The 72089-nt window shown below is 32.9% G+C and overlaps 1 protein-coding gene and 1 pseudogene across 1 annotated transcript; one reads left to right on the forward strand and one right to left on the reverse strand.

Moving 5' to 3' along the window:
- Positions 1 to 6906: 6906 nt before the first annotated feature.
- Positions 6907 to 8634, reverse strand: LOC149553215 (cytochrome P450 750A1-like). Its single transcript, XM_089789862.1, has 2 exons — positions 7613 to 8634; positions 6907 to 7489 (listed from the first exon to the last, which is right to left on the reverse strand). The coding sequence occupies exons 1-2, from the start codon at positions 8528 to 8530 to the stop codon at positions 6971 to 6973; spliced, it is 1437 nt and encodes a 478-aa protein (XP_089645988.1). The 5' UTR covers positions 8531 to 8634; the 3' UTR covers positions 6907 to 6970.
- A 20530-nt stretch (positions 8635 to 29164) lies between these two features.
- On the forward strand, positions 29165 to 49899 carry LOC149553216 (uncharacterized; annotated as a pseudogene).
- Positions 49900 to 72089: the final 22190 nt, after the last annotated feature.

The following is a 72089-nucleotide window of genomic DNA, read 5'->3' on the forward strand; positions in this document are numbered from 1 at the left end:
CATCTATCTCTAAGATGGTATTGTAAATCATATTGATGAGATTAGGACTATAGGGCTCAATATGATGGAGGGCTAGAGGCTCTACTTTGATTGAAGCCTTGGTTCCATATCTCATTCTAAAAAACATGTATGACCAATCAAAGGATACACAACTGCATATTTGGGCAATGAAATCTCTTAAAAGATAAATGGAAAAGTTTGGCTTGACCTCAACAACTGATATATCTTTAGATATAGTACAACTAAGGTATGCATGTAGGGCCATTTCAACATTCCTAAGGATCCCTATAGTCTTGAAAATACTACCATCCAATTGTAATATATCCTTAACAATGGGCTCATATTTCATTTCTAAAGCATCAACAACACACCTAGGCATCAATGAACTACTAGCCCCTGAATTAATTATGCAATTGTGGACTAGATTATTCCCTATAATCAAAGAAACATAAAATGGAGGAGGTCTAACCTTTTTACTTGTTTCTAACTCCCTTGATGGTTGTATAAGACTTGTGGCACTTTCTTCTCTTGATTGTTGATCCCTTAGTTCAATGCTTTCCAATTCTTGTTGCAATAATCTCCTTTGCATAGGTATAATAGCAAGAGCATCCCACATAGAAATATTCACATTTTTCTTCTTCATCTACTCTACCACACTAAATGAGGCATTAGGTGCTTGGTAGAAGCTTTGGGAGCTGTATGTATGAGAGATTGAGATGGAATAAATTGGGGGCTATCCACATCTCCTCTGTTACTATTCTGTCTTTGTTGTTGAGGAGTATTGGGTTGATCACTTACTGCTTTCACCTGAGGTACTAAATTTAATGTTGAAGCTTGATTGTGAGGAGGAGGGGTAGCATCTTCAATAGCTCTTCTTTTGCTCCTAGTTTTGTGAGTGATCGAATCCTGGTTTACATTACCATATTCCTCCACCTGATGATTCATGAAGGAGAAATCACCCTGTCTTTACATATGCAAGGCATCTTTGGGTTGGCTCTTATTATATGACTATCATACAGCAAGCTCTTGAGTGGTTAGAGCTAAATAGGATTCAATCTTTTGACACATACAATAGGCATAGGAGTAGTTGCAGGAGGGACAAAGATCTTGATCTTGAGCCATATTGTTTTGAGGGACTAGTGCCCTACTTGGATTTGCACTTGAAGTAGAGGCATGATTGTTTTACCTACTCTAATCAAAAGAAATATTCCCTTAATTATGATTTGGAGGCCTACCATTATTTAGAATTTGATATTGTATTTGAGAAACCTTATTACCTTGATCTTTTTGCCTCCCCAAATTCACGGCTTTGTTGCTTACTTTCTGCATCACAGAGAAACTATCTTCTAATTTCTTTTCTTGACCTTGCAATCTTTTATCTATGTTCAACATCATAGACTGTATCATCTCCTTAATTTCATCTATTCCATTTGAAGTTATGGAAGTTTGGGGGACTATAGCAACGGGTTGTGATGTGGAAGTTATGGGAATAGGGGCCATTGTTGGTTGGTCATTTGGGATATTAGGGAAGAAAGACATAGGAGGCCTTGGAGCTAACTTTCCTCCTTGTATCAATATTTTTATACCCTTATTGATATTTCATAAGCATTAGATAAGGTATGTCCTCCCATGTTTTGGATTGTAGTAGCAATATCACTATTAAAAGCTCTAAGGTAATATAAGAAGGCATTACTGTTGTCACAAAAGTTTGCACCCTTGTCCAAAGTTTTTTACCTAAGGACAACGTTGTGAAACATGGAAACAACCTCCAAGCTATGGGACTTGAACTATGAGGTTGAGTCTCTGGAGAAGGCCAACTTCCTTTACTATCAGGGTGCACCAAACTACTCTTGGAGAGGAAAAGGGAGAAGGAATGCATAGAAGCTAATCTACCCATTCTAACCTAAAGGGGGTGATGCACCAAAAATAGAGTGTTCAAACCAATCTCTGCCCATACATGCACTATTGAACCATCATGACACCAAAAGATATACACATCCAGACTTGCTTTAATCTAACAATCACATGCAGATTAGAAAAAACCGAAATGAATGACACAAGGAAAGAGAGGATTCACTTATATACCATTGATAGGCCAAAGGAGATACAATCATGCAAGATTGCAGATATCTACAATACACCAATGAGAGGAAAATAGTTCTTTCACTTCACATCAATGGTTGAAGGAGATAAGAATGTCATACAATTTAGAGGCAAAGAGAATTTACAGTGAAATTGTAGAGCAATATTAGAGAAAACAGAGAAGAGTCGACCAGAGAAGACAAAATCTACAAAAAATGCCTTATAGCTTAGGCATAACTGAGATGTTCTCTAATTGAAGTTACTCTAGAATCACTGCCATTAAGTCTCTTTAGAGACTTTGAGAAAACCTGATATTTTGTTGAAACAAGGCCCTGGCAGAAATGATGCCATTAAACCATTCTAACCAAGTAGATGGATAAACTAGGGTGGTGGAGTGTTCGCCTACTGTTTACTGGGTTCAGTAGTTTGGAATTGATCATGAGGATCAAATCATGCAAGAAAACTTGATTTCCTTCATTTTTGGCTCATCAGTTAGCAAAGTCAGCAAGTCAACTAAGTCTTACAGCCAAAAATGGGTAACGTGGGCCAATGGTATTTTTTTTTGCTACCTTGCAAGGCTTTTCTGAGTTTGACCACCAAATCAACTAACTGCACCACCTTACCAACCTAACCGCGATGTCACATAATTGTCAGCCTTAATTGCCAATGCTAACTGTAGTGTTATCTCCCCAGGCTCGCAAGGACATGTGTCCTTTAGGCACTTCCCACATTTTTTAATTTCCTTGCATCTTCATATTGTGAGAAAGCGTCGATCGTTGATCTCTGTAAGATCAACGATCATGAAAGATCCTCCTTATACTGCATCTGTCCCTTAAAAATTTTGGGCCCACAAACTATTCAGAATACACTTTAGCATGACCTGGCACCACCTTGGCATCATCCTACAGCTTCATAATAACCTGACCCCACAAGGACACGCAGCAACAAGGTGCTTGTCCACATTTCTTAATCTCCTTGCATATTCATAATGTGGGGAAGCGCTAGCCCTCAATCTCATTGCATCGGATGGTATACATAACCCGTACCCTTTGAACCTTCGTGAATATCCTCCATGATGTCGTTAGGACATGTGTCACCAGGGTGCTTTCTTGCATTGTCAAGAAGTCTGACAAAAGAAAAAATATGGGAAAGCGAGCACCAATCAAAATGCCAACTGGACTAATGTTTCTTCCTTTCTGTGGCCCACACAAGGACATTTGCCTCACCTACCACGCATCATAAAGGGGCTTCCCCACATTATGTGAAGATAGTGCATTTTGAGAATGCAGGAAAGTGCCCACCATAGATCATGAAAGATTTGATGGTGTGAAAAGTTGCGGACCAGTGGAAACAAATTAGGAAATAAAAGAAATATCATAAATTTTTAATTTTTTAAATTTTTGTATTTCCAAGGCATTTAAATAATATTAAAGATGGGAAGTAGTTGTTGGGTGGGCTCAAGTGTTTGAATTTCAATTTTTTTGGTGGGAGGCAAAAATAGGTAACAATTACCAAGGGTAGGCTTCACTAAGGTAGGTATTTTGTCCCATGTCTTCTAAAATCTATAGTTGAAATTGGCCATACATTCTAATGTAGGAGCATCCTGGGATGACGTGTTATCCTACTCATTTGTGTTCATTCTGCTAGTTGTTGTCGATTTATAGTCATTGTTGAGTTACAACAATTGTATACTTTAGTTTTCCTTTGTTAACATGTTAGTGATGCTTGTGTGATATTACAAAACAATATATTGGACTTAGTGCATATATATTATTTAATCTAGTTGTGGTTATCTAGAAGAGAGTTCCAACCATATTTCTAAATAAATTAGAGACATGTTAAAAAGTTGCCCTTTTTCAGTCCATTTCTCACTATTTTGAGGGTTTTAGAACTAATTTGTGTGTCTTTCTTCTTATTTATTCAATAAATATACAACATATTTTATTCTCACCAAGTACAAGGGTGTCATTTACTATGCTAACATTTTTGTAACATTTCAAGAAGTTTTTTTTTTTGTAGAGATTAATAGCCAATTGGTTGTTGCACATAGACTTTATCATATTCCAAAGCATTAAGAAATGTACATTTCAAATGCAATCGACATATAACCCTACCATATTAAGTAATTTATTTAAGGATACTCTTGATAACATCAGCTTTTACAATTAGAATAAAGGTTCATGAGTAACATTATTATGGATTTGTGCAAATATCATGGTAGCTATTTGTGACTTTTGTACTTTTGAATGGTAATTAGCTTGATATTTTACTTGATAACTCCTATTGGAGCCAATTTGATATTTAATTGTAGAAGCTATATGAACTCCCATGGATTATTTTTAAATATTGCATCTGTCTCTATATCCATTATATCTATCCATGATTTAGCTTTTATTAATTCTTCACAAAAAAAATCAACTTGTAGTTGATTAAGAAACACGAAAGAATATGTTGTCCATATTAGTAATCTATTGGTGAATTTCACTTCAATTCTTGGGTAAGTGCATTGAAATAGAGACAACAAGGAGTCCAAAGTGACTAATTCATTTTAAAAAGGATTAAGTCTAAATGAGTAATTTGATATTTTAATAATTAATTAGAGGATATACTAAGATTAAAAATATGTTGTTCTTTGAATCCAACATTTGAAATAATTATAATCAAAATTTCCCTTATTGAATCACTTTTAAACCTTATATAGACAAAGTGTAACTCTTAAATAAAAAACATAATTATTTAAATACTCAAACTCAAACTATCTCAAGGTTTGACATAAGTTTGGGTGTATTATAATCATGTAAATGAACTAAATCTAATCTAGATACTCCTACACTACCAATAATAAGATAAATTTATGACCTCGTTTGGACCAAACTAGTATAATAATTAATGATAATAATTATATATTGAAGTGCACGTCAAATTATTAATTATATTTAAGAATTATATGTGTATATTAAAGATGTATTGGTATATTAAGTTCCATCTAAACTTGAAAGAAATATCATAGGAATAGGATAGATTCAACTTCTTTTTTTAATGACTAGTTAGTGTTTTTCTTTTCTCTTATGTTTGTTGGTGGTTAATATTTGGCATCTCTTCCCATTCCACCTTTCTGCACTTTAGAATCTTGATTATGATAGGGTATTGTAAACAGGTAGAATTGATAATTTTTGGCATTATGTTTTATTGAGCCATTTTATTTTCATCTTTAAAGCCCATTAGTTATCCCATGGGATCTATTGCTTTGAGTTGTGCCCTTCATCTTATCCAAAATCTTTTAAATTTATATGTGTTTGTTCAGTAAGGTTTGTCTAAGGTCCTACTATGGAAACTATAATTAAACTACATAGACCTTGTACTCAAACTACTTTTGGTTGGCCTATTACATGTAACCACACCAAGGATCTTCCTTTACCTCCTATTTTTTGGATATCATGGTTGTTTACATAATTATTTGGAAAAAAAAAGCATTTTTCACATTGATAGATATTGTGTCCCAGCCGATATTACATCCATGTTTCTTGCTATGGTGAATATGGGTGAATTAGAGGAGTTTAGCATAGCCTTATTATGCAGAAAGCTTTGCAAGAGTATATCTCTAGGGAACTTGGAAAAGGTCCAGAGAAATATAGTGATGATCAATTGATTCCAAGGCCATGTAATTGCGATATTAACCTAAATGGTGGTAGAAATGTGCATATTTTCCCTATTGTGTTGACATCAAATCATAAAAGATTAAAGAAATGGAAGCCTACTATTAGAAGAAATGAACAATTTTTTACTTCACTTCATGTGCACTTCTTCACATCTATTAATTGGATAGAACATTTTATGAATGCTAACTAGGTTTGGAAAAAAATGAGGAAAATATTAGTTTAGAATTGCTAGAGCCAAATGATCCATTTGATGAAATTTTAGAATCTAATCTAACCCCCTCCCCCTAACTATATCAACATGCATCCCTATCTTTTTGTCATAATAAAGGAGGATATTGCAGCAACTGTAATTGAACTTTTTGATTCATTATGGATATTTTTCTCTTCCATAGTATCTTTGATTTTATATAATTCTCTCTTTTTCATTATAATACTTTGTAAGGCAGTTTTAATTCATATGGTTTAGATCAACATTTGTGTATTTTCAATTTCCCAATCTAGCTACTTCCATTAGAATATTGGTATATTACAATTTATTATAAGGGATAGTTGCTCGAATTCATTCTCCAAGGAATTAAGTTGGAATGTGTAGATTTGGAAGATTCAGATTATATGAATCATATGAATCCATGGTTAAAGAGTATTATATCTAAATAGTTGAATATAAATAATTTATCTTGTTATTGAAAATAGTCATATCAAAGGCATTTCTTTGTTGATAAAAGAGACGATATAATATATATCCAACTCACCAACTTCAAAGGAAATAGATTGTCAGTAACAAGACATATTGAATATATCAGTTCTCAAAATGAAGAACCATTTATAACTAAGGACTAAGACTTTTTACCTATAAAATAATATTTTCCCATCAATTTGAACACACAACATAACTACACCATCATAATTCTTCCTTTAATAATTCAAGCATAAAAAAAACTCCACTCATAAATTTGTATTATCACGAAACTACACAACTTATAGTCAATACACAAGAAGGCATAAAGCTAAAATAAAATATTATATTATATTTACAAATTAAAAAAATAAATGAACTGTACTATAATTAGGATTAATATTTAGATCAAAATATTAAATGACACTTCTAAATAAGCACATGCTAACAACAATATCAACCAAAACAGACTATTTAACACACACCATGTTTAACTAAAATTTGAAAACTTCAGCTGATAGAAAAGATAAGATACTGTCAGGAAACGTTTTCTTTAAACAGGATATCCAGCAGTGAGCCTCCATTTAGGGCAGGCAAGTAACGGATATTTTCTGGGAACAGTTAACCCAAACTCTTCCTCCACATCCACCTCACCCTCAACAGTCCAATCAAAGCAATGAATCAGCTGAGCAAGAGCCAACTCACTCACTGCAAGACCCATGGAAATCCCGGTGCATCCTCTTCTTCCTGTTCCGAACGGTAGCAATTCGAAGTCCTGACCTCTCACATCCTTATTACTTTCCAGAATGAAATATCCTCCCACGCTGCACCCTTCCATCGACTCGTGCGGAATGAGCAGAGGAAGTGGTGGATGAAGTCGTAGAGTTTCTTTCACCACGCATCTCAAGTAGTCCAGCATCATAACATCACTCTCTTTTATGCTGCGATTTCTCCCCACTAAACACTCCATCTCATGCTGCGCTCGTGCGAGCGTTGCAGGATTCCTCAGCAGTTCAGTCATTGCCCACTCTACCAATGTAGCCGATGTTTCTACTCCCGCATTCAACATATCCTGCACACATATAATTTGTTTCATGAACTTTGCACGCACATGTTTTGTTCACAAGCAAAATAGTTTAAAACAATTGGTATTCAGAATTGTCAAACCGAAGACGGCCTTAATTCTCAGACTTACCAAGATCATCGCTTTTATGTGGCTTCGTGATATTGTCTGGTTCTCCGTTTCGGCCATGCTGAGGAGCACATCTACCATGTCTTTGACACGATCCTCGTTAGGTTTTCCTTTTTCCGATCTACGATGAATGTGTTCGTCGATTACATTTTCAGCAAAACCGTCGAATACTTTATGAACGGCCTTCATGCGGCGGCGGAATCCTTGTAAGTCAAGCCAGCGAAGAGAAGGAATGAAATCGCCAATGCAAAAGGCACTGGCCACAGAAAACATCTCGTCAATCATTTCTTTGAAGCTATATCCCCCACTCAAGTCGTTATCGGAGTAGGTTCTACCGGCAAACATTCTGCAAGTAATATTTTGTGTGAGAGAGGAGAGCCTCTTCTTCACATCCACACACTCTGCTCCGTGCTCGCTTTCCTGCCAGATGGAGGAGACCATCGCAGAAACTTCTTCCTCTCTCACAAATCTGAAAGAATCAATTCTCTTCATTGTTAACAGCTCTACAGTCAACAGCTTTCTACACTGCCTCCAGTATGCTCCATACGGACAAAACGCCACGTCTTTATGATCATAGCATACGTATTTCCCCAGCGTGGTGTGCGGTCTACTTGCAAAGACCAAATCATGGGTTTTAAGGAATTCTTTGGCCATGGAAGGCGATGAAACAACAACGGTGGGAACAGAGCCCAAACGGAGAAATATAATGGGTCCATATTTCTTTGCAAGCATGGTAAGAGATTGGTGAGGGAGGTTTCCCAAGAGATGGAGACACCTAAAGAGAGGCCATGGACGTGGTCCAGGAGGGAATTTAACTTTATTGTCGTCCCTCCTAAGCCTATACACGAAGTGGTAGAGGAGAAAGAAGATAGCAAATCCTATGGTGACGGGCTCGTTCAGTAAGCAAGTAAGCGGCTCCATTGTCGGGAGATATTTTCTCTAACCACAAGCGCAAACAACATCAAGTTAAACCCACAAATAAAAGCCCTAGTTATAGAAATATTCGTATCCATGCGGCACAGTGGAATTGAGGTCCGCTTCCAAGACTTCAAGTACTGAGTTTCTCGACCCATCTGCGTCAGGAAGACTTTGTAACGCCGTGTTCGGCCCATCTGGATGGATGGGAGGCCCAGGATACGGTATTTTATAATTTTGGGACAAGTACGTTAGTGATTACGGATCATTACCCAACAAAGAAAGAATATTAAATTGTGTCATATCTTCAACGTATCTTATCTTGTCGAATACTCTAATTTATATTCTTATCTCGTCCTATTTTCAAGTTTATATAAAATAAGGATTAACCTAATTAAAATCTTACGGGTATCCGACTCTAGACGTTTTCAACATTTAATTAAAATCTTATTCACTGAAACTCCATCATCAATTATTAGTTCCTGCTTTTGGCAGGATACTATTGTTTTCATGCAATTTAATTTTTCTATTAAACTGATCAATCAATTCATAGGATTCAATTTTTCTATTAAATTGATCAATCAATTCATAGGAGTTAAAAGATTACAAGAAATTTCAAATGTTTATATATTTTTTAATTTGTCATTATTTTATAAATCACATTTTTCATTCCTTTTATTGATAGGGAGAAAATGCAATTTTCTCTAACGAAAATACAAATATTCTTTAAGAACTCTATCATGTATTAATTACAACTTTATCTTTTCCACATTAGTGACATGTTGATTAGATTTTCAAAAAAGTAATATTTTTATCTTCCACCTCACATCACACCACTTTGAACAAAAATAATGTCTAGTCAATATTAATTATCACAATTTATTTTTCTTATCAAGTTCAAATATAGAGTTAAATATTTTATATTTCTTATTCTATATATATTTATTAGTTTTACATTGATGTTTATTTTTGTCAATTGTAAAATACTATTTCTTTACACTATGTTTTACTAGCTACTATTTTACAATATTGCTCTAATTTTTTTAATAGCATTTTACAAATTTTTATTTATATATTTCTTTAAATATTATAATTATTAATATTTTTTAGAATCTCTACAACTCTCTCTATCATTCTATCTTTACTTGTCCTTATAATAACATATCATTCTCTCTTTTAGCTCTTTCTTTCTATCTATAATTCTCTATTTTTCTTCTTCTCCCATTATTGGTAGGAACTTTGATGCATTGCATCTCATGTTACATCTAAGGCATTCTAACATGATCTGAACCTTTCAAACAGATCCTTCATAAAGTTGTAAGAACATGCAAAATGATTGGAAGTTTGTTCTCTAGCGGATTTTAGCTTCTTGCTTTCCCATAGAAGATTTACATTCTACTTTGTTAGAGTTTAGTAATGTTTACATTATTTAATTTCTTTGTTCTTAATTTTGTTTTAATAAGCTACCATTTAAAACATTGTTTAAAATTCAAAAGATTGGGTGGACTTTTACACCTCATTCGAGGAAGAAAATCAGTATCAAAGAACCATCGCAATTCATTGAAGGGATGGGCTTACTCACTCATAGCCTAGTTAAATTATACTAGCACTTGTACTCCACTGGTTCATGAGTCGTGCCTATTTCTAATTGGAAAATCTTGATTTTTATTATTCATTTTTTCACTTTTAATGTGTAACTTCTTGGAATTGAACTAATCTTTTCATTCTTATTGCTACAGGTGTTAGTCCTTCAACCAAGTTGTCATTGGAGGAGTCTGGACATTGCTAGCTTTTAGAGATTAATCATCACTTGTTAGAGATTAACATTATTTCAGCTAATACATAATGATATTTAATATATGTAGAAATTATGATCAAAAGTTAGTTATTGTTTACTTGATTATGGGTTCCCATTAAAGTCTCTTGTGCTAACACCCTTCTGCCCATACTATACAAAACTAGATTACAATTTTTTCTTTTTGGCAAGAGTAGTTACAATATTTTCCTTTCTTGCAAGAGTAGCATTAGATGCCCTTGTAATTATTCTCTACATATGTTTTTAGATTAATAATTTTGCATATACATTTAGATCCCAATACCCAAATGGTTCATTCCATGTAGAATACAAATTTACAGGTTAAATTAATATTTTTTGAAATCATAGTTCAAACTGGATAGCAAGATAGACCTTCTTCTTTGAGTTCAACATTATTTTAGTCTACCTTACCTTGTAATTATTTCTCTTTCTCTCTTTCCTCTTCTCTTCTTCATCCTCCTCCTCCTCTTCCTCTTCTCATTTTCCCTTTCCCCTCTTCCTTCTCTTATTGTGTGTCTTCCTCATCACTAATATTGTTAAACTAATTCACTATTAGCTTGAGTGAGTTTTGTAAATGAGGAGCCTAAGTCATCGAATGTCATATCTCCATTTTAAGATAGAATTTAAAAAATAATTAGATAACAAAATGTTATTAAATAAATAATAATAATAAAGTTATATTTATAAAACTAGGAAATAATAATTATTTAATCTATTATTAATGAAATAATATTTAGTATGATAATTTAAATAATTAAAAAATAATAAATTTTCAAAAAGTAAATAAAGAAATAAAATTAAATACAAGAGACAATATTGTAGAAAGTATGTTAACTTTCTAAATATAATTTCATAATAAATAATAATAAACACAAATAAGTAAGTAAATAAATAATATAACATAGAATAATATAAATTAACTAAATCTAATGAAAATTCAAGAGAGATTTAACAAATAGACACGATTCCTTAAAGTTAAGATATAAAAGGGAGGAGAGTTTATTTTGGAGTAGGGAAAAAAGGAGGAGGAGAAGAGAGGAGTTCAGAAAGAAAAAATGGAAGAGGAAAGTAATATGAAGAAATTAAGGAAGTGACTTTTTGAAAAGGTGTGAATGATATTCAAAGGATGTGAACTTTTGAAAGGGTCATAATTATGAAAAGTTGTGACTCTTCAAAAATATTGTGATTATAAAGTATTGGGATTTTTCCAAAGGGTTTTAGTTATGAAGTGTTGTGACTTTTCGAAAGGATTATAACTATGAAGTGTTGTGACTTTTTGAAAGATTCTTGATATGAAATGTTGTGATTCTTGGAAAAGAAGAAGGTAAGAAAGGTATGTTTATGGATTATATTTGTTTAATGATGTTTATGTGTTTATTTATATTAATGAATCATACTTGTGGATAATATTATGTTAACCTATGAGGTTAATACGATGGTTACCAATGATACTCGTAGCATGGAACATATAAGATATTTAAGATCTCTATTGTCTTCCATGATCGAGAAGTTATCAATTGGAAAATATATGAGAAATAAACATATTTGGGTGCTAATCTATGAATACCATATGATACTCATATTATGGAGCATAATAGATATTTAAGATCTCCATTTTCTACCATAACCGAGTGTTGATATCGTAGCATGGAGCATGTGATATATTTAAGATCTTCATAGTTTGCCATGGTTGACAATTGAGATACACGAATGTTTTGGAGTTGTCAGCATATGCATATGTGAGTAGCCTTGGATAGAATATGTTCATCTAAGAATAATCTTAATGGGTGTGCTTCTGAGAAGATGGTGAAGTAGCTATGAGCTAGGAAGCTCAAGTTGGAGACATCCTTAAGATTGGTGTTAACATAGAGGGTAGAATATTATAGTTAGTTTTATTATTATTACGATTCTAACATTTATTTTTGTAGGTATTACTTGTCCCTAACTAACCCTATTAGCAGGAACATTACATTGAATCAACTAAAAATTAAGAATCAATTTGCAACTAAATTTATCTTTAGTCATCATTTAAATTGGATAGCAAGATATACCTTCTTCTTTTCACTCAACATCATTTTGTTCTCCCATACCTTGTACTCCTTCTCTTCCTCCTTTTCTTCTTCTCTTCTTCGTCCTCTACTTCACCATTTAGCTTGGGTTTAGTATGAAATGAATCCAAGTTATTGAATCCTTTAAACTAAGAATAACTTTCTAATTAAATTTCCATTATGGATATGAGATCATAACTAATTTTTTATTTATAAAGAAAATAATAATAAATAATATATTCTAAAAGTTAGGGTTCATAAGAAAGGACTCTAAGTTGTTGATTCAACTAAATCAAGAATCATTTTCTACCTAAATTTTTAGAATAAATGAAAGATCATAACCAAATTTTTGTTTCATTGATTCACTTAAACCAAGAGTTAGGCTAGGAGTGGCATGGGTAAAACCTTTTAGTTATGAATTTAATATTGATGACACCAAAGATATTATTAAGGCTCTCCTGTATGAGCCAGTGGATCCCAAAGATCAATACATTAGAACATGTGAGGAGGTAAAGGCGAAGATTGAACTTGAAATCGAGCTGCCCTAGGCAATGAATAGAGGAAGAAAGAGGATAGAGAAAATCATGAAGAACACCTTGTCATCAAGATCTCCTCTCATTCTTAGTGAAGGTAAGGAAAATGACATAGTGGAAGATGAAGATGAACAGGAGAATACAAAGGAAGCAGAACCTTAAGAAGAGGAGCCTCCCAAGAAGAAAGGGAAGGTTATAATAACAAATCCTAAAAATTCTTCCCCTACTATGTTACCAAGGAGATCCACCAAATCTAAGAGGAAAGTAAAGTTGGGTGATGATGATGAACCAGATCAGATCATACTTCAGAAGACTACCCCTATTTTTGAAGAGAGACTTAAAAGACTAGCATAAGGAGGAGGCATGTCATCCTTCAAATCACTTAAGTATGACATTGGGAATGCAATAGAGATGAAATAGATTGAAGATGCCCTTGTGGAAAAAAAAAAAAATGCAAGTATTCCTCTAATGAACTAGTCAAACAAGTTCCTAAAAATATCCTAGAAGTAGTTACACCAATTTGGGAGAATGCACTCAATGTTTCTAAGGACATTAGGGAAAAAACCTTGAGACAACCTATGCCTAATATGTCAGACAAGGAAGTGAGATAATCATTTAGGAAAAATGAGCAAAAGCTTACCCCAAAATTCAATGCATTGTTCATCCTGATAAAGCACATAGATTCTATTGTGAAATACAATACTATTTCATGGAAAACATCTAAGGCTAGAAAAGCCTAGTGACCATGTTGTGAAAATTGATGATATAGATGGTGAAGAAGATGACATGAAAGAGGATGCATAAATAAGAGATGATAAAATAGAGAATGTAGATATTGATGATGTTGATGAGGAAGAATAATAAGAAGCCATAGGAGGAAGTCTTCCAAAAATTAAGATTATTGAGAATAATGATGTAGAAAAGATAACAATAGAGGTTATGACCTCCTTTCCTCATTCTCTAAGCAAAGGCTTAGTGCAATCTAGCTCAGAGAAGGTTTCTATCAGGTTGGTTGAGGTTAAAATTGGATCGCTAAGAACCTAACCAATCTCTGGAGAAACATTACCAAGTGCTTCAATGAGTGAAGTGTCTAACACTTCATCTACTAAGCAATAGGCTCAAGTCATTCTCGCATCAGGATCTACCAAGCAACAACAAGGTTTTCCTATTGTTAGTGTTATTTCTACTATTCCTACATTTTTTTGTTTCTAATATTTCCACTATTGTTTCCACCATGGCTAAAGTAGTGATAGTTGAGACTCTGTCTCAATAAATTTTGAATAAAGGAAATTAAATTGTTTCCTTTATTATTCATAAGAAAATGGGTCAAGAGGATGAAACCTCTAAGGGAGAGATTGATCTAGACGAGCACATTGTAATACTAGATTCGGGTCTTTCCCATCTGACTCCTGATTCGAAGGATACCCTTGGTGAGCTCTAAAATAAAAGAATAAGGAAGAAAAAGATCACAAAGGAAAAGAAAAAGAAAAACTAGGTACTTGGAGATATCAAAAGCATATTAGTTGATGCTCTGAGCATTGAGGTTGATGAGAAACAACCTATTTTAGATCAACTAGTTGAAATTGTCCAAAAATATAATGAAGAAGTGAATGCACAAGAAAATATTATGTAGAGGGCAGAAAGAAAATTTGAAAACAAAGTTTTGGAGTAAGTAGAACGGAGATAGCTATTGATCAAGTAGAATTATCTACTATTCTTGCTACATTTGAAATATATGTAAATGCTATTGTTTCACCTTTCTATCAAGTTGAGTGACAAATCTATCTTTACTAAGTAGATCAAGGATAAACTATCTAAGATAGATGAAGACATGAAGGTAACTGCACATCAATTTTAACTTGATTCTAGTTGTAGTTATGCACATTTTACAAAGATTAGACATGTACTTCATAGATATTCATGCAAAATTATGAAGGGAGGAAGCTAGAATTAGGGAAAAACTTGAAGAAATTCAAGGCATGGTTCTTTGAAACATGGATGCACTGTAAAAGCACATTGCACATGCAAAGATATTGATCCATGACAATAACTTCTCCATAGTTGACCATATGATGGAACTTTCAGCAGAAGTGCAGATAGCCTTACATGTATCCAAGGTATTGCAAGAGAATTGGGACAAGACCATGACAATAATTTTGAAGGTGCATGGTGATTTCTTATCACATTTTGGTACCAACTTATAATTTATATTTTTCACTTTTGGCATTAATGTCAAAAAGGGGGAGAAGATTATTTATATAAAAGGAAAATAGTATCATGCTCCACATATAAATATGGGGGAGAGATATATGTATGGGGGAGTAGTAATATAAAAACATATGTAGAGATTAGGAGAAAATATGTTTACAAAATGAAAAATAAAAATAAACAAAGTAAAAATAGAGTAAGAGGTTACTGAGCTACAACAATAGTCAGCACTCAAAACCGAGTTGAAGATCCAAATTGTTGACTAAGGGAGTTTTGACTTGTAATTTTGAGAATTCATATTTTTAGTATAATAAGTGTTTTTGTCACTAATACTAAAGGAGGAGATTACTGACATGAAGGTCAACTTGTCTATTGGTGACTTGACACTTAATCAGTTGGTTTCATTGCTACCAATCTCTAAAGTTACTATCGAGCTTACCATTCTTCTAGTAGTGTTAACCAAGTGTTTCGATTGCTATTGAGATAAATAGTCCGATTGCAGGTCATGCTCATCTTCATAGTATCTATTGTGCATCTAAGATAGTTTACAATATTGGCTGAGCATAGTAGAGTCTACTGATCTTTCTAGTGCAAGTGATGAAGATATTAGTGTTAAACAAGCTCAGTAGTGTTAACCAAGTGAATATATTGTTGACTAAGCATCATAGTGTTAATCGAGTGTTTTATTATTTATTGATTTTCTTAGTGTTCACCAAGTCATACAGTGTTGACCAAGTTCTTGCTACTCAAATTGATTAGTATAGATTGAGCTTTAATGTCAACTGACTACCAGAGTCTATCGAGTGTTGATAATGTTTGTCAAGTGTTAGAACATCACAAATTTGTTTTCAAAACTCGAGTTATAACAATGAGCTAACTTTTTGAATGATGATGAATTTAGCATTGTAGCTGACACTAGTAAGTAATTAAGTGGATTGGTATATATGTAATGTATTGTATCCTATCCAAATGTAATAAAGTAAAAAGAATGTGAATAAGTAAGGAGCATATATGTGTGAATTGAAGAAGGCTACAAGTAGTATAATGTATAAAAGAGGCTTACCTATCATAGTTAAATGATCATTGCAATTCAAGTAATCTCATTTAGAAAATCAAATTTTCAGATCAAAGATCAATCACTTGTTCATCCTAATATGTGCATTAGTCAAATCCTCTAACATTGTGGACTTAACATTCTTATTCCAAATCTCCTAACAAAGTGCATACTTCACTGTATGTTTGTAAATCCTTTAATAAGGTGGACCTAATAGTCTTTATTGTTTCTAAGAGTGAAGATCACTAGAAATGGTCAATTATAAGCCTTAACATGCCAATTTTATACTACATTACTAAAGCTTTTGGGCATCATCCCCACCCCAATTTTACCTTCAATTTGGAAGGTTTCTGGGTCATCATATCTTATCTCAAAGTGATATGAATGTTTTATTGCTTTTATTATTTCATGTACATAATTAGATCAAAATAATATATGAAGGATTAACTGGTGAAGTAAGTTAAAAGTTTTATTGGTTCCTGATTCACCACTCTCCTCTCAATAACCTAGCCTATCTTACTTTTCTAACACTTCTTTATTTGGTCATTGGCTCTAATAGGCTCGCTCCATTTTGAAGCATACAACCAACCTTTGCCAACCAAATATTACCTCTAGAATCATCATCCAAATCAAGATTTTAAAAATCTCATAGACCTTGTCTTCCAATATTATCTTCTTCGCACCACTAATTTGCTAATTGTCATCTGAATAGGCTTTTAACCATAGAACTATTACTACCTTCCGAACTAATTAATTTAATCCTTTTGATTATTAATCTTCACATTGTAGTCCCATCTACAATGACATCTATTTGCCCAATATGACCATTACTTTATGAAGATACTATCCTTTTTATATATTTCCTTTAAATGATAGTCTTGGAACATTACTAATGAGAAATTGTAGCTTTGTTTTGAATTATTGTGCATCCAACCATTATTATATTGAAACAATCTCTTTATGATGTTTTTCTCATTACAATAGCAAAGTTCTCATAAGAGTGAATAAATGTATGAAATTAAGAGTTAATTTCCTTCTCATTGGATCCTCTTATTGTCATTACAATTCCAATAGTTGTCATTTTTATTTCTATATGGTGTTTTTATTACATGCTTTTAACTTGTAACCAATCGGTATGCATCATTCATTGAGCCCCACCAACCCTTGCATACTTATTTTTGTCATGTTAATCCTCCTACCATATTATTTGCACCATTTGTAAAGACTACCCCTACAAAATGAATGCCACATCAACACTTTCCATAAAATGAGGAAACTTCAACAAGAGTCAAGGTCCTTTGAATATTGGCCAGTCAACATTAATTCTCAATTATCATTCAATTTTAAAGAAATACATTTACCAAATACTATATATCTAATACTAGAATACCGATATGGTTTAGATAGGATGACCAAGCTAGAATAATCTCTAGAACCTACTCATGAAACGTAAGGGAGAGAATGTTGTACAAGTGCTCTACTACCCTACCACAAAGTTGTTAAACTTCCCTAGAATCTTCCCTAACATGAAAAATACCTAGCCCAACATTGACAAAGACTAAACAAGAAAAACTAAGAGTAGTAATGGAATTGTGTAGCAAAATAGCCTCATAAATATTCAAGTGTTAGAGAACATAGCTCAGCAAGATAGTAAAACAACCTTGTTCTAGGTTACCATTTTGGTGTCAGTCTCATTCAAATAATTTTAAAAACATAATATGATTTATCCAACATTGAGATACCTAGCCACATGCATGTATCATCATCATTGATGGATAACACTTCAAAGCCATACATCATTAGTTATATCCTCCTATGGTATTCCATAATTAATACCTCTCAAGACAATGCAAAATATGCTTAAGGAAATCAATAAATTTAAGGAAGTCAATGAATATAATAATTCCAAAATTGGTATAGCATCTCAGTTTTGCTACAATTTTAAATGTACACTCTACATATAGGAAAATATTAGACATGTTTACATTCAACATCAACATTAAATTAAGCACTACTTGTCCTTTTACAATAGATTTACTATGAGTAAATACTTAATATAATTTATAAAATAGGGTTTTACAAAAAAGTGCCTGAAAATAATCCATATTCTAAAATTTTACAATGTAAAATGCTGGCACTTAATGCATCCTATAGGTTTACATTTTATGTCATTGATATTTCTAAATAATTTTTATTAGTATGGTAAATAAAAATACCAGAAGAAATTAATAAATTACCAATAGAATTTCACTACTATAACACATAAAGAGAGGTACAATTAATATCATGCTAAATAGAGTTTCAAAAACAAATGGTTAGCATAGGTCGATAACCCCAACTTTGTGTCTATGTGTTCCATTTTTTCTTCCACAAACACCACCATAATCAATAGAATTTGGTATGTTCTCTAGTCCAAAGTTTGTGAAAGATTCTTTCCATAATGGCAAGAAAAAATAATGAAGTCCTTCAAGCAAGAAAGAGGTGGATAGAAGCCCAAAAAAATGATGCAGGAGCATCCAGAGGTATAAGGGCAATCTTGTGTCACCCAAAAAAATGTACTTAGACTTAGTTTCTATTTCATGTCTTTACATTTTTGGATACCCATTTGGCTTAAATAAAGGTTCCAACTCTCATAGTTCAACTATCAGTGCGTTTGAAAATCTTGAAAAAATAGGAGCATGTATTTGGGCCATCATTTTAGTAAACTATAAGGTGTGAATTGACCAAATGAATGTAATCATGATTTAGAGCATTCCAAAAAAAGAATCAGGTCAATAGGCCCCACGATTTGAAAGTTATTGTAGTTTTTTGGGTTTTGGAGACCTCCTAAGAATGCTTCAAAGTCAGGTTTGGGGCATTAAATGACCTCAAAAATGGTCAAAAAATGGGGGATGAGCAAAGCTAGTCTGTAGGGCTATAGAGCGCTTCGAGAGCTTTCTAAAAATGTAAACGGTTCGTCAATCGGAGCTACGGTTCAAAAGGTATGCCTCTCAAAAGTTCGGTTACCATTTTTGGATTCTTCTAGATTTGCACCGATTCTAACGCAGCTTCCAGAACCTTCTATTTCATCGGTGGATGCCTACTAGCACTTTCTAGAATGTACTCCTAGTCCTTAACCCTCTGGGCTCTATTTAAGGAGATTTCTGGCATTGTAAAAGGCAGTTCGGAGTGGAGTTTGAGAGGAGGTGCTAAAAGGAGAAATATTCTCCAAATTTATGCTATTGTAAGCCTTTAGGGCATGTTCTGAAGTTTATTTTCTCTTTACTATTTGTACTAGCTTATTTTCTCAGTTAATATAATTTCCCTTTTATGTTGTGTCCATTCTGTTCTTGGGTTGTGTCCCCATCAAAAAAAATCTAGAGCAAGCACCCCCCAAAAAAGGTTTTTATTCTTCTTCTCAAAAATACCTCTCCCACTCCAATAAAAACATTTTTTAACTGCTTGCCCCTTTTTAATCCCACTAATAATCTTTTACTAACCCAAAGAAGATGGAGAGAATAGATGATCCTCCATTTTTAATGCTTACAATTTGGAATTAATTTCATGTAATAATTTCTATAAGGAGTAATTTTATTTTGATGAATCCATGTGGCAACATGGATAATGATTAATTCAAAAATGGAAAATAGCTTGTGACATCCTTCCTTGCTAAGAAAGTGCATCGTCTCGATGCAAAGATATATAAGAAATAGAAAGCATACAATATTCAAGAACTCAAATCAGTAGGATCAAAGTTCAACATTCATTTTTCACAATAATGCATGCAATCACATTAAATTATATTAAATTTTTTACTTTCATCTACTCTAATAAGATCAACTTTTCATTTCCTTAAATGAAATCTATATTTTGATTGAATGCTTTCTAATAGGTTCTATAGATAATCTCATGGGAATAGTCTTTTCAAGAAAATATTAATAGATCTTTTATATAAGCACATGTATAAGAAATCATTTCGAGATCATTTTCTATATGTGAGTGTGTGAATTCTACTACCATTCTATGATTTTACAAGGTTAGGCTACCTCTCTCTGACAATATTCCCCCTTTCTAATGATCTATCATTCCCTCTTTAGTATTACATGAACAACGCCAAATGACAGTCCATCATTTATCATAAATCAATCAATTTTTCAATGAAATACAAAATCAAAATACATTCTTATCTAATTGATTCTTAAAATTAAGTAATGGGTATGTGTAGGATCATGGTCAACCAAACTATGCTCTTAAGTGGCAATAAAAAATTAGAAAATCAAGGTTATGTCAACTTGACATGCAATTTTCTACTTGTTATTAACTTTATATCAAAAATTTGAGAGAAAGAAATCTCTAAAAAATTGAATCTAGTTTCAAAACTACTAGGACTTATCTCAAAAAAAAAAAAATTTGATTGGTCAAAATTTTGAATTTTAATGCAATATTACAAAAATTTCAAAACAAAAATAAGAGGTAAACGTATGTCTGACCACCTTAATCAAAATCAAATGATAATATTTTTAAATAATATTCTAGATATAAGTAGTAGACTCATGTCTAGATGTGACATATATTTTTAGGTATTTTTATTCTAAATAAATAATAAATAATTAATTTTTGACTTTAGTATTTTTGGAATAAAAAAACTCTCATGTTTGACCACCTTAACTAATTCAAAACTCTGCAAAATTCAAATTTTCATTTTTTTTCCTTATAGTAGAAGAAACATAGAATATGATGCATCTTTTGGATTTAAAGAATGTTGTACCATTTGAGAGTTATAGTTTTTTTCAAGTAGTGTGTCAGTCAACACTTTATATGTAACTGGATTAGAAAATAAGTAATAATTACTTACTAAACTCATAATCTAACAAACCTTACATTTATGGAAAGATAAGAACATTCTTAAGAAACCCTTTTCATGTCATCAAATTTTGATGAAAAAAAGTCGTCAGCTACATGTTTGAAGTAAAAATCACATAAAAATAGGCTAAAAGCACATTTTAAGGATGTTTTTAAAGTTGACCATATAGGTTTGGTATCAAAAGATATAGTGGACCTTATAAAGATATTAATTGTTTTCATTTAGTATTAGGGTGGGTGGGAAAAAAGTTGCAATAGATTTTGAAATGGTTTGAGATATTTTAGAACTACAAATTATTCAGATTGCCACTTTTTGGAACATCATGATCCTGCACATACCCTAACATATTACCTTAAAATCACATGATATCACACACATGCCTATGCTCACTTATCATACCTTGGCATCTCTAGGATTTGACCCCACTAGTAGGTACTTCATATCCACATCCTACCATGCTTATACATATACTCTCACAATACCTTTAGCTCATTCACAATATTAGTATCTCGAAGAGATCATTTCAAATATTAGGAGTCAAAAATTTTTGATTAACTTTATGACTTCTTAACTAATTTTTTAATCACATCTTGATCATGAGTAACATAAATAATCAACCATAAAATCTATGTGTACCATATGTACCATACATACCATCTAAAATGTGGTGCTTGTTAATTGAGTAATCATCCACATCAATAGGTCAATGTCCACAAAACATAGACAAGTAATGCGATCCCATTACATCTAGTTCATCATCATTTGATTCATCATGAAATATAATTAAATGTACATATAACATCATCTATGTAATAATTAACATTTATTCATCATTATACATCTAAATGCTTGCAAAATTTGATATCCAAATGTATTTACATCATAATGCATCATTTAGTTAAAAATTAACAACATATATCCATAAAATATCATAAGTAAATAAATGATATAAAGGCCACATGGTCAAATGTATCAAGAAACATTGACCCAAATTTCTTCATTATTAGATAATAAAGCCAAATGCCAATCAAACATATTGACCAAATGTGACATAATGACCAAGTCTATATCTAACAACATATCAACTAGGAGTCAAAAATAGATAATTCAAGACAACCAAATGATTCATCAACCAAGTTGACTAAATAAAATGAGTCAATGATTTTTTATAAAGTAGAAGTCACATACGTTGTGAATCATCACACACACACACACACACACACACACACACACACATATACATATATACATATATATATATATATATATATATATATATATATATATATATATATATATATATATATATATATGTATATATGTATATGTATATATACATATATACATATATTTATGTATATATGTATATATACATATATACATATATTTATGTATATATGTATATATACATAAATATATGTATATATGTATATATACATATACATATATACATATATATATATATGTATATATGTATATGTATATATTTGTATATATGTATATGTATATACATATATATATATATATATACGTATACATATATACATATATACATACACATATATATATATATATGTATATATGTATACGTATATATATATATATGTATATACGTATACATATATATATACATATACATATATACATATATATATATATATACATATATATGTATATATATATATATGTATATACATACATACATACATACATACATACATACATACATACATACATATATATAAGAAGGATCTATACATACCCTTTTGCATTATCATAGGAAGACCACATTTCCATATACTTGCCATATAGGCCAAAAATTCAATTCAAGTCAACCAAAAGTTGACTACACATAGTTGAATCAACAAGTAGATAAAATATCTTCCAATTAATTATGAAACTTCATTCTAGTTTCTAACTTACATGTTTAAATGATAGGTGCAATAATAGTTACATTTCATATACCAATTATCGACCAAATTATTGAACACAACATATCATGGATCATCACATGAATATTCCATAATGAAAATATTAGAAGATGTTGATCTACATGTCCAAATTTATTCTATAGTCTGTAAGAACCATGTCCTACTAAGAAATTACCACATCATCAATTCCAAGAATACATAAATAAGTAAGCAAAACTGTAGTTGAATAGTCAACAACTATTTCATTCACCACATTCATAAGTTATGAAATTATTATTGACTTAAGAAGGTAACACATGAAATTATCTACGGATGTAGACTTATGCATCTTGAATCCATCAGAATACATGATATAATAAATATGTAGTGAAGTATAATATAAAGAATTGGATCATACCTCAGTGGACATCATAGAAATTATCAGCCTACACGTCAAACATGGAACAATCTACACATCATACAAGTGCAATACCATCTAGCATATGACATGCACCGTTAAGTAAATCATCTAGTTATGCTCACCAATCACCTATAAGGATTAGTAAATCCAATTTTTTAAATCAATTTAGTGAACTAAGCCCTCAATCCCATCTCATCACCATAGTGTTCTTAAACAACATATAAGCACAAGTTGTGATGTATGGCCTTCAATCCATTCAATCATCACATAAAATATGGTTGGTGTGCTTTCCTGCACAACTATGAAGCCTTAAACACTTCCATGCGATTCTACCTAACACGTAGAATTCCCATCCTTGCAAAGCCCAAATATTACAAAATGCCTTTGAGATCCTACCTAATATATATAATTCACAATCTTGCAATTACCTCACAATAAAATAGATACTTTATTTGAAATCCTACCTAACATGTAGAATTCCCAACTGAGCAGTGCCCAATATTGCAAAAAGAAGTAGGTATCTAGTGTAGCCTTGAAACATACTACTTCACACATATGCCCAAGTAGCCCTAATCATGAATGTGGTAGGGAAATGAAACATGGGCAAGCATATCAAATAAACATATGCGCATATCTTTGGCCAAAATATTTTTTTGTACCAGTGTTACACCAGTAGGCAGAGTAAAAAATGAAAGCATCACTTCTACCCCTCCCTATCTATCCACATTTAGCACCCACACTAGAAGGTAAGCTTTCCAAAGTAAATTAAAAATTAAAAATTACAAAAAGAAAATTAAAAATCAAGCCAGCTCGTCATCACATCAAAGTTCATGAAAACTGAACATAATCAAATCAAAACCCAATTCACATAAAGCACAATGACTCTCACTTGTCACCAAGAGGGAGTAGATGTTCAACAACAATTTGCATCTAAGGACTACTAAAAACATAACCAAACTTCACATGCTTCACATGTAATTTATCTCAATAATCACACATTTCTAAATGTATAATGGAACATGGAATACTTTTGCAAACAAAATCCATGTTCTTCCTACCTATCATACTAGGTTACTCAATGAACCACATGAATTAGGCATAAAAATTGATTTTTGCACCACATTTGTATCACATGCTATTTACACAATAAAAGAGATTTTTCTTTTCTATTACACACCAAGTCTTTATTTGTTAGGAACTCATAGCCTAGTGCAAAATTCAACCATAATTAGACTATCTTAATAGTTAATAGAAATTTCACACCATTAGTGCATCACACGTGCAAATAAAAACTTACTTCAAGTATAATACAACAATATTCATATTATACCATCACATAATTTAAATCAAAATATAATTATAACCATTTGAGAAAAACAAATTACCAATCACTTTGGAAATTTTACACTTTGATAATATTCAAAGGAATGCAATATCAACTCAAAATCTTGACATATATAAGGAGCATCTTGTCCTTTTATGTCAAAGTAATCATAAATAGAAGACACACCATGCAAACCATGTCATAGATTCATATAAAATAAATTAAGCTAGTCAACTTATAATTGTGTGTCTAGCATAGTGAACTCAAGGCCCATGTGTGGAACCAAGACCTTTGATACCATATGTAAAGAATGCCCCTACAAAACCAATTGTAAGAATTTTCCTAAGGGTAAAATTCACCCAAGAACTAAGAACTCAAACACAAGCACAACATAGACCAAAGTAGACAAAGTATGATCAGAATAACAATGTATTCAATACTTGATGCTAAGAGTACACTAGGAGTGCCTGAATATAAAGGCTATAGGAGAGCTTCTAGAATGCATAGAAGTTAGCACCATGATGTGTCACACAACCAAGCACATGTCCACCAGATATGGATTATCCTCCATTAAGCACATAAGTGAGTGTGGTGATGAGAGGATAAGCCTACAAGGGTGGGACACGCAAAATAGTGTTGTAGACACCATGTGCTCAAATAGAGGTCTATACTCCTATGTTGTCAACATGAAAACTCACATGGTTGCACAAACTCCTAAGTGTCTCATAAATAAAAATAATAAAATAATGCAATATAATTAAATAATGCATTAACCTAAGTAAACTTAAGTAAGTGTAAATAGTAAAGTACGTATTTACACCAACACCTCCCCTTAAGTGCAACTTAGGGGAATGCCCTTAAGCTTACGATCTAGGATGAAGATGCATAATGGGTCCCGGCTACTAGGCCATGTAAGGTACCCATGTACATAATGAAAATGCAATCTCCCATAAAGCGGGGAAAGAGGGAAAACCTCATGGGAAAAACCCTCCCCCAAAAAGAGAGATGAAAAAGGATGCATCAATGGATGGAGTAATCAAGACCCCCCCATGACAACATACATCCAGTATATACAAAAGAGAATGAAGGAAGGAAGAGAGACAGAATAGGCTCCCCCCCCAAAAGAAGAATGCCAATAGGTGAAAGTGCCCCCAATGAAGAAGCTGGTCCAAGAATGCAGAAAGGTGTTCCTCCCCTTAGGAAGAAATAATGCCCAAGGTACTGTCCTGAAGATGTATGCTGGCCCTAAAACCTACTCAAGTATCCCTGTACTAATGTTGAAGTTCACCCCTTCCAACTATGCTGAAAAGAACGAATGCAAATCTGGCAAGGATGTCTGTTGAACCTATTCCACTAAACCATCTGTCTCCTCTATTGACAAAGAGTCCTCCACTATTTTTTGTTCATAAGGATCCATAATCATGCCAACCTGTGAAGATTGATCATGTAGAGAATGGACATGAGGGTCAGAGTGAGACCTCGCAACAACTATAGAAGAATCATCATCAATGAGAAGATGTGTGTCCACAAGTCTGTCTCCCAAGTCAAATGAAGCTGGAGCTGGAAGACAAGATGTACCATGCTGAGATGGACCTTTCACTGTGGTAATATAAGCATGTGGACTGGACTGATGTGACCTCTCACTGCAACTGTCGACAGAAACCCACATATCTGAACCTATTGAAGCACTATCACATGTGTCACTATCAGTTTCCATTGTGTATGAAGTGCAGAGAGGAGTAGAGGACAAGCTTGGTGAACTTTCCTCAAAGTGAACATCCTTCTCCACAAAAATCTCATGTGTCTTTGGATCTAGAAGTCTATATGCCTTCACATTGTCTTCATAACCAATAAAGGTACAAGGCCTAGGTGTCGATGCCTTGCAACTCCTAGAAGATAGGTTAGCCCATGCTGGACAACCTAAGGCTCTAAGGTGACTCACAACTAGTTTTCTGCCTCAAAAGGAGTCTTGCCATCTAAGGCTGGATGAGGAGACTATTAATTATGTGAGTAGCACTGCTAATGGCTTCAACTTCAAGTGTGGGACTGAGAGACTTGGCCTTTATCATGCAACTTGCTATGGTCTTGAGAGTCCTAATCCTTATACCTACTCTGCAACATCTATCTTGTGTGGATTGAATGCTAGTGAGTTTTGAAGATCAATCTCCTCAATTCTGCAAAAGTTCTTAAGTTTCCTGTCAACATATCTATTCTCATTGTCCACCCTTAGTGCTTTGATGGCTTTCCTTGACTTGTGTTCAACATGAGTCTTGAAGTCTTGAAGTTTATGAACCACTTCATTCTTATGATGAAGGAAGAAGACCCAAGTGAATCTTGAAAAGTCATCAACAAATGCGAGTATGTAGTGGCCTTGGCTGACTAAAGTCACTGCAAATGGTCTTGCTAAAACCATGTGAACTAGCTGAAAAACAATTGGAGCTCGAGAAGACTTCCCTTTATCATACTTCTCCTTGAGATGCATATCCACTGAACAAGATGAACACTCCCCCTTAGAAAAGCTGATGTTGGGTAGACCTTTGACCATGTGTTGTGAGCAAAGTTTTTGAAGGGAGTGGAAGTCAAGGTGACCAAACCGCTCATGCCATAAGTTGATGTTTAAATTAGAGTGACTTAACAAGGCTTGGGAAGGACTCTTAGGCACAAAATGGGAGAAGGAATAAAGCCTCCTGTCATCATTGACTTTCCCAACTACTACTAATGAATCATCTTTGAGACTTCGCACCATCACTGAATCGGGAAGGAACTCAACCTTATGACCTTTACCCTTTGAAGAGGTTGGAGTAGAATCCTTGGAAGTACCTGGCACTTGAATCTTATTCTTCTTGAGTAGATTTTCTAACTCATCGATTCTTTTTGTTTTGCAATGATGCTCATCATGATTTGGCTTTTGGAAATATGCACAAAAGAGTTTGTCCTTCTTTTCATTAGTTCCTTTCTTATTTGAAGAAGAACCACCTTGTTGAGAGGAGTCATGTTGTGTCTCAGATTGTGTTTTCTGCTTCCACTGCTTCTTGTTGTTGTTGCTTTTTCCCCCTTGACTAGATTTATGATCATCACTAGCCACTAAGGCTTTGGTCTTAGATAACTTGAGAAGTCCAAAATCCACCAAGTGAGATTGTTCAACAATCAACATGTCTGTAAATCCATCAAAGGAAGGTTTTTGGTAAGCAGATCCCATGGTTAACCTGTGAGTATTAAAACTTGAAACAAAGTTGGCGTACACAGAAGGTAGCTTCTTCAGGATGTGATGTATCAACCTATCATCCTTCATAGGATTTCCATAGTCATTAAGAAGTGCCCTATACTCATTGACTTTGATGATATAATCCTAAATTGTGTCATAATTTTTTGGATCTAAGAGAAGTAGATCATCCTCAATCTGAAATCCCTTTCCTTCATCCACTTTACCATACAACTATTCAAGTTTATCCCAAGCTTCCTTAGATTCTGAACAATTTTTAATGTGAAAGAGAAGATCCCCATGTACACAACTCCTGATAACACCTAAAGCTTGTTGGTCTTGTCTTCTCCATTCAATGAATTCCTTAGCATCAGTAGGTTGGGTAATTGTACCATCAACATACAAACTATATCCTTTTTCCATTAATCTACTCTATCCAATATCTTTCCATGTAGAATAGTTGCGTGAAGTTAAAGGATGACATTTGAAACCCATGATGTAGAAATGAAAGAGCACAATAGAGAGACACAAAAAACACAGTACAGACACTCCCTTTTCACTCAATCAAAAGACCCCCCCAAAAAGATGCTTTGGCACTTTATAAGTAGTGCATTTATAATGGGCCACCTGTCAAAATAAACAAAGTGGACTTTCTGATTTGGCTGTTACAACTACCTTATGAGGCTTAAATCTGTCAGTTAAGCACTGTAGCTTAGATGTACAACAATTGTGAAAAAGAATGAAAGCTTACAATGCCAAAGAAGGCCTAATTCTGAAAGTGAGAAATTTGTCCACACAACCCCAGACTTTGACTTCAAATCTAGAAAGTAGACAAAAAAATATGCACTTTCAAAAAAAATAGAACATGTAAAGGTGATCAAATGTGCCCGTACGGAGATTCTGAAGTTGCAAAGGGCAGGATTATGCAAGTACAGTCACCAAAAAATGCAAATTTTGCAAAATCTGTGTACCAAAACCAAAAAACAACACTACCACTTCAAAATTCAAAAAAATTTACCTAATTTCAAAAAAAATTACACTTGAATCGGAGTTTGGATGTCCAAGTTACGAGCTCGCAAAGTCAAGCTGCCAAATTGAAAAGCAATATGGAGAGGGGTCAGGAGGAGAAATTGTGAAGTTAAATTTGATGGTCAAACAATCATCAAATTAGTTCAAAAATGCCTAGAAATGACGTTTAGACGGGCGTCAAATTTAAGACAGTGAAAAGATGATGTCCATACAATCTCAACCCCTAGATGATGTCAGTGTGATGTCATCTATATGGATTGCATGAAAAATGCACAGAGTGTACGGATAGGACCAGCATGGCAACGTGATAGTTCGTATGGACCGCTTGTGTGTAGTGCTGACATGGACGCCGTGTCACTACTGAGTTGGCTGCTGACATGCAAGCACGTTGGATCTAACTAGCGAATGTTTGGGTGTCGCATAGCCCAGGCTAGGTGAATCTGATATCACCATGTGGCAAAGGAGGGTAGGGTTTCTATGGTCGTCAAAAGCCCTTTTTTGCTGCCAGAACTCCTTAATTCTGTTGTCGGAGACCATGGGTTTAGTCTGACATTTGATGGGAGTATGTGGTCTGCGCTATTTATAAACAAACTGTCGCAGACTTTTAAATCAGAATGTGGTGCCGGTTGAGAGGGATCTCGCTAGTCGGTTGGTAAAGGTTAGAATGTATGTGGCTGACCGATGGAATATAGATGCCTGCAGAATTAATAATAATAAAAACTTGTCAATAAATATATCTACCAAAAATAGCAGGTTGGGGGTTGATAGCCCAGTTCTGCTAAAAAAATTTCTCTGACCTTGAAAAATTCCATTTTTTTTTTTTTAACATCAAATAATTGCAGAGAAGAGATAATATTCAAATCTAAAAAATAAATCCAATAGATTTGAAAATAATCATACTCATACCCATACCGCAAATCGGGGCCACCGAGTTTCGATTTGCAAAAAAAAATGGCCTCACAGTCGACTTTGGGCCAAGGTAGGCATGCTTATAGTCGATTTTCATTGGTTCAATGTTCTGGATGCAATGGCGAGGTCAGATCTAATGCTGGACGCTCCCAATTTCTGCAGCACTCCAAATTTAGGTTGAGGTGATGAAGCAAGCAAGAGGTCTTGAATGACTTGTGATGAGAAAGTCTTCAAGCTCTGATACTATGTAAGAATTTTCCTAAGGGAAAAATTCACCCAAGAACTAAGAACTCAAACACAAGCACAACGTAGACCAAAGTAGACAAAGTATGATTAGAATAACAATGTATTCAATACTTGATGCTAAGAGTACACTAGGAGTGCCTGAATATAAAGGCTATAGGAGAGCTTCTAGAATGCATAGAAGTTAGCACCATGATCTGTCACACAACCAAGCACATGTCCACCAGATATGGATTATCCTCCATTAAGCATGGAAGTAAGTGTGATGATGAGAGGATAAGCCTACAAGGGTGGGACATGCAAAATAGTGTTGTAGACACCATGTGCTCAAATAGAGGTGCGTACTCCTATGTTGTCAACATGACAAATCACAAGGTTGCAAAAACTCTTAAGTGTCTCATAAATAAAAATAATAAGATAATGCATTAACCTAAGTAAACTTAAGTAAGTGTAAATAGTAAAGTACATATTTACACTAACGCCAATGCTACATCAACGTTCTCCATAAAATGAGGAAAATTCAATGAGAGTCAAGGTGGAATTTGAATATTGACCAATCAAAATTAATTCTCAATTATCATTAAATTTTAAAGAACTACATTTACCTGATACTAGATTCCATAATACTGAGATGGTTTAAACAAGATGAGCAAGCTGAGATAAGCTCCAGAACCTACTCAAGAAACATAAGGGTGAGAATATTCTACAAGTGCTTTACCACCCTACAACAAAGCTGTTAAACTTCCCAAGAATTTTTCTTGACATGAAAGATACCTAGCTCAATATTGAGGAAGATTAAACAAACAAAACTAAGAGTAGTAATGGAATTGTGTAGTAAAATAGCCTCATAAATATTCAAGTGTCAGAAAACATAGTTCAACAAGATAGTAAGACAACCTTATTCTAGGTTAACATTTTGGTGTGAGTCTCATCTCAAACACTTTTAAAAACATAATATGATTTATCCAACATCAAGATACCTAGCCACATGCATGTATCATCATCATAAATAGATAACACTTCAAAGCCATACATCATTAGTTATATCCTCCTATTGTATTCCATAATTAACCCATCTCAAGACAATGCAAAAGATGCATAAGGAAGTCAATGAATATATCAATTGCAAAATTGGTATTGCATCTCAATTTCATTAACATTTTAAATGCACTATCTACATATAGGCAGATATTAGACATGTTTGCATTCAACATCAACAATAAATGAACCACTATTCATCCTTTTACAATAGATTTACTATGAGTAAATACTTAAGATAATTTATAAAATAGTGTTTTAAAAAAAATTGCTTGAAAATAATCCATATTCTAAACTTTTAGATTGCAAAATGCTGGCACTCAATACTTCCTTCTATAGGTTTAGATCTTCAGTCATCGATATTTCTAAATATTTTTTATTAGTATAATAAATAAAAGTAGTAGAATAAATAAATAAATTCCCAATAGAATTTCACTTTTGTAACCTATAAAGAGAGGTTCAAAAACAAATGGTTAGCATGGATCAATAACCCCAATAGAGTGAGAAATAAAAACAAAAATTAATGAATGATTCTTTAGCATTCATTCACAGAATTCTAATGCTAGAAACAATGAGGAGCTACAAAACAATAGCTTGCTTCTCAAACATCCTAATGTTCAATGTCCAATCTACTACCTATAAAGCATAGAATGCACAATAGTTCATGAGGTAATGGATGAGTATTGATAAGATTATTGCTACCTTTCAATATTTAAAGTTTCCAACTAAAAGTAGATTGGATAGGGTGTATGGGGATAGTTCTTCTATTTCTTTCCTACAACAAAATAGTCATGCTTCGGTCCAAGTTGTTCCATATTCTCTCTTTGATCATTCACCTATCCATACTTGCTGTAGGGTAGAAGCTTTGAGCAATTCTCTAGTTTCTAAGAGGACTAATGGTTCTTTCAAGCTTAATTTTTCACTACTCGAGGATCCTGATAATGTTGAGGCCATAGTCATGGTTATAGAGATTCTTAGAATTAGTAATCATTTGTTTGATCCTATTGATCTCTGGAATTTAAAAGTGGAGACTTGGAAAAATCTTCTTCAATTAATTGGTAATAAGTTAGCCATGGATAGGAATCAAGAGGAATCTTTGTGGCAAAATAAGTTGATTCGACCAAAAAAAGAGTTACAAGAAATAGGGCAAAGTGAGGAATTGAAATTACAAATGGCAAGCATTAAGCATCATTTGAGTTGTATACAGAGATACAAGATTCAAGGTAGAGGATTAGAGCCAAGATTAATTGGATTGATGAAGGAGATAAAGGATCGAGGGTACTTTTTTAACATTATTAAGGCTAAACACAAAAGATAACTTATTAGTGATATTCTTGTTGGGGATAGAATTTCAAATGACCCTAAGGAGATTCAGAATGCTTTTTATAGTTTTTATAGCAACTTATTTTCTTCAAAGATGACTCCAGAAAGTAGAATAGTGATAAAAGATTTCTTTAAACTCATTTTTGTTAGAGTTTCAGAAGAGGAGCACACTAATCTTAGTAAGGAGATCTCAGTGGGGGAAATTGATGCTATTATTGATTCCTTTCCTCATGGAAAGTCTCCTGGCTTGGATGGCTTCTCGGCTGAGTTCTATAAGAAAAATAAAAGTTGTATTTTCCTTGAGTTGTTGGGTGTGTATGAAGAGGATTTTAAGAAGGGGTCATTAGGGGGCTCCATTAATAAAGGAGTTATTAAGCTTTTTCCTAAAGTGGGGGATAAGTCTCTAGTTAAGAATTGGAGACCCATAACTTTGTTAAACCTGCCTTATAAAATTCTTGCTAAAGTGCTTTCTAGAAGAATTTCTTTATTACTAAATAAGTTTGTGTCACAGACAAAACTAGTTTTATCCAAGGAAGGTATATCCTAGAGAATTTTATCACTAGTTGGGAGGCCATGAATTGGGCTAAAAATGATGGGCAAGATGTTTTCATGATTCTATTAGATTTTGAGAAAGCCTATGATAGGATTGAGTGGGGATTTGTAACATGTATATTTAAAGCATTTGGCTTTCTAGAAACCTACTACAAGTGGATTAATTTTCTATTTAAGGATACTAACTAGTATTCTCATAGATGTGAATGGATGCATGTCAGAATGTATTCTGTTGGAGAGGTCGATTAGACAAGGCTGCCCAATTGCCCCTTTATTGTTTGTAATTGCAGAAAATGCTTTGTTTTTCATTCTAAGGGCAAAATATTTATGTCCTCTACTAAAAGGCATCTCCTTGCCTAATAGAGAGGTGTTGCTTAATGTTCAGTTTGCAGATGAAACTTCTTTGTTCCTAGGGCTTTCAGAGGAGAATTTTGAAAATTCTTATAAAAGGATTAATTTCTTTTATATGGCCTTTGGGTCCAAGATTTCACCTTCAAAATCCAATGTGTTGGGTTGGTCTATTGATCCTCTAGATTGGTTGGTTAGCAAGGGTTGGCACTAGTCTAGACATAAGCATATTGTTAGATACTTGGGTATCCCCTTCTTAGTTGACATGACCCAATCCTTGTCTTTTGATGGTAGATTGCAAGTGGTGCAGAACGTTTTTTGTTCTCATCATATTTTTTTTGCCTCAGCCTGGATGTTTCTTAACTCTCATGTGAACATGCTAGAAAGGATTCTATGAGATTTTCTTTGGTTAGATGGAAAAGGGAACAAGAAGAGACATTGTGTTAAGTGGGAATTGTGTTGTCAAGTAAAAAGTCAGGGAGGTTTGGGGTTGAAGGATATTAAAGCCCAAGGTATGGTTCTTGCATCCAAATGGGTATTGAAAGAATTATGGGGAGATGAGACATGGAAAATTATTACTAGGAATAACCTTTTGAAGTTTGTTATTAGGAAAGCCAAGCATTGGGAGGATGTTCTAGTGATTGACATTGTTTTAGGGGAGTCTAAGATGAGACTGTTTGGGTAAAAACAAATTCAAACTTTTTGGAAGGCTTGGATTCAAGTGAGGAAGTTTATACAGGAAAGAGAAGCTAGAGGAGGACCTCCTCATTTCCTTGTGAGGGATAGATCCATTTGGTGGGGGCTTTTGTATAATAATAAAGCTTTGGCCCTTACTCAGAGCTGTTTTACCAAAGCTTGGAACTTGAAGGGGATTTCATTGATTCAGGATATCTTGATAGGTGGGAGGTTAGGGGTGTGGGATAAGTTAAAAGGCTGATTTAATATTCCTAATACACAAAAAAAGACTTTCACTTTGATTAAGAAAGCGATCAAATTTAAAAGCCCTTGTGATATTATTCACTCAAAGGTCTTTCTTGATAAAATTAAATGGGTTGATGGTTTTTTGTTGAAAGAAACTACTACTAAAGAGCTATATTTGCGTATGAAAAATGAGTCTTCTCTCATTGCTAGAGTGATCTAGTGCTGGAGGCAAATTAACCCATTGTCTGATTGGTCTTTCTTTTTTGATTTTCTTTGGAAGGGTAAAGCTGAACCTAAAATGCTTTGTTTTAAATGGTTGTTGTTACAAAAGTTAGTTGTGGGTCAAGTACTTTCTTCTATTGGTTTATCCCCTATGTCTTGTAGTTTGTGTAATGTGACTGAATCTTTTGAACATTTATTTTTTGATTGTGTTTATGCCCATAAGTTGTGGTCTATTTTTTTGGGTTCCTTTAGTGTATGGAATTGTGCTAGTAGTTTCTCTTGGAGTGAAATTCTTGCTGGATATGTAGATAATTTTGATTCTAAACTTAACACCTTTTGGTTTGCTCTTTCTACTGAGATTTTATGGACTCTTTTGAAGGACAAGAACAAAGAAATCTTTTAGGAAGAGAGAAGGGTACTTATTCAGTTTAATTTTAAACTCACCCATTCTCACATCATGTCTCAAGTTGCTTTGGTGCTACCTATCTCCAGTAATGACTTCATAGTACTTATGTGAGAATGCCACTTGTTTATCAACAAGGATAATGTGTATTCAGTAAACTATATTTTTGATTACCAAACTTTCTTAGCCCCTGTAGAGGCAACAGAGTTAAACAATGTAAGTAATGTGTTGCAAGGATATAATGCAACCAGTCAAGAGGAGGCTACTACAGATGTGATTCAAAATCCTAATGAATTTCCAGGGGTTCAACTCAATCTTGATAGCCAGAATGATGGTTGGAGCTAGCTTGTTCCTTTGGTTTGATTTTTGTTTTGATAAATATATATAAAGATGTAATCAATGTATGTAATTGTGAAAGCTAACAATACTTCGATCTTTTAAGTTTTGTTTTCACTCCCCAAATTTTTTGTAATTGTATATGTATTTGGGGGTGTGATATGATCTGTGTTTTATCTTGGACTCTTGATTATACTTGTAAATATTTAAACTATCTTAATAGAAAAAAAGTTTCCAACTAAAAAGAATAAATTTGTCTAGAACCCTAGGCACAATGAGCTAAATTCAAAGGGTTTCTTTCTTAAGTATATTAAATAAAATATGTACAATTATGCCCAATTTTAGAAGTTGGTAAGCATATTCTATTATCATCATCTCAAATAATATGTAACACCATGAAATATTGACCAAACTACTTCGAGCAATCAAATAAACATACAATCTCATATTCCTTAAAAATTATATGGGTTCCAAAGTATATAACTTTCAACATACTAACTCCATTTCATTCCAAAACACTATGGCTTCTAGAACAAGTAATAATCAACATATATATCCTAATTCATGCCAAAAATCCATTCAGTATAGCCTAGCTAATTCAATATTTGATATTTCCTATTAATCATTTGATTTTATTGTGTGAAATAATTTAGTTGTGAGAAGTAGGGATCCTTTACAATCATCTTCTACTTGATGATAAATAGATTGTCTCACCTCAAAGTTTAAGAGGAATAAGATTATTAACATAAATTTTTCAAGGGTAACTATGCATTAACCTCACAAAACAAGCCTAGAATAAAGTCAAATCTCTAGAGTTAAAATATAGTTATAGAAACAAGAAAAATGTTAGAGAGCTTCTAGTTATCAATTAGGCTATGGTATATATATATATTTTTAAAGAAATTTTTTTTTCTAGAACAAGCAACAAGATTTGACTAAAAGGAGATGTTAATGGATATGGTTGTGGAATAGGCATTGAATACACATTGGATATACAACCAACACCCTTGGTATCAAGAAAACATGATCCAAACATAATTACAAGAAGAATGGTGGTGGAAAGAACAGAAAGATTTGTTAGGATTGTTCACAAAAGCTTTGCAAACATGATCAATAACTAACTCAAGCCATTCCTCAATTTTTTAGCTTTGTGGAAGAATTAATATAAAGATAGGTTTTCCAATAAACTATTCATAGCTGACCACAAATAATTTTTTTGTGAAATGTTGCATAACATTTTTCTTACAGAATGAGTTTAAGACAACCACAACATAGTGTTTCTCCCACATTTTTGATCAAGGGTTATAACTTAAGATTTACATCAAGATTTTAACTATTTCCTACCATTAAAACAAGGATTTAATTATTCTAACAAATAAATAACTAGCTAGAACCACACATAAAAGAAAAATTCTATTACTAATTAGCCATTCCATCAACTGAGGACTATAAATGACAGGAATGAATATGATAACTTAGAAATATTGCTATTGTCAGTATCTCTCTAGATCAATTTCCTCATAATCCATTCTCCTATCTTCCAGCTGCTGCCCCTCAACTACAAGTTTGTTTCCATTGTGTCATTTTTTTTACCTTCCTTCTCCAACTCTATGTCTGTGTGTTCTTTATTTTCTCCCCCAAGCACCACCATAATCAATAGAATTTGGTATGTTCTTTGGTTCAAAGCTTATCAAAAATTCTTCCCACAATGGTGAGCAATGGTAATGAAGTCCTCTGAGAAAGAAAGAAGCAGATGGAAGCCACAAAAAATCCACAACAAGCACCCTTCAAAAAAGTTTGTTAGTCTTCTCAAAAATAGCTCTCCCATTCCATTAAAAATATTATGTAACCGCTTGCCCCATTTGAATCCCAATAACCATCTTTTAATAACCCAAAGAAGATGGAGAGAATAATTGATCCTCCATTTTTAACACTTACGTTTCAGAATTAATTTCATGGAATAATTTTTATAGGGAGTAATTTTTTTTTTTATGAATCCATGTAGCGATGTGGATAATTATTAATTTAGAAATGGGAAAATAGGTTCTGACACCATTGATCATTTTTTATTTACACATCATTTCTTTTAAATTGAAAGACCATGCTTCATCAAATGAGAGTGCTTAGTTTAGATATATATTTCTATTTTATGCTTCCACATTTCATCTCTCTGCTCTATGCCTATAAAAAAAATCACTATCTATGCATTCCAAACACTAACAACAAACACGTGTTTCATAGCACAAACCATACAAAGGAAGAGCAATAAATAGACAATAACAAATCCTCTAACTATTACAAGCATCTTTGTTTTCATTTGTGTGCATTGTTTAGATAGGGCTTTTAAGTTCTCAAGACAAGTGAAAACATGCTTAAACATTCCTACAACATTAAATAATCCTTTGACATTTTCTTCTTATGAAATCCTTTCCTTTTTTTTACTTTAGAGACACACTGTTATGAGTTACATGGATGGAGAGCAGTGCAAAGATATGACTGGTCACAAAACTCCCTATCTATTTGCACTTTTCTTCTATATTCTTATTGTTTCAAATATTAGTTAAATGGCCAATGATTCTAGCCTTCTTATGATCCCACTCATATTTTGAAAATAGTATAATCAATAGAGCACCGAGATTTTTATGAATTAATGGACAAAGTAAAGGAAAAAAGAGAATTTCATATGATGGTAAATGAGCAGCTCAATAATTGTAGGAACAAAGATCTTATGAACATAGAAAGCTTCATTAGAAGAGCTAGAATTCACCCTCATTTCTACATATACAAAATACAATTTTATTAGGATATCCACAAGCTTTGTCATTTTTTTTTTTGCATATGTATCTATGTTAAATTTATGATTTTTAGATTGTTAATTTTCAAATGATAACCAAAAACCTGCAACATTGTTGTTGAAAAAAATTTGTTGATGTGTCTATTTATGTGGATATTTGATGCAAATGATTGTTGATATTAGGCCTCTTTGATGATTTTAGGTAAAAAATTCTCTAGAAATACAATCACCCACCAAATTCAAGCAAATTTACTGAAAAATCATTTTTGTTGAGTGATGGTTGACATGAATTTTTTTCACACAAGAGATTGATGTGGAACTCACTAATCTAGAAACCTCACTACTGGCTAGACTACTATAACATAACTTCCCCATTGTAAGCCCCTCCCAAATAACTTCCCTACTATTAGAAATTAGTTGCAAGTGATGAAAATCTCACTGACAAGATTGATATTGAAAGTGTAGAAACCCACAACAGCTCTAATAGACCTTGTGAAAGGTTGATGTACAAAATAAACTTTAAAATGGAAAAATACTCAATGTGCTAGGGCAAAATTTCATATGAAGGAAATGAGCAGCTCAATAATTGTAAATGAAAAAAGAGAATTTCATATGATGGTAAATTTAAAGGAAAAAAGAGAATTTCATATGATGGTAAATGAGCAGCTCAATAATTGTAGGAACAAAGATCTTATGAACATAGAAAGCTTCATTAGAAGAGCTAGAATTCACCCTCATTTCTACATATACAAAATACAATTTTATTAGGATATCCACAAGCTTTGTCATTTTTTGTTTTGCATATGTATCTATGTTAAATTTATGATTTTCAGATTGTTAATTTTCAAATGATAACCAAAAACCTGCAACATTGTTGTTGAAAAAATTTTGTTGATGTGTCTATTTATGTGGATATTTGATGCAAATGATTGTTGATATTAGGCATCTTTGATGATTTTAGGTAAAAAATTCTCTAGAAATACAATCACCCACCAAATTCAAGAAAATTTACTGAAAAATCATTTTTGTTGAGTGATGGTTGACATGAATTTTTTTCACACAAGAGATTGATGTGGAACTCACTAATCTAGAAACCTCACTATTGGCTAGACTACTATAACATAACTTCCCCATTGTAAGCCCCTCCCAAATAACTTCCCTACTATTAGAAATTAGTTGCAAGTGATGAAAATCTCACTGACAAGATTGATATTGAAAGTGTAGAAACCCACAACAGCTCTAATAGACCTTGTGAAAGGTTGATGGACAAAATAAACTTTAAAATGGAAAAATACTCAATGTGCTAGGGCACTAATATATTTCATTAACCATTTTGTCCATATCAAAAATAATACAAGATGTCTGTATTTATAGAGGGCTTTGATTCTTTATGAACACAACTAAATTAATTGACATAGGACAAATAGACTTTTCTAAAACTTTACAAACCTAAATATTAATTTCTAGAACTCTACAAACCTAAAAATTAATTTGACCTAACCCTATTCAATAATTCAGCTAGAGTTTCTAGAATCCACTAGTATGCTTTTACATTTCATTTGAGGGGGAAATTACACATTCCAACACCACCACCCACCGGCCCCCCACCCGCAATTTCAACCTCAAATGTTGTTGCATACATATCCAAATCCTTTCTTTTGCTTGATGCCAAAATGCCATTTTTTATAGTCTTCATAACTATTAATGCATGAATAGTGCCTTCCAAGGCAGTAGCATTGATTTCTTATTTTCATAAGATCCACTCATAATTTTTCCTCATTTGTCACAAATGCTAGTGACAGGGTTCACTAATAACCTTTATCAAATTCATGTCTTCTTTTTGCTGCCTATTGATTGATTCATCTATTAAAAATGGTGACATGGTTCTCCAAATAGCCTTTCTCTACAAAATAAAAAATACTTTTGCTATCACAAATGGTTACAAAAAATTCCTTCTTTAGCTATCCCTTGATAAACTACTTCTATTCTCTCGATCAACTTGACTCTGATTCATTTATCACAAATGGTGACAAGATTTTCTTAACCTATGCCTTGAGACCACTTGTAGAAACCAAGGACAACTCTGATACACCTTGTGAAATGTGGGTGGAAAAAATTAACTAAAATGGAATAATACTCAGTGTTCTACAACACTAATATACTTCATTGACCATTTTGTCCATATTAATAACATTACAAGATGCATCTATTTATAGAGGGCTTTGATTATTTTTGGAAACATCTAAATTAGCTGACATAGGACAAATAGCCTTTTCTAGAACTTTAAAAACCTAAATATTAATTTCTTGAACTTTACAAACCTAAACATTAATTTGACCTAACCCTATTTCGTAATCCAATTGGAATTTCTAGAATCCGCTAGTATGATTTAACATTTCATTTGAGGGAGAAATTACAAATTCCAACAAAAAGGTATCCTACTCAGAAAGTAAATTTGAGTTGCTCCTTTCATTCCAACAATTTCTCATGTGTCATTTGCACTTTTAGAGTTAGACCTTAGTAGAAATCTAGTAACAAAATTTGATAGTAAATTGAAGATGGTGTTTTATTGTGTAATTTTATTTCACATCATATTGAAGACCAATATATTAACTAAGTTGTCTACTTCATTATATATTTGGAAAGAATGCTTAATAAGCTTGGATTCCATAGAAGAATAAGTCCCTATTGTTTTTAAGGTGCATTAACTACTATGAATGTCAATCTGTATTCCATGAAAAATCAATGGTATATAAGATGGAAAATGGCCACAATGATTAATTATCAGTGATATTGTAACCATTGCATCTTATTTGATTGCTAGTGCTGCTAGGTAATTTTCATTCCTGGTAGCACAATAGCTGCTTGCATGCGTGTAGATGGTTAGCTCCCATTTTTCTTTCTGAAAGGGTAAAAATAAAGAATTCTTTGTATCTCTGTGGAATATATAAATGAACACTCAACCAGTCAATTGTATCTATGAAATATCAAATAAACAGTCTTTCCTTACTAGCTTTGATGTTTTCTCAGTTATGAGCAGAAATTAATATAGACGTGTATTTTTATGCAACGAGTCTATCTATGGATGAGATTATTTTTAGTAGTCTTTACTTTGTATTCATTCTCTTTCAATGGTGATATTTCTTTACAGAAATCACAAGGAATACAATGATTGGAGTCGAGTAGTTAGAGTATCTAGAGTCAAAAGATTTTGAAAAATGACAGCCTAAGATGTTATGTGTAGGTTATCTACCGCCATCCCCTTATTGATGTCGTATGATCCTCCATTCTCTACCACAAGTGGCGATTCCTTTGGAATAGAATTCCTCATCTTGATTTCTCTCCTGAACTTTTCAGCTATCCATTCTATCGAGAAGAAAAAGATTGTAGAAACTTGGCAGAGACTCTGGAGCACATTTTGATGCAACACGATGGGCTTCTTGAGAGTTTTGAATTTTATATTTGACACTGGTCTTGCTATGCTACGTCATCTGAGAATGTATTGGAACAAATTGACATAGAATAATACGTCCATCATGCAGCCAAAAAGGAAGGAAAATGACGTTTCTTAAAGTTGATACCGATTTCAGAGGCATGTAAGTGGATCTAACTGAAACTATTTCTGGTTGGAATGTTCTGATGAACAAAATAAAAAACCGAGCAGCAAAATAAGATTCAACATATCAAAGATGCATACTTCATTATTAAAGTACTATAATTTTTCTTCATACATTTATAGCTGAGAAGAACATCCTATTTATAGAGTTTATACATATTTCTACAGACTTCTTGAGAAGCTTCAAGAAAGGAAGCATTCTAGAGATTTCTATATATTTTTAAATTTATATATTACTCAAAGAAAGAAGCTTCATGAGGTAACAAGAAAGTTCTGGAGTATGTATTAAATGCACTCCTACCACTGAATAAATAAACATTATTCCAACACCCTCCCTTAATTTCTACTGCTAATAGATCTATATGTGGGAGAAATTAATCAAATAGGACATTGGTCCTGGGATTAAGCCTTCTTAGGTACCCATTTACAACTTAAGATTTTGGTTCCCCTTATCACTTTATTCCTCTTGTCATTATACTTTGGGTTTTTACTGGTTCACCCATAATCATTTGGGATTTTCCAACTAATAAAATCACTTTTTCTCTAGATTTTTTATCCAAGCAAGTGGTTCTGGATTACCACAAACCATGCAAAGACTTGGCACAAATATCATCTCGATGATGGGGAAATCATCTCAGGGGTTTTATCCTTTATGAAATTTCATTCTTTGTAGATGTCATAGTATACAATGATTCTAATTTTCTCAAACCACTTGTACTCCCCCTTGAGAATTCACACTTTGAAGGATTTTTGTTATTGCTCACACTTGAACATTTTTACTTAAACAAGCCTTTTATCATACCTACAATCTTTTGCCAATTTGATCCATAGCTCTATCCAAAGTCCATTTTTAAGCACTTGCAAACATTTTTACACTTTCTATTCCAACACATCTTTTCACTATGAATCTTGAAGCCACAAATATCACATGGATGTAGATCCCAACACTTATCTTTTGTGAACCCTTTTCTAATACAATTTTAACGTTGCATATATTTCTTACTTTGAACAATTTTTCTTGAACCAATAACATCATTTCTTTCATCTATTGTATATCCTAGTCCTTCATACTTTGGTCTCATTGTTGGTAGAATAGGCTCTATGGTTCTTTGTTCATGTTTTCCCAATCCTTTACCTTTGTAACTCATTTTCTTTGTGATATTCCAACCACCATTCTTATTATCACAACTAGTATTATTTGTGAACGCATTATCCTTTTCTTTTTTACATTCTTTATCATCTTTAAAACCATATTTATCAAATGTTAATTCCAAATCTTCTATACTACATCAAATATCACATATTGATTTTGTCTTAAAGCATTCATTCCTCAAAGATTTTGATTGATTTAATTCATCTTTTAACAGGCTATTCTCTTCTTCTAATTTCTTCATTTCTCTCTCAAATTCTTCATTTGTTTTCTTAACATCGTCAAACAACTTTAGTTTTTGTTCTAGTTGTTCATTTGCATCTGTATAAGCACTTATTTGATCTAGAAAGTTATGTCTTTGTACACTTAGTTCATTTCTTAGCTTTTTCAATTCTCTTTGCAAAACATCATTTTCACATATTAGTCTTGTATTTTCTTTCTTTACCTTCATTAACTCTTCTTCTAAATTATTGTTCTTCTCCTTTTTAACACTTTTAGCTTTTCCCATTAAGATTAAACACTCACTATCTTTTGTCAACTTTTTTACAGTATCTTAAATCTTACAAACACATTTACCAAACACTTATTGTTTTATGTAAATGTAACCTTTCAATCCAAACTAACCATTAAACTACACTCTTCTATTTTTTATTTTGATTATTGTAAAATATGCAATTCTTAACACCCTTTGTCAACATCAACAATTAACAACAAATTTCATACATACCATAATTCATATCAACACTTGTCAATGACAATGAGTGTGATCTCTTTTCATAGACTCAATATTCTCTGCAAACACTTCAATGCCTTCTTCACAAAAATAGTCTCTTTCATGGAAAAAATAGAAATCCTTCACAAATAGGTGCCTCCAATTAAATGCTCACTCTTTCTTTCAAATGGGGTAATGATTTTCTTCTTCTCCAAACAAATTTTGGCACACCAAAAATTCTTCGAAACTTCCACATGGTCTAACTCATTGGCTGGACATCAACAATCATATACTTCAAAGTTTTAGAAGATATTATCTTGACAATATGAACTTTACAATCAACAATTCTTTTCAGCCATGTGAACTTCACAACTAGCAATTTTGTGCTAGTGATAAGGGGTACCAAAATCTTCTAGTGTAAATGAATACCTAAGAAGGCTTAATGTCAAGACCCATGTCCTATTTGATTAATGTATCCCACATATAGATTCATTAGTGGTAGAAAATAAGGGAGGGTGTTGGAATAATGTTTATTTATTTAGTGGTAGGAATGCATTTAATGCATACTCCAAAACTTTCTACTTACCTTATGAAACTTCTTTCTTTGAGTAATATGTAAATTTAAAAATATATAAAAATCTCTAGAATGCTTCCTTTCTTGAAGCTTATCAAGAAGTCTCTAGAAATATGTATAAGCTCTATAAATATGGCATTCCTCTCATCTATAAATGTATGAAGAAAAATTATAGTGTTTTAATAAAAAAGTGTGCATATTTGATATATTGAATCTTGTTTTGTTGCTCTATTTTTTATTTAGTTCATCATGCTCTCTTGTATTTGGAGCTTTCTCACTTTGTAATTCTAGAGATTCCTAAGCCAAACTCATTTGGGAATTTCTCATTCGTTAGAACTTGTTGTCTATGTAATAATGAGAATATGAATGACAAGAGTTTGCAAGATCTCCTAGATTTATGCCTACTTCTCCAAAAGTTGGTGCTCTTAAGTTGTAAAGAGTTGATACATTTGAATGTCTAGGATGCCAAGCTCTATTGTTTGATCTTTTTATATTTTTCTCATGCAAGATTCTTGACATCAGACTTTCTGCAACAATGTCAAGTTAAAATAGTTGTTAATTCCATCTTAATGAAAGTGAATATAAATTCTTATAATCTAGTTGAGCTCAAAGTATGGGATTACTACATATTATCCAAAATGCAATAAAATTCTTGTGTGTTTCTACAAGAGGTTCAATCACTTGGAATAGAACCAATTGAAGGACATTCAAGTAAGTCAAGTATTGAATCTTCGAGAAAAATATCCCTTATAAGATTCTCATTCTCAAGATTCATTGGTTCATCTTTTTATCTTTCACACTACCAAGATTCCAAAGCTTCTCCTCTCCATTAACTCTTGTTGACATCTTTCATGACCTTGAATAAAAAGTATTTTTCATCCATGATGGTAACCTTTATCTTTATTCATTCATTTGGTATCCAAAGTTTTATCAATCAAGACATTCTATTTTCTTCACATCAATTGACCATTTTTTTTGTATGGGATGGAAATGCAATTGTAAAGGGAGAAAAGATGGAGCTGATACCAGGTTTCAGGTTTCCAAATTTGAACTAAGAATCTCTTTATATTTCATCACATTGACAAAGTGTGTCATGCCTGACCTTTTTTTGGACTTTACTACTTATCAGGATTTTGTGGTTATAGTATCTTTCTGATGATACATTCTTTTTATCTGTTGAACTTGGTGTTAATGTCTTGGGACATGTGTTATTTTAGAACATATTGCTATCTCGGATTTCTATGTTTGATTTCACTATTTTTACAATATTGCTGTGTAAACATTTTTTAATAATTCTGTTAGGAATTATGTTAGAAATTTTACTTCAGATTGTTATGGTGTGTTTAATTTGCAAACATTTCTAGGTTATTCATTTGCCAATGTTAAATCTATGATATGCAGAAAGAGTTTTCCTTGCTTAGGCATATTGTTATAAAACAGTTCGATCTGATTCAATAAATTAAAAGAATTATATTCTATTAAGATGTTATGTTACAGTTGTGTTAAATGATGATAAGTATTAAAAGATTCTCTTGTTTACATATATACATACATATATATATATGTATATATATATATATATATATATATATATATATATATCTATGTATGTATGTATGTATGTGTATATATATATATATATGTATGTATGTATGTATGTATGTGTATATATATATATATACACATACATACATACATACATACATATATATATATATGTATGTATGTATGTATATATATATACATATATATATGTAGATATATATATATACATATATATATGTAGATATATATATATACATATATATATGTAGATATATATATATATATATATATACACACACACATATATACATACATATATATACATACACATATACATACATACATACATACATACATACATACATACATACATACATACATACATTCTTTTGGTTATTTGATAATGGTTTTAAAAATACCAATGGCTTCAATATGTTTTTGTGTTGTATTTTTGGAATGGGCTTAAAACCCATGGCTATTACCTTTCATTAATGGATTTATGGCATATCAAATTGTTTTATTGGTATTTGGAAGGTGGTTTTATTAACTAAAAGCCCTAAGGGGTTTTGCATTGCTTCCAAAGCATATCTTTTACCAAGATATTTGCATTTTAACGTTGCCAAACTTATGGCAGTGGAAATGGAATTGCCATACCCATGGCTCTGTGGTAAACTTCAGTGCAATGAATTTGGCAGTTGCATCTTAATGAGATATTATGGCCTTATGGGTTTTGTTGATCTTTTCGTTGTTTGAGTGGGTTATCTTTTGAGATAGGGTCGGAAATATGGCCACATTGCTTTGATCTTTAAGCATCTGCAGCCGTTGATGCTGGGAAATTGGCATTATGGAGGGTCTTGTGGAAAGAGATTTTGTGTTTATGAGACAGTGATTTGAGAAGTTGCTTACAGTCAGTTCATTTGATACATTGTTTTGGTTTTGTTGTTGGAAATTGTTTCCTCTGTTGCAAGCAAGTTCTTCAATCTCTATCTTGTGGAAGTGCAGTTTGGACTTGGGTTTTTGGGCTTTGGCTTCGAGCTTTATTGCAGAAGTGTTTTCCATCTTCATTACTCACGTAGGGGCAATTCCTTAGCCTACTCTCTTTCTATTTGTAATTTTATTATGTTATCGATTAGCATTTTGCAAATGGTTATTGATCTTATAATGTGAATTTACATGCAAAGATGGATATGTGCAGAGCAAGGCACTGTGTGCAATGCCCTGTAGATACACACCTTTGGATGTGGAGTATGGGAATACCGTATTGGGTATAGTTATCAGTTTTATATTTGGGTTTTACCCTAGTTATACTATTATGTTGATGTTAAACCTAGTCGGGGCCTCATTTTGAGACAGTTAGTTGTATGTGGTTTCAGTATTTTAGCTTTGCTAGGGCCGAGTTTGGATAGAACCCATATCTTGAGTTATTAGTATGAGTGGTTCGGCCACAATCATGTGTACATATTAGGTTGCAGTCTCATGACTGTTTGAGGGCACAGTTACTCTATTTTATGAATTAGCTAACTGGAACCACTATTTGAAAAGATGTGGAGAAACATAGTGAACTGTATGTGACTTCTAATGGTAATGACATTAGGATTAAAGACAGAGGAGACAGTTTCAATATAATGGTGTTTATTTGAGCTCGGTTGTATGTAAAAGAGTTTATATAAGTATATGTTTGTGTGAATTGTTTGAGCCTTTATGTGGTATCATTGAGTTAAATCAGTAGGCATTATGTGTTTACAATTTCATATTATTGCATGGACTTAAGGTTTAAGCTATAACATAGAATCACTTGTATGTTGTTTAAGGTACTGTCATTGTTTATTCGGTTGTATGGGCGTGGAGGGATAAAACTCGAGTTTGACCTTCAAGATTATAAAATGGGTACTAAAAAGGTTAAAATGATTTTAGAGTTGTATAATGCCTAATAGCATAGTAAAGCTATCGACTGTCATTATCATGGAAATGCAATGTGGTTTGAATTCGTATCATTGTTATAAAGTATTCATTTGATAATTAGAAATTTAGATCTTGGTGTTGGGTAATATCCGACATGACATTTCGTCAAATAGTTATATGGGAACTTGAATTTAATTTACAAGTTTAGTTGCGACAACATAAACTTCTTTTTATGGTTGTGAAAATTGATTTATTTTGGATGTTATATTATCAATATCTATATGGTCATCATGTGAATAGATGGTATGTATTTTATAGTATAAGGATTATATAGCTTAATGACTTTTGGTTAATGGCATGCTGAAAGTTAAATTGCACTTTTGTGAATCGTATTTTGGATATACAATAATATGGTAAAGGATCATTTGTTTTAAAAAAAAAAAAACTATTGGCTGTATTTGGATTTGATTATATTTGATTTTGTTGAGAAATATCTTTATAGAAAATATGGATTGTTTGGGATGTTATGTTGAAACAAAATTATTTTTAATTTATCCAGATGTATTTCAGTTCATAAATGAAATGGATAGTTGTTTTGTGAAAGGTAGCTTTATGATATAAGTTTGTCAATTTAAACAAGAATATCATACAAGCATTATTTTATTATCTTGGTCTTTTCAAAGCATAAGTTTAGTTTACTTTGACAGTAGGAGTAAGTAGTATAATGTTACGATAGGTAATTATCATTATACAAATGTAATAGTTTAGTTATAGTTACAAGAGCGTAATATTATAGTACTTATTTTTGTTGTTAAAATAATCTAAGTTTACTTTTGAATTTTGCAGTAAAAGATGAGTTTGTTTTCAAAAGATGAAGAATGTAATAACTGATTTTTTATTTGTAATTGTGCATTCTTAGAATATCTATTTGATGTGTATTTTAAGGATAACTGTAATGAACGTATGTCGAGGTGGCTAAATATACATTTATTCTATTCAATTGATTAATTTAGTAATAACCTTAAAAAATAATTTGGGGTGGGTTAATTGCATACAAAATATAATTGGCCTTACCTATGATTTAAACCTATATGGTTGAGTACGAAAAAAAAGGCATATTTCTATTCTATCAATGACAAGTATAATAGAAATTACCGTTATGTGTTGACTATGGGCATACCATACATGGATGCAGAATCTTAGTGCCATAATGATGATAGCTCAATATATATATGATTCATTTATGGGTTATTCTTAGTGTGAGTTTAATTTTGCATTGTTAAGTAAATGTTTACTTCTTGCATATTAATTTGAAACTGCACTATGTTAAAGTGGTTCAGATATCTGCATTATGGTTTATATATGTTTATTCTAACATGTATGTAGGTGGATTATGCTTTTAAATCAGTGTGTACTGAACCCCTTGTTGTGTTGTGTTGCGTTGTTGTATGTTTTCCATGTGCTTCGAGATTGTTTAGCAAGTAACCAAAGATGACTGTTGAAGTACTTTTGAAACAACATTTAGGGTTCCTATGTTAGACATAGGTGTTTAGAAATGATGTTGTATTACGTTATTGTACTGAACTCGATTTGCATTAGCATCATTATGGAAACATATATGGATGATATTATATTTCTTATTGAGGTTTTCAGATTAAGAATGATTCAATATGTGTGTTTGTACTTGTATTAAGATGATTTAATAATAAAAAAATTATTGTGAGTATGTTATTTGTTCTTTGTTTCTTATCTTTCAGTTTATGTTTAGTGTGGCATTACATTTGGTATTAGAGCCAGGTTTAGAATAACCAGGACATTTTGGTTATAGTGTTTAATCTATTATCAATGCGTATTTATAGATTTTTTTTTTCTAGGTTGCTATCATGCCTCCCGTCCCTAGAGGAATTCGAGGACACGACATTCCTGAGGATAACCTTGCTGGTAGAGGTAGAGGTAGAGGCAGAGGTAGGGGCAAGGGCCGTGGTAGAGATCCTAGGCACTAGAATTTTGCTAGGAATAATCAGTTTGATCAGAATGCTGGGTTTGGAAACAACTAGGATAACCAAGCTGACCAAGCTATAGTTCTTCAGAGGATACTCGAACGTCTTGATAATATTAAGGCTATCAACCAAATTTCGGGTGGGGGAGTGAATGATAGAAGACCTCTTGTGCAAGGTATTAACCTTCCTACAGAGGATGATCCAATGCCAAGAGCTCAGCTCAAGGATCTCTCTAAGATGAAAGGGCCATTATTTTATGGTACAGAACAGGGTATAGCAGCAAAAGGTTGGCTGCTGAACATTGACCGATGCTTTCTCTTACACCGTTACTTGAGTAACGTGAAGGATAGATGGGCAGTTATGCATTTGAGAGGATTTGGTTCCTTGTGGTGGGAGTAGGAGCTGGAGAAGCTGGGCATTGATATCTCTCTAGTTACTTGGGAGCTCTTTATAAAGTGATTCAAGGAGAGGTTCATGTCAGAATATTGGCGTCAAGCCCGTGCCGAGGAGTTCTTTCAGATTGTACACTCTAGCTCTTCAGTGGAAGGTTATGAACGTAGGTTCTACGAGCTTAAGAAGTTTTTTGGGTGGGCTGAAAATGATAAGGCCATGATAGAACACTTCATCAGAGGACTTTTGCCCAAGATTGGGGACGAAGTGAGAACTTTTTGACCTTTGACTATGTAGGAAGCTTCGAAGTGAGCAAAACTGATTGAGATGAAGTCTAGTTATCATGGGGCTTCATACAAAACCAACATGAATCCACCTACTCCGGATGTCAGTAGGAATCAAAAGCCTCCACAAGGCAGCTCAAAATCATGATTTTTTGGTGGGAAATTCAAGAAAAGAAAGTTTGGTAAGAACTCCAAGGGTTCAAAATAGCCTAAACCCTCTCAATCACCTAAGAGTGTGCAGAGTAATAAGCCATTTTCTACTCCTTCAGGTTAGAACATGGGATTCAGGAAATCTATTGAGTGCTTTCATTGTGGTCAGTTGGGTCATTACCAATCTCAGTGCCCTAACTGGGACAAGCTGAAGGTTGGATTTAAGCCAGCCAGGTCTGAAGCGACAGTTGGTGATTCTGCCAGGAACCACCATATCTTTGCAACCCTAGATCAGAAGCAAGTCGAACACAAGAACACGGTTATTGAAGCTCAGGGTAATACTCAAGGTATGAAAGTATCTATTTTATTTGACTCTGGAGCTACAAATTCATTTATTTCTTCTGCTTTAGTTGCAAATAGAGGAATTCTCATGGTTAGGATAAGGGACAAATGGCAAGTGGAGTTAGCATCAAGATCCAAGGTGAACATTCATATTGTTGCTCCTAACTATAAGATTCATATGAAAACTTTCACTACTTCAACAAACTTTAGGGTTATACCTTTAGGATCATATGACATAGTTTTGGGTATGGATTGGTTAGAACATCATCAAGCCATTTTGGATTGCAAGGATAAGTCAATCAGTTGTGTAGATGATCTTGGATTAGCTAGAGTTATTGTGGGAATCAAGAGACCCATCTCTTTATGGACAATTTCTGCCAAACAACTGGCAAGGTGTGTTAGAAAAGGCTACAGTTTGTTTGCCATATCGGTAAATGACTTAAATGATTCAATGGATAAAGGTTCTTCCCTCGATCATCTAGTCTTGCAGAGTTATTCAGATGTTTTTGTTGAAGAGATTCCCAGAATACCTCCGAGGAGAGAAATTGATTTTCGAATCGATTTAGTGCCAGGAAGGGAACCAATTTCCAAGAATCCTTATAGAATGGTAGCTCAAGAGATGGTCGAACTTAAATTTTTGTTGGAGGAGCTTTTTGAGAAGGGTTTAATTCATCCCAGTGTTTCACCTTGGGGTGCTCCAGTGATCTTTGTCAAGAAGAAAGACGACTCCTTAAGACTTTGTATCGATTATAGATAGTTAAACAAGGTCACAATTAAGAATATGTATCCTTTGCCTAGAATTGATGACTTGTTTTACCAGGTCGAGGGTGCCCGAATCTTTTCAAAATTGATCTGAAGTCCAGGTATCATCAACTTAGAATCCAGGAAGCTGATATTTATAAAACATCTTTTCACACTAGGTATGGGCACTACGAATTCATAGTGGTACCTTTTGGGTTAATAAATGCACCTTCTATTTTCATGAGCTTAATGAATGGTGTGTTAAGAATTTTATTAAACAAGTTCGTAGTGGTTTTTCTAGATGATATTTTGGTGTATTCTAACTCTCTTGAGGAGCACGAGCAACATTTAGAGAAAGTTTTAGAATGTCTCCATAAGAACAGTCTGTATGCCAATCCTGAGAAGTGCAAATTCTTCAAATCTGAGATTTTCTACTTAGGACATATCATTTCAGGTGATGGAATTTTTGTAGATCCATCCAAGATTTAGGCCATTGTTGATTGGCCAACACATATGAATGTGTTTGAGGTTCGAAGTTTCATGGGTTTAGCAAGCTTTTACCGTAGATTTGTGTCAAACTTCTCCAAAATAGTGCATCCTATTACATCTCTACAAAGAAAAGGGAAGAAATTTGTATGGACAGAGGAGTGCGAGGTAGCATTTCAGAAACTTGAGGAATGCTTAACTAGTGCACCAATTTTGGCAATCCCTGATGGCATTGGGGCAGTTTTGATGCAAGAGGGACGTGTTATAGCTTATGAGTCCAGAAAGCTAAAGAATCATGAAGTGAATTACCCAAGTCATGATCTCGAACTTGCTATGATAAAGCATGCTTTGACTAAGTGGCGACATTTTCTTTTGGATCAATGATTTGAGTTACATTCTGATCATCTTAGCCTTTAGTATCTTTTCACACAACCAGACCTCAACGTTAGGCAACAAAGATGGATGGAATTCCTGTGTGAATACAACTTTGAGATTAAGTATGTGCATGGGAAGCAGAACGTGGTTGTTGATGTGCTGAGTAGAAGGCAACATGAATTATCTTCTTTGATCCTAATAGTGGATCTTAAGGATAAGATTTTACAGAACCTTTTCGCAGATTGTTGGTTTTGGGATGTTAATGCAGTTATTGACAGTGGTAGTGTCTTGGAAGGATGTTTTGAGGGGTATTCAGTGAATCTTGAAGGTTTGTTGCTATTTAGAGGGAGTGTGTATGCTCCTGAGTTGGGAGATTTGAGAGTTTTGGTTAAGGTTGAGGCACACAAGGCACCATATTTGGCTCATACGGGTGTCAAGAAAATGCATGTTGACCTTAAGAAGCATTATTATTGGCCTAGAATGAAGAGCGACATAGTAGATTTTTTGGCTCGATGCTTGGAATGTTAGTGCATTAAGACTGAACATTAGCACCCCGCAGGATTATTGCAGCCACATAGTATTCCATAATGGAAATGGGAAACCATTTTGATAGATTTTATTACTGGATTGCCTATTACAGCTTGTAGGCATGATGCTATTATGGTGGTAGTGGATCAATTTTCAAAGGTTGCTCATTTTATTCCTGTTACATCGTCCTATAATGCAGCAATGGTTGCCAAAGTATATATGGAACAAATAGTTAAGTTACACAGAATTCCTAAAAAGATTATTTCTGATAGGGATCCAATTTTTACTTCATCTCTTTGGAAATCCATGTGGGGAGAGTTAGGTACTCAACTGAATTTCAGTTCAGCTTATCACCCAGAAACAGATGGACAAACTGAATGTGTCAACCAGATTTTGAAAGACATGCTTAGGATGTACATAATGGATAGACAAAATAAATGGGAGGAGTACTTACACTTGGTTGAGTTCACATATAATAATGGATATCATAGTTCCATAGGTATGGCACCATTTCAAGCGTTTTATGGTAGACCCTATAGGACTCTGCTTAGCTGGGATAATTTGGAGGACATGACTCTTTTAGGACTAGATTTGTTGCAAGATTTGGTGCTGCAGGTTAAGAGGACCAGAGAGCACCTTATTACTGCTCAAGATAGATAGAAGAAATATGCTGATAAACATAGGATTGACTATCATTTCTTGGTTGGTGATAAAGTGTTTCTCCGGGTGAGACCGCGTAAGAGCCCAATTCGTTATGGAAAGGGGTCCAAGTTGGAACCACGATTTGTAGGTCCGTTTGAAATTTTGGAATGGATTAGACTTGTTGCCTAAAAACTTTCCTTGCCACAAAATCTTTCATGCATTCATAATGTATTTCATGTTTCTATTTTGCGTAAGTATATTCCTGATATTGCTCACGTGCTGGATTGGAAAAAATTGCAGATTTTGGATTGTCGGATCATGCTGGAACCAGTGTAGATCATGCAACGTAGAACTATGAGTTTAAGAGGAAGAGAAATAAGGGAGGTAAAGGTCCTATGGGACCCCAATGATAAAACATCTGCTACCTGGGAGGACACTAAAATGATGAGAACAACTCATCTGCACTTGTTTGCTGACTTCCAGGAGAAAGTCAAAACCTAGTGGGGGAGGATGTCATGCCTGACCTTTTTTTGGAATTTACTGCTTATCAAGATTTTGTGGTTATAGTATCTTTCTGATGCTACGTTCTTTTTATCTATTGAACTTGGTGTTAATGTCTTGGGACATGTGTTATTTCAGAACATATTGCTATCTCAGATTTCTATTTTTGATTTCACTGTTTTTACAATATTGTTGTGTAAACATTTTTTTAATAATTCTGTTAGGAATTATGTTAGAAATTTTACTTCAAATTGTTATGGTGTGTTTAATTTGCAAAAATTTCTAGGTTATTCATTTGCTAATGTTAAATCTATGATATACAGAAAGAGTTTTCCTTGCTTAGGCATATTGTTATAAAACAATTCGATCTGATTCAATAAATTAAAAGAATTATATTCTATTAAGATGTTATGTTCTAGTTGTGTTAAATGATGATAAGTATTAAAAGATTCTCTTGTTTATATATATATATATATATATATATATATATATATATATATATATATATTCTTTTGGTTATTTGATTAGGGTTTTAAAAATACCAATGGCTTCAATATGTTTTTGTGTTGTATTTTTGGAATGGGCTTAAAACCCATGGCTATTACCTTTCATTAATGGATTTATGGCATATCAAATTGTTTTATTGGTATTTGGAAGGAGGTTTTATTAACTAAAAGCCCTAAGGGGTTTTGCATTGCTTCCGAAACATATCTTTTAACTGGATATTTGCATTTTAACGTTGCCAAACTTATGGCGGTGGAAATGGAACTGCCATACCCATGGCTTTGTGGTGAACTTCAGTGCAATGAATTTGGCAGTTGTGTCTTAATGAGATATTATGGCCTTATGGGTTTTGTTGATCTTTTCGTTGTTTGAGTGGGTTATCTTTTGAGATAGGGCTAGAAATATGGTCGCATTGCTTTGATCTTTAAGCATCTCTAGCCCTTGATGCTAGGAAACCAACATTATGGAGGGTCTTGTGGAAAGAGATTTTGTGTTTATGAGACAGTGATTTGAGAAGTTTCTTACAGTCAGTTCATTTGATACATTTTTCAGGTTTTGTTGTTGGAAATTGTTTCCTCTGTTGCAAGCAAGTTCTTCAATCTCTGTCTTGTGGAAGTGCGATTTGGACTTGGGTTTTTTGGCTTTGGCTTCGAGCTTTATTGCAGAAGTGTTTTGCATCTTCATTACTCACGTAGGGGCGATTCCTTACCCTATTCTCTTTCTATTTGTAATTTTATTATGTTATTGATTAGCATTTTGCAAATGGTTATTGATCTTATAATATGAATTTACATTCAAAGATGGATATGTGCAGGGCAAGGCACTGTGTGCAATGCCCTGTAGATACCCATCTTTGGATGTGGAGTATGGGAACACCATATTGGGTATAGTTATGAGTTTTATATTCTAGTTTTGCCCTAGTTATACTATTATATTTGTGTTAAACCCAGTCAGGGCCTCATTTTGAGATAGTTAGCTATATGTGGTTTTGGTATTTTGGCTTTGTCAGGGCTGAGCTTGGATAGAACCCATATCTCAAGTTATTGGTATGAGTGGTTCGGCCACAATCATGTGCATGTATGAGGTTGCAGTCTCATGACTGTTTGAGGGCACAGTTACTCTATTTTATGAATTAGCTATCTAGAACCGTTGTTTGAAAAGACGTGGAGAAACATAGTGAACTGTATGTGAATTCTGATGGTAATGGCATTAGGATTAACGACATAGGAGATAGTTTCAATATAATGGTGTTTGTTTGAGCTCGGTTGTATGTAAAAGAGTTTCTATAAGTATATGTTTGTGTGAATTGTTTGAGCTTTTATGTGGTATCATTGAGTTAAATCAGTAGGCATTATGTGTTTACAATTTCATATTATTGCATGGACTTAAGGTTTAAGCTGTAATATAGAATCAATTGTATGTTGTTTAAGGTACTTTCATTGTTTATTCGGTTGTATGGGCGTGGAGGGATAAAACTCGAGTTTGACCTTCAAGATTATATAATGGGTACTAAAAAGGTTAAAATGATTTTAGAGTTGTATAATGCCTAATAGCATAGTAAAGCTATCGACTGTCATTATCATGGAAATGCAACGTGGTTCGAATTTGTCTCATTGTTATAAAGTATTCATTTGATAATTATAAATTTATATCTTGCTGTCGGTTAATATCCGACATGACATTTCATCAAATAGTTATATGGGAACTTGAATTTAAAGTATAAGTTTCGTTGCGATAGCATAAACTTCTTTTTATGGTTGTGGAAATTGATTTGTATTGGATGTTGTATTATCAATATATGTATGGTGGTCATGTGAATAGATGGTATGCATTTTATAGTATAAGGATTATATAGCTTAATGACTTTTGGTTAATGGCATGCTGAAAGTTAAATTGCACTTTTGTGAATCGTATTTTGGATATACAATAACATGGTAAATGATCATTTGGTTTTAAAAAAAAAAACTATTGGTTGTATTTGGATTTGATTATATTTGATTTTGTTGTGAATTATATTTATAGTAAATATGGATTGTTTGGGATGTCATGTTGAAACATATTTCTTTTTAATTTATCCAAATGTATTTTAGGTCATAAATGAAATGGATAGTTGTTTTGTGAAAGGTGGCTTTATGATATAAGTTTGTCAATTTAAACAAGAATATCATACGAGCATTATTTTTTTATCTTGGTCTTTTCAAAGGATAAGTTTAGTTTACTTTGACAGTAGGAGTAAGTAGTATAGTGTTATGACTGGTAATTATCATTAAACAGATGTAATAGTTTAGTTATAGTTACGAGAGCATAATATTATAGTACTTATTTCTGTTGTTAAAATAATCTAAGTTTACTTTTGAATTTGGCAGTAAAAGATGAGTTTGTTTTCAAAAGATGAAGAATGTAATAACTGATTTGTTATTCGTAATTGTGCATTCTTAGAATATCTTTTTGATGTGTATTTTAAGGATTACTGTAATGAATGTATATCGAGGTGGCTGAATATCAATTTATTCTATTCAGTTGATTAATTTAGTAATAAACTTAAAAAAATAATTTGGGGTGGGTTAATTGCATACAAAATATAATTGGCCTTACCAATGACTTAAACCTATATGGTTGAGTACGGAGAAAAAGGCTTATTTCTATTCTGTTAATGACAATTATAATAGAAATTATCGTTATGTGTTGACTATGGGCATACCATACATGGATGCAGAATCTTAGTGCCATAACGATGGCACCTCAGTATATATATGATTCATTTATGGGTTATTCTTAGTTCGAGTTTAATTTTGCATTTTTAAGTAAATGTTTACTTCTTGCATATTAATTTGAAATTGCACTATGTTAAAGTGGTTGAAATATCTGCATTATGGTTTATATATGTTTATTCTAACATGTATGCAGGTGGATTACGCTTTTAAATCAGTGTGTACTGAGCCCCTTGTTGTGTTGTTGTTTGTTTTCCAGGTGCTTCGAGATTGTTTAGCAATAACCAAAGATGACTTTTGAAGTACTTTTGAAATATCATTTAGGGTTCCTATGTTAGACATAGGTGTTTAGAAATGATGTTGTATTACATTATTGTACTGAACTCAATTTGTATTAGCATCATTATGGAAACATATATGGATGATATTATATTTCTTATTGAGGTTTTCAGATTAAGAATGATTCAATCTGTGTATTTGTACTTGTATTAAGATGATTTAATAAAAAAAATATATTGCTAGTATGGTATTTGTTCTTTGTTTCTTATCTTTCAGTTTATGTTTAGTGTGGCATTACAAATTGAAGAAGACATAGCTGTATTGGGTTTTCTTCTCATAAATTATGAACTTGGAGACAACAATTAAGTACTCTATTTTTTGAATGACCTAATTCATCATCATTCTAACAGCTATAATTTTTCATATTAGCTTTATACTAAATTCTATCATTCTTTCTCTTTTTAGATATATGATATTTAAACCCTCTAAATTGTTGGCTTCTATTTTCTCCTATGTTCTATTACTATAATAGCCATCTTTTATTTTTCTCATCTATTTAGAAGTTTTATTCCTGTCAACTTTTTGTTTCCCACTTTATGCAATACTTATTGAAGGTTATCTCTTTTGATTAAAATTGTAACACCCCTCTCATGAACCCAAAAGAAATAAACCTAATATGTTATGAAGTTTACCGAACTATTTTTTTGAAAGTTTAAACAAAATCAAAGTAACAATAATATAGAAGCAATATACACATACACATCAAGAACATGTAATAAATTACAAATATGATTTCAATTCCTCAAGGATTCCTTCACGTTGAGTCACATTTAAGAAAGTTTTATTAATAATTTTAAGTCTCAATTGCAATGTGCATAATCATAAAATGAATAAGCACATACATAGTCATATATGAAAATGCATAAATACAACCAACAATATGAAAGCACATCCAATGAATAGCATCCACTACACATGTCATGGGGTATGTAAAAATATATACAATTACATTGACATACAATACAATATCCCATGGGATCTCAAAACACATGATACATAGATACATCAAATGAATAGAAGTCTTCAAGATAAGACAAAGAATGATAATGGTACCATTGTATCAAGGAGCATCCAACATCTATCAATATTTGGGGGACCCAAATGGTAAGAATACACTACCTCCCAACCGTATGGTCACCTAATCAGGCTCCCACTCCCATCATGTAGGAGAGATAATGTATGATCCACAGACAAATAATCAAATCATAAAATAATCCTACGCAAGAAATCCTAATAGCCAACAACTGCCTCAAGGGTAACATAAACTATTCAAGAAGGAGAGATAATCAAAATTGAAAGGACACTCATTCCAATACCAACACCACATACCAAGTCAACATAAAAATACCAAGACAAAAATATACAACCACCTTGAAATCAATGTGAAGTGTCACAAGCACAATGACCAACATATAACAATTTTCATCAATAAAAGTAAACTACCAATCACTAGCTCCAACAATAAAAAAACACCACCAATGAATAAATAATCATTCATCAATAAAAGTCAACTATAAAAAATAAATGACATCCAATCAATAAGTAACAATTCATAATAAATACACCATAAAAATCAATATCCAACAAGTACACTAGTAGAGGAAAATTTTTTAAAAATCATGAAGGAGACTCAAGCCACATACTATGTAGTGTCATCACATGAGCAGACTCTAGAGATACCCTAGCAGTCTCTCAGGACCCTACCCACCTATTGACTCTACCTAGAACTAAAATACCCTATTGTGACGATGAGGAAACTACTCATACTTCTCAATATATCATCTCCATCTCATCCTTAGTTTATAGAAGCATTCAAGGCATGGATGAGGAAAAATCTCTAACTTATCTTTTTAATGTATCTCAAGGAAAAGGGCTAAGCAAAATATTTTAATTACTATATTATCACTTGTTACAAAACTTACAATGAGTTACCCTAGCAGCCACTTTGGGCCCTGATCCCCATTGCAAGCCACTCCCATAGACATGCACCTAGACTACCTTCCCAAAAATTGCAAACCACAATAATGCCCCATACCACAAGAGTAATATTGATCAAATTTGGTTCCTTAATAGGCAACCCAAAAAATAACATTGGTTATCGAAACCCAAGTTTCCATAAATGCTCAATAGCATAAAGCTCATAAAATATAAATCTCAATTCAAATCATAAATATCATCATGACATCCAGTCAAATAATCATAAAAGAAATCTCAAAAATGCCTCTAGTGTACATCCTAACTTGGCCAACTAAACAACCCACAAAGAAAAATCATCATGAAAATAAACATCACAAGACTATAAATAGAATATTAGACAACACATAGTTTTTAGCCACATTATTTATTTTCATCAATTTCTCTTGTTTAATTTGGGTCATAAAGATGTGTTTAGAAATAAAGAAAGAATACACAAGTTAATACAAATTTTTGTGCTAATATACTTATTTAAAATAATAAGTATTTAAATATCCGATCTTTTTGTGCATATAAAATATCATGCAATATTATCATGTTAATAATTTAAATAATCTTAAATCATAAATGATTTAATTAACAACATATATGTATATTATTATATTTAAATATTGATATTAGTTTTAATTTTTAAAATATTAGTATGAGGTCTATTTAAGTCTAATATTAATATTTACTTTTCCTTTAATTCATAATGCAACTAGAGATAACATATTTAATTTAATTTAATCATTTAAAATTTCTCTCATAAAGTCAAATATTTATTAACTTCCCTCTTGCATTAATAAATATAAAATCATTTATATGCAACTAAGAGTTTGACTAGAATTAAAGAATCACAAATATTACTAACATTCACTTTTTATTTTTATGAATAGTCATTTTTTATTAATAAATAATATACTAAGATTACAATTCACCAAAAAGGGTTGGGGGATACAAGATCACTCGGCAAATAAGTTCACATGGGCGCAACTGAAATCATACACTATTCGTTAAAAGAAAGCATATAAAGCAACCTTAGGTGGCCAAAGCACTGCCTACCGAGGGTAGTGCTTCATCATGATCATGAAAGCCTGAATCATCTTTGGGATTGGGAGGTAGGCTAGGAATAGTCCAACCACCATTAACAATAGTAGCAAGAGGATTAGTGGTAGCCTTTACATCTTTTGTTTGTGGCCACAGAGGAGAAATTGCCAGATCCAAGCGAGGCCATTTCTTAGAAAGCACTTTCCTCGCACCAGGAGGAGGAGGCAAGGACTAGCCAAAGCCACCATAGGACATGGAAGCTAAGGGGCACCTCCATCAACCATCATCACTACTGGGAGAGTGGTGACTTGAGGAATGACACCATGAATGGTGGCCTCAAGGCATCAAAGTATCAGCCGAGGCATCTAGAAGAACTCTTGCAATAGTGCAAGGGGCATTGCCCTTAGTGGTTTAGCAACTCCTGCAGGTGAACCACCTCTAGGGTTACTTTGTTGGCTTGCACCTAAATCTGCATAATTACATTATTACAAATGCACACTTTAGTGTGGATAGCAATATTAATATCAAAAGAAATGTGTGTGAAAAGAAAAACATTCCTATCTTTCCATAGAGTAAACAAAATTTCTATCCAAAAAGTATGCCAAATTTGGGAAAATTTTTGAGGGATTCTAGGAGAATCACCCACCATAACCATGTGCAAGGAAAAGGGTTTAGGCCTAAATGGCTTGAAAAAATCATGAATCTAGTTCCAATAATTTTGGGCTTGCCTACAAAACTAGAAGATATGCATGAAAGACTCTGGCTACCCACAAAAAGGGAATTTGGGATCTGAAACCCAAATATGTTTGAGTTGAGGCCTTAGGGGAGGACCTTAGAAGGCAAGACACCAAGAAAAATGGGCAATCTTAGGTTTTGTAATAGCACTCCATATAGTATCAAAGCATTTTCTTCATTAAGAAAGAGAATATTGCAAATGACATCTCTAATTGAGTGTATCCACCATTAGAAGACGAGGAAAACACCATCTATATCCTAAACTTGGCTTATAATTGGAAAAAGGAGTGGTAGGATACCACTTCCAATCATGCCACCAACGTCGAATAGACTGAATACCCACTTTATGAATTAAGTGAACTAGAATTGAAGAGAGCAATAAGTAAAAAGTCTATTGACCTAAATGGATAAGGCAGTATTGGACTTGCATACCTTCCTAGGATCTAAAACTCATGGTAACCCTCAAGAAAAGATCCTTGGGAGTTATGATGCCTCATTTGAAAAAACACAGAGCAATAACACTTAAGTCATGGAAAGGGAAGTACCCTGAATGGAAAATAGGGGAGACAACCAAATGTTCTGCTGATTCAAGTAGAGGCCATTGCAATACTCATCACTAGACCATTCAAGCCAAGGCTTGATAGCTTCCCAGGCTTTCCATGTGCTCTTGATAACAAACGAGCCCTATATGGTCACTAGCTTGCACATGATGAGAAGGGTGTGGAAACTAATCCCTTTCCAAGGAGGCCTATTGATGGGAAAGCTAGAAGATATGCAATGTCAAACCAAAATTTTCCAAGCTTCATCTCCAATAATTGCATGAATATTAAATTTAGTACTAAGAGAAAGGCCTTGTTTCTATGTTGAAAGCAGGCCAATACCACCAGATTCTTTTAGGAGACAACAAAAATTCTGGAAAACTCTGTAAAAGCCATATGATCGAAACCAGAAGCTAAGAGAAAATTCCTAAGCAATCTTTCCAATTTTTGGTAAGAGGCTTAGAAGGAGCCCAACAAGAAAATAATAGACATGAGTAGCCACAAAAAACTTCAAGAAAATTTTGAATTTGCCTGCAAGGGAGAGTAGTTTTGTAAGCCAATAATCAAGCTTCTTGGTGATCTTGGCAAGCATAGCATTCTAAATTTCAACAAGCGAAGCCTTAAACAAAAAAGGAATGCCAAGATGGAAGAAAATCTTCCTGTGAGTAACCATTTTCCATTCAAACTAGCTAAGCCAAGGTGGAGTTGGCAAGAATGCCTATCGGTAGCAGAGCATTTTATGCCATTGAATAGCAGATCCAGAGGCTTGACAAGAGTTTTCATGACAACTTAAGGAATTTTTGATGTTTTCTTCATCCTCCAAAAGAGTGAGAAAGGAAACATCCACAAAGTGACCATTGACTAACTGGGAAGATGATTTGGGCAAGGAAATGCCATGAACTAGACTAGAAGACACAGAATGAGCTAGCAAATAGCAAAATCCTTTAGCAACAAGGACATAAAATTCTAGTGCCAAAGAGAAACCTTGCTTGATGAAATAAAAAATGCCAAAAGCCTCTAATTGAGAATTATTGATAGTAATGCAAGCATTACCATTGCCAAAGTGCATCTCCACGGACTGCAAAAAATTGGGACCAAAACCCAGAGCCTAGAGCATAGCCAAGATAAAAGCCTATTCAATGTGATCATAGGCTTCAATAAAATCAATCCTTAGAAAAATAGCCATCTATTTGGACTTGCATGCCAACTCCATTCCTTCCCAGACAACAGTACTGTTGTCAAGAATATATCTGGACTTAATAAAGCCAGTTTCCTTAGGGTGCACAACTAAAGGCAATAGGTGTTGAATTTTGAGACAAATTGCCTTGGCAATAATCTTATAAGACACATTTAGAAGGGTAATGGGCCTCCAATTGCAAATATCCTCTAGATCTCTAGCTTTAGGTATGAATTTGATATTTCCTTTATTTATATAGGCTCCTAAGCTTTTAGTATGACAGGCTTCAAGATAAACTTTGTACAGATCAAGACCTATATGCTCTCAGAGGTGTTTATCAAATTCACAAGGAAACCCATCACACCCAAGGGATTTATCATCAACCATGGAGTAAACCACCTCCTTAAGGTCTCAGAGGGAAAGAAGTTTCTCATAGAAAGCATGTCACTCAATTGCTAGGCAGTTTGGAGTAACAAAGATACACTTTCTAAGAGCTTCCTCCTAAGCAACCAAATTTCCCTGTGAAACAAAAACCTTCTCATAGTGATGAACAAATTCTTGTAGGATTTTAGGGAGACTAGAAAGAATAATAGTTCCTTGTTTAATTTTTTTAATCCCAACATTGTTATGATGGGCTCGAAGAGCCTACAAGAACTCCTTCAAAGCCTTATCGCCAACCTCTAACTAGTGGAGACAAGCTTTGATTTGGGCTCCTTGAGAAACATAGTTATTACCAACTTTTTTGGTCATGGTGAAGTTTGGCAATATGAATTTGTAAATCCACATCAAATGGATTAAGGGTGAGAGCCTCTGAGGCTTTTTTGAGTGCAAAAGTGTTGGCTTCATAAGACCACTTTCTAAAAACTACCAATTGACAGCCATAGATGCATAGAAAATGAGCAATTCTAGTAATGACATCATTCCACCATTGAGTCCATCCATTCTTAGAATGCAAACAGTGCTTCAAATTCCAGATGTGTATGATATGTGTGATGGTGGAAGCATGCATCAACATAGATGTGCTGAGGAAGAACTCTGACTTGACAACTTTCGAGACAACTATTTACCATGAAATGACAAAATAAATGGGATAGTGGTGAGAGAACATCACATCTAGTAGGGGAATGACATGTAAATCATGATCCTCATAAAAGGAAAAAAAATAATCTGTAGTAATCATGGCACAATTGAGTCATTTTAAAATACGGTCAGAGCTAGCTTGAAAGTTGGACCAAGTTTGCCAAATCCCACTATCCTAGTGGCAATTGATATTGGGATAAAAAAGGCCCAATTTATTGTCTATGTAGTACCAGGCTTTCCTTTCCCCACCTATCTAGTGAAAGGGAAAAATGCCATCTTTGTCAGAGGCCACTTCAACCATATTAAAGTCACCAAAGATAACTGAAGTATCTAGAGGAAAGTTGTTAGCCACCCAGCCGCACATCTGGGATCTTTCCATAGCATCATTAGAAGCATAAACATTAATGACTCCAAAATAATGATTGTTAATGGAATCCAAGAGCCAAATAATTCTATGCATGGGGTCAAAACTGTGTGAAATACTAGTAGAACAAAGACGAGGTGACAAGAGAGTAACTACACCACCTTTGCCAGCTTCATGTTGAGAGGAAAACATAATGCCATCATGCCAAATGATGCACCATGTAGAGGAGAGCATGAAATCATAAATCTTAACTTCTTGCATATAAAGAAAATCTAAATTACCAAGTCTATGGAGGGTTTCTCAGACATAGTACTTTCTTGAGAGGTCTATAAGGCCTTGTACATTCCATGATAAAAAAATCATGAAAATTCTTCCATATCATCCTCGTCCTTAAGAGAGGAGTAGCTATTCTGCAATAAGGTAGAAGCCTAGTTTAAGTTAGAAGGAAAATCTTCTAAACTTATAGCCTATCATTTCACCTCTAGTATCTCCATATGTCCAAGAGGACTGCGAGAATGCCAGTTTTCTTGTGGCACTATGGAAGAAATAGCAAGAGGGGTATGAACCATAGCCCATGCTAAAGCCTTGGCAGCCGCCTTAATCCCCTGTAAACTAGCAGGGTTTGAAACCTATGAGACACCTAGAGTAGGTGCTATGGAAACCACTTGCATCCCTACATTTCCTAGAATTCGTGCTCTTGTTGGGATAGGAGGAACCATGATGACTACCACATAGGACTATTTAGGAGCCAAGGGATTCAAGGAAACCTTTCCCTTGCACCCAATAGTAACCCATTCTTCCTTTTACACTTCGACTGGCTTGTCAGGAGCTTCTTTAGGCATGGGCTTAACCCTAGGTGTAGCCAAATTGCCTTCCCTAATCTTTTATTTCACAAACTGGCAAATATAATAGGTGTTGGGGAGTTTCAAATAGAGAACCTTCTGAGAAAAGGTTTAAGCCCCAATATGGATTTCCATAGAAACCTTAAGATCCTTTGAAAGATCAACTTTGACACAAATGCATCTCTGTTGGTGAGAATTAAAAAATTTCTTAGGCTCCTTTGTCACAACTTTGCCAAGGGTTTTGGCAATGGACTCAATGAAAGGCCAACATGGCAAGAATAAACCTGGGAACCCGACCCGCACATGAACCCTAAGGTTTTTATCATTAGAGACTATGAAGTCTCATGACCATTTTTGAAACACAAGCATAGATGAATGGATAGACCAAGGGCCATTATTAAAGACTGCATCTTCTTGTGATGGGTTAGCAAAGAAAAATAAATAAAAAACCTTTGATAAGGTTTTTTCACAGTGTCAAGGTAGACTCCATGAGGAGTGTAGCTCTTGTTAACCCATTCCCGAAGCATAGCTTTAGGAAGAGTCCTACCCACAAATACCCTATCAAGGTATGTTCTAACGAATCACATGCAGTATCAAATTCTTGTAAAGGAAGCATAATAGTGAATTACCTCATGAAAAACCTTCAAGAAAAATTTGTGAGGGCATTTGTTCTATGGAGGTGCTATCACAATCCAAAGTAACAATGTGAACACTAGTAACAATTGGGTTATCACTGGCTGGAGCCATTATAAACTAGCCTAAAAGCTCCCATAGTAAATGTGGTGTGACAAGTGGAGAGAATAGAAGGAAAGCTCAGATAAAGAGCCATATGCAAGAAAATTGAAAATTCACATAAAACCCTAGTAGATTGAAAAACTCACCAAGCTCTAATTAGTACCTTTTAACATTCACTTAAACTAAATGAGTAATATTAATTTAATTTTTGAAATTAATTAATAATTATTATTTTAAATTTTTTTAAATAAATAAATCTGAAAATTAATTTTATTTTATTTTTTATAAAATAAAAATAAACATGCAATTAGTATTTTTGCATGTCTTTGATCTCTCAAATCACTTTAACTAAATGAATACAATTAATTTAATATTTGAAATTAATAAATAATAATTATTTTAAATATTTTACTATAAATAAATAAATTTGAAAATTAAATTAAATTTTCTTTAAAATAAAAATAAACACGCAATTAGTATTTTTGCATGTCTTTGATCTCTCAAATCATGCAAGCATACTATACCTAGTTTTCTATTTTTAGAATATTTGTTTACACATGCATGTAACCATACCATACTAAGCTTTCTATTTTTAGAATATTTATTTTCACAAGCATGTAACCTTACTAAGCTTTCTATTTTTACCATATTTGTTTTCGCATACAATCACATGCAAGTAACCATACTCTACTCAGTTTCTATTTTTGGCATGAATGAATAAATTTGGTTACAACATGTTTTCCTCTGAATTAATCTTTTTTCTTTTTCCAATAAATTTTTGCAATTAAATTATTTTAGATGTAAGAAGAATATTCATCTATATTTAGAAAATTCATGAAAATCACATAGTTCTAATGGCAAATTTAAAGTTGAGACCCTCACTATTTAATTTGTTAATTTTCTTCCAATTTTTTTGTAATTAATTTTTTCCTATATTAAAAATGAGTTTAAAAGAATACAGTCATAATAATTTTCTATAGCTTTTCTATAATTTTCCTCAGTCAAGTTTTCTTGATTTATAAGTTTTGTTTTTTCAAAATCTATAACACAATTCTTTATTCAACAATCAATATAGTAAATTAATAAGAAATATGCAAACACCCAAAAGATATGAAGTAGACAAATCTTTCAACAAAATTCTACAATGAGTTTTCAAATCATACCTCAAAACCACAACTAAAATTTGAGACAACTTCTAAATGTATGCAAATGCAAATCCTTCAAAAATTTTAACAATTCTTTTGATCCAATTCTAAATTTTTCTCTCAAAAACTTCTGTATCTAGAAATAAGATCTAATTCCTTAATAAAGAATTTTCTTCCAAATCAAGGCTTTGATCATGCAATCATGCAAAAACCCTTTGTCTTTAATTACTATATTTTAATGTTCATGCACACACTTTATGCAATTTAATTAAAATAAACTTTATTAAATTAAAGCTTTCTCTCTCTTATTAAATCATGTGACATTTTTAATATGACATTTATTAACTTAACTAATAATATCATTTAGAGTTTATTAGAGATAAAATTCCTTAATAAATTATTATTAAATAAAATAAATATAAATATACCTACATTATAACTTTCTATCTTCTAAAATTAATTCTTTCATGCACATTTTTAAAAAAATTTAATTAAAATATTCATTTATATTTTCCTTTCCTCTGCTTATTAACTAGTGCAAGCAATAATTAAAGCATAGTTTATTATTTAAATTAATAATAATAATCAAAGCTCATTGTTTAAATGTAACTCTAATTTAATTATTATTAAATAAATAAGTATAATAAAGCAATATTAAATCTTTAATATTTTAAATTTTTTTTATTCAACTTTTTAAATTAAATCTTTTAAACTAAAGTACATATTTAATTAATTAATAATTAATTAAATATCATCATCTTCTTATCTCTTAAACCAATTTTCAAAATTAAGACTTCTAAATTAAAACACATATTTAATTAATTAAATATTCTCATGCTTCAATATTTTTTTTCTAATCAAATAATATTTAATAATTTTTAATAATATATGATTAACTTAAATATTATAACTATATCATCTACCAAATAAATCACATAACAAAATTCACATAAAAGCAACATTACCAAAACTCAGAATCAAACAACATAAACAAAAATAAACTCAAAGATTTTAAAAAGGGTGGAATGTTAGTTATGAGTCCTCCTTGCAAGACAAGTATTTAGGCTATGACTGGGCTTGGACCTAGACATTATCTCTCTATTCTTACAATTGAGTTATTATGATAGGGCATGTTCATCCTAGCAATTCAAGGAAGTCAATGCTCGGTACTTGCAATCTTGCGTAGAAGATGAGCATGTACATACATACATACATACATACATACGTATAAACTAAATAGGCAATGGTGGGGAGTGGTACATTGTGTAGATCCTGACTAGCAGGTGACTAAGACTCCCTCCCTTAATCACATCAAACACAAAAAATACAAAGATAAAATAGACACATACACCATACACATGCAAGTATGGGATAAGTATCATAATAATTATAAGTCAAACATCAAATGCTCATATAGAATAATGCATCATTACAAATATAAAGTAATAATGATTAAAGCATCATTAATGCAACAATAACCATAATCATTAAACGACACATGAAATATAGTCAACTGAGTAATCATCATTGATATACCTCTATTGGAAATATAGATGGAGTAACTAAGAGCAGGGGTGAATCAGTTACCGTAAAAAAAAATCCATAGATCCCTTAGATGTCTGATAAACTAGTTACTATTGTCACTTGGTAAACATACAAAATAATGTTGTAACTTGGTAGATGTAGTGCATGTTAACTTATTACTGATTTTAAACATTCACAATGATTAACATGCAACCATAAAAGAAATAACATGAACACATGAGACACCAGATTTAATGTGAAAATCCAATATGGGAAAAACTACCAAGTAACTAGTTATTGATTTTCACTCTTATGAAGTGAGCCCTATTTGGAGCCAACCTAGTTAAAGGTTAAAAAACACACTATTAGGTGTGACCTTGTTAAAGGATTTAATCACACTATTAGGAGTGGCCTTGCTAGAGGTCTTTAGAAGAATTCAATAGAATTGTCACCTTATTAGAGGATTTATAAATGGCTATTAGACAAACTTTGTTAAGAGATTTAGGAATCACTGCTACAATGGTGAAAAAATAACAATGAAATGACCTGAATGAGATGCAACTGAATTGCTGATATAGATCTTTGTTTTGCTTCACTAGATCCTTCCCAATCAAATAAAACTTTGCTGCTCCTCAAGGATATCTGGCCATCCTTCAAAATTTTCTCACACTTTCTTCAATCAATACATTTGCATCCTCACTCATTACATTTTAGAATTCTCAACTTGACCTTTCATATATACCTTACAAATTGGCAAGTCAACTCATTTACAAGTTACAATCACCAATAATTATTACATCAGTTGGCTACAAACAATACTTCAAACAATTAAACTTTAATTCCTAGAACAACAAAATCCTTCATTGGCCAACCATGCTCATTTAACATTGTGAATTGTGCAAAATCTTTTGGAGACCAAGTGAACTCAATAAACACTAACTTTTCTTCGTTAACCAAGTAAGCTCGGTTAACACTGACTCCTACCACAAAATTCTTTCATGCTTGAGTGAGCTTGGTAGAAATTATTTTCACAAAATAATTTTTAGGAATGCTAGGTAGACTCTAAAATTTGCTTTGTTGACCAACGAAGCTTGATACACACTGAGAATTGCTTTGCTAACCAACTAAGCTTGGTAGACACTAACTAATAACTAATATGACAATTGTGTAACATCAAAGACAACACACAATTGAACAATTATATCCAACAATCTCCTTCTTTAGCATTGATGGCAACACAACATGTCATAGCACAATAAAATTTGAAAACAAGTCTTTCTTTTGATAGAAATTCTCTCCCTCTTAGATTTTATGCCAAAAACTTCTCTAATGCAATAATCTCCCTCTGTAAAGGAATTACATAACCTTTTTCTAAACAAGAAACTCTCCCTCAAAAAAATTTGAGAAGATATGATACTAAACTCTCCCTCGTTGACAACACATTCCAAAGATAACACATAACGAGTATCAATGTACCTTGAGTACTATTTCATATGCAATGTTCTCAATACTATGTTGCATCAACTGATAGATCTTTAACTTGATTCCTGTTGATGCACCACTAAAAAATTATTTTAGTGAATTTCAGATAGGGGAATGACCCCTAACTTACCTCTTAGATACAGGAATGCATCCTTAGGTAATGGTTTGGTGAATATGTTTGCAATCTATTCTTTTGTATGGACATATTCAAGTCTGATCTCCTTATCCTGCACCAATTCTTTGATAAAGTGATACTTTATAGCAATGTCCTTTGTTTTGGAATGCATCTAAATTCTTTGATATGTTAATTGCACTTCTATTATCAACAAACATAACAATTGGTTCTTTGATCTCAACCTTAATGGCTTCCAACATCTATTTAAATCAAACAATATTAGAATAATTCACTAATGTTTCAACATACTCTACCTTTGTTATAGATTGGGATGTTCAATTTTTCTTTTTGCTTGTTCAAGATACCAACCTTTTGCCAAGAAAGAATGCTCCTCCACTTGTACTCTTTTTGTTATCTAGATTACCAGCCCAATCAGCATCAGTGAATACTTTTAAGTCCAAATTTCCTCCAAATTTATACCACAATCCATGATAGATCTGTTCCTCCTTTCAGCTATTCCATTCTGCTCAAGAGTTCTGGGGTTGATACCTATCTTTTGATTCCTCTTTTAATGAAAAATTTATTGAATTCATGAGAAATGAATTCACCACCTCTTTTTGATCTCAAACATTTCAGTCTTTTCCCTATTTCTTTCTCTACTCTAGCCAAATACCACTTCAATTTCTCAAATGCTTCTAAGTTTTGTCTTAGATACATAACAGTCATCATTCTAGAGTAGTCATCAACAAAAAGAATGAAGAAATTTTCTCTAGTATAACTCTCAATTCTAATAGGTCTACACAAATTAGTATGCACAATTTCCAAAATATCTTTAGACTAAGACCTTTTTTTAAAAAAACTAGTCTTTCCCATCTTACCAATCAGACAATTCTTGCATAGACCAACATTAAGTTTCTTAAAACTAGGAATGCATTTTACTTTCCTGAATTTACTTATCTTTACCATGTTATCAAAGTTTACATGAAATAACCTTCTGTGCCATAACCAAATTTCTTCAACTCGAGCAATAAGACATGAGCACTCACCAAGTTCAAAATAAAACAAGTTACCTTTTGTTTGTATGCCTGATCCAATCAGCTTTTCCTTGTCATCCACCAATCTTGCTTTTCCATGCATGAATTCCACCTTGAATCCAATATTGATTAACTGTGCTACACTCAATAGATTATGTTTAGTCCTTCAATCCAATAGGCATTATCACATACAAGTTCTTTGGTTAATGAGATTCGGCCTCTTCCTTTTATGCAACAAGGTTCATTATTTCTAAACCTTAATCTACCACCATCATAGTCTTCAAAATGTTCAAACTTAGTTTTGTAACCAGTCATATGATGAGAACAACCACTGTTTATGATCCATGTATCAATTTTTCTCACGTGAGAGATAAGTGCCATCTTATCTTCCTTATCATTATCAAATTCATCTTTCACAGCAATGTAAACAATTTCATCTTCAATATTATTAGACTCCTTAGAGTCCTTAGCCATAAAATATGTTTTTTTACCTTTTTACTTGAATGATTTGAAATTTTTCTTGCCATTGCACTTATGACCTTTCTTCTCATCCTTGCTTTGCTTGTTTGGGCACCTAGCTACAATATGACCAATTTTTTTGCATAAAAAATAGGTTAGGGGAACCCTACCTTTGTATTTTCTTATCCCTCTAGAATATTTCCTTGCTAGTAGAGCCTCAACAACTTCAAGATCACTGTCAAAATTTTCTTTTGATTCTTTTTCACTTTCTAACTAAGAATCCTTTATCTTCTTGTCTTTTTCCTTGAGTGAAAGCTTCACTTCAAATGTTGGTTCAATGTTTTTGGAAGTTGTACCATATT

Source organism: Cupressus sempervirens, chromosome 6, assembly GCF_028749045.1.
Source record: "Cupressus sempervirens isolate cs-2001-9-10 chromosome 6, ASM2874904v1, whole genome shotgun sequence".
In the NCBI taxonomy this organism is placed as follows: Eukaryota; Viridiplantae; Streptophyta; class Pinopsida; order Cupressales; family Cupressaceae; genus Cupressus; species Cupressus sempervirens.

Excerpts from the sequence above, each read along its gene's own strand:
- LOC149553215 (XM_089789862.1), bottom strand. The coding sequence starts at position 8,530 with ATGGAGCCGCTTACTTGCTTACTGAACGAGCCCGTCACCATAGGATTT. Across the intron at positions 7,490-7,612 it reads ACATAAAAGCGATGATCTTG|GATATGTTGAATGCGGGAGT; the intron begins GTAAGTCTGAGA and ends ATATGTGTGCAG.